Source organism: Hydractinia symbiolongicarpus, chromosome 6 (assembly GCF_029227915.1).
Source record: "Hydractinia symbiolongicarpus strain clone_291-10 chromosome 6, HSymV2.1, whole genome shotgun sequence".
Lineage (NCBI taxonomy): Eukaryota > Metazoa > Cnidaria > Hydrozoa > Anthoathecata > Hydractiniidae > Hydractinia > Hydractinia symbiolongicarpus.
This window is the reverse complement of record NC_079880.1, coordinates 30384707-30456795: the sequence shown is the minus strand read 5'-3', so window position 1 is coordinate 30456795 and position 72089 is coordinate 30384707. Positions and strand designations below refer to the sequence as shown.

Here is a 72089-nt window from a genome sequence, read left to right as displayed (position 1 = left end):
GTATAGGATCAGAGGTAGTGTCGTATACTCCCCCTTCGCACACACGTATCAAAATAATATCAGGGGGACTGGTGTCGACGCAATGCACGACGTATATAGGTAGCTACACTGTGCTACGCGAGTCGGACGTGGTGCCTTCTCTGCAAAATAATGTTACAGACTATCGTTGCAACTCAAATGAGTTTTATAAACAGCTTTCAGTGCATGATATATTTTGCACAGAATAAAAACACAAGCTGCCAGTCCATAACGAAAAAATTCTCTTTTTTCTCCAAATCGATCAAGCAAGAAGCTGATAATTAGCACTAGCAAGTTATTTTTTTATTTCGTGCAAATATTTTTTAATTTTTAATACGTATGTTTGCAAAATAAATTTCGGTCATAAAAAAGAAACGAAAAAATTGTTCCGTGTTAATTATGAATATTCCTCTTTAAAATATTCATATTACCAAATATTTGTCTAATTTTATCGTGAAGTTGTAAACATTCACTTAAACGAATGGACGTGGTAACACTCTTTGGAGTGAATAAAGTTAACGAAATATCAACACAAAATAACACCCTAATCACACCAAAGAAGGAAAGCAGATACGATTTGGCATTATATGGACTGGATAACGGTCAATTTTACGCCATCCATATACCAGCGTTAACATGTATTTTTTTAAGTTTGATAACAGCTATACTGGTACTATATTTTTCATTTAAACATCAAAGAATATCAACATTTTTCACATGGACAAAAAGTGAACGGTTTGTTGTGTATCTTGCCATTTGCGATGCCTTGTTTAATATCTGTCACTCAATGGATCATTTGCATATTGTCATCAAAAAAGATCATGTCTACCCCAAAGCACTTTGCGAGTTTTATGGCATCATGCTAGCCGAGTTCATTACTGCCCAGAACTTGATGGTAAATGTGGTTTCTATCAACGCTTTTGTTTTGATTTACTTTCGTAAAAAGCTTGAATTTGGAAAATATGATTGGAAGTTGTTGTTATGGATGTTTGGAACACCAGCCATTGGTAGTATGATAGATCTTGGGACTGGATCTATGGGACCAAATGGAACCTTGTGAGTATTAGACATTTTGGGCTTTCAAGTTCTACGGAAGTAACCAGTCGTGTAGGGTATGCGTGTTATGCTAAAAGAGAATGCAAACCTAAAATATTGTTATTTTTTACAACAATCTTCAAAACAGAACATATAGTTTAAATCCGCTTTAAAGTACATAATGGAGGGTAAATAAGCGTAACTTTGCTTCGACTGTAAAATCAAAGCCTTAACACATTTTACAAAATTAAAGCTATAAATTGGAATATTTTTTTATTTTACTTTTAGCTGCTACTTTGATGGTGTGAAAGGAGAGTACGCGAATTTATTCTTCACCACAGTGCCTTTGCTTTTAATTCTCACCGTAAACATCATTATGTATATTTTAACATGGTACCGCATTCAAAAAGAGGAGCCAAAGTTCAAAGATGTTTCTGGCAAGGGTGCTCACATGGTCCGGGCATCACATCGAGCAGCTAAGACTATGTCCTTATTTGTTGCAGCTTTCTTTATACAATGGTGGGCGATGGCTTTGTATGGTGTGTGGCAATTAGTAGCAGATGTTCCGCAAGCGTTGTTTCAGTTTGTTACGACCTTCTCTAACATTGGAGGAATCTTAAATGGTGTTGTTTACGCAATTATAAGAAGTCGAAAACGTGATACGGAAAGTGTTGCTCATCACTGACTCTCATGCTTCATTTCAGCAACACAAGTTTAAACCTACTAAAAAAGACGGAAATAGTAAGAAATTAAAAAAAAAACTGTAATTATGAGACATATCTGCAATCCTGTTTAAAAATATTCAAGATGAAACCCACAAGCAATAGTTTACGGTTTTTTCAGTCCCAAGCACTTAAGAACTAATGAAACTTAAGATCATTACTCGGTAAGATTCGAAACCCGAAACTGTGACTGAAATTTGAAACAGTTTACAAAATTCAAAATTTACGTTTCATTGTTCAGCGTATTCACACACTAATGTGTGGTATGTAAGTATCACGCATACTAATGTGCGCTATGCGAGTATCACACGCTTACTAATGTGCGGTAGGCGAGTTTCACGCACACTATTGTGTGGTATGCGAGTATTACGGCAAAGATTATACAGCAAACAAAAGAGTAAGTCCTGTGATCAAAGTTAAAGTTATTAATACATGATGGCCTGTCGAGTTAATTTTTTAGTGTACGAATGACGCTAACAAATCAAATATCGATACTCGAGCTACCTCTTTTACAAAAAACATTCATTCATGATTGTTACATAACAGAGTAAACACAAATAGATAGTATAGATAAATAGTAATTATAATGAAATTTCTATTAAATTTTTAATAAGTAGCTTTTAGATTAAAAATTATTCCAGTCCGTAAAGCTACGAATGAAAAACTAAGAGCAATAAACTAAACCATATGACATGTAATTGGAAGCTAATAGAATGATTTAAAAGACATACAAAATCGAAATTATGTTTAAGCTATTCCCAACGCAATCCAAGTGTGTTTTATTCAAACAAACAACACATCAATTTTTAACTGTTACACTTTGATTTCATTTACAAGTTAAAAAGGCGCAAAATGGCCCTTCTAAAAAGACACAGTTTCTATAACAACTAGCAACCATTTTATTTAAAATATATGGTTCGTTCCAAAGTTCTGCTAGCTAAAGCCGCAAAGCAACTTACTACCATGCTGACGATATTTCTGCAACATACGTAGCTAATTTGTTTCCAATGTACCATTTTACCTTTTAAAAAATCTTCTAAACCAACTCCGAAGAAGGTTTTTGAAAGAAGTCGACAACAAAACATAAATACAGGCATCGGAAGAATAACCGATAGAAAAAACTATGTTGATTATCACATCTAACAGAAAAGTGTTTGCTATAAAACCTCTATACATCAACAAGAATATAAAATCTGGTATGACAATGAACAGTACGAAAGTTGTCACTAATAGGAATGGTAACAACAAATGTAGATTCGCTCGTTTGATGTGCTGACGCAATTTTTGACCATTTGAACTAAATCCATCCGTATTACGATCTGTATTTCTTTCTATTGAAACCGACATTCGAGCCATTACCTTTCTATTGCGTCGAATCTTTTTCACAATGTATATGTATGTCGCAAAAGCAATTATAACGAAAACCATATCGCCAAATGGAAAGCCATAAAAGTGGGAAAAATCTTCAAGCTTTTCAAAACCATTTACTTGTTCGACACGAATATAAACAAATAATGACAACTGCAAGCACAAAGTTATCAACCATACTATGATCATGCAATATTTCGTTTTTCTTGCTGACCAATATAAGGGATAACGGATGTTCAAGTACACTTCTGCCAGTCGGTCTAATGTCAGAATGTACATAACGGCATAATAAGGTAAACATGAAACCATTGAGTAAATTAATAAAAATTGATACACAATGTTTTTCTCGCCATAATAATAGTACACCACGATATAAGCTACACTCGCTGCGGATAAGCAAATTTCCGACAGACTCAGATTGATCATTAATATAGTTTGACTTCTGCTAACGTTGGAACTTTTTGTTAAAAGTAGTATCATACCAAAACTGTGTAATACAAATGGTACGACATAGGATATCAACGAGACTGCCCACAATTCCATACCTTAATCGCTTCACTACTGCGAGTGGGTTTGTGACCAAAATTAGGAGTAACAGTATAACTATTCTTGCACTATGGCAACACACTTTGTTTCAATCTTTGTTGAAAATCGAAATATGCTAGATCTTACCATTCCATGTCTTGGATGCGGAAAAAACTGAGGAAAGATTTTTAACCGGTCAAAATATTAAATTAAAAAAAAGAACAGTTAAAAAAATATAAAAAGGTTATATACATTTTCAACAATAACATTAAATTTATTTATAATTCATGTTTTGTTTTTTGCTTGGACTGCGATCTATGTAATTTCAATCGATTGTAGCTTTAAATGGTGCAATCTTTTGACTTTCTTGTAATTAAATATAATCACATTTATTATTTTATCCAATCTTTTATTCCATGTGCATAGCTGCAAAAAAATAGCTTGAATAATATTTGAACCTCCCACTTATTTCTTTACGTATGCTACGTTACTTGTTATTGTAGTTTATGGTTTTTGTAAAGTTTGTTACAAAAACCATTTTGAAAAACAATACTCTCTTCGCATAGAGATGAGCGACATATTTTGCTTTTTAAATAAAAAATAAACAGAATAATGGAATTTTTTGACGCAATATCCAGGGGCGGATTCAGCAAATTTTCGTAGTAGTCATGATGGCTATGAAAATTTGAATATACAGCTAAGTGTCTCGGGGGGGGGGGGGGGGGGGGGGCGCTGTAAGTCCCTCAGGCGGGGTCTGGGGCGCCACTGGGGCGCCCCAGAAGCTTTCGCTAAAACGGACTTTGTGAACCCTAAAATAGGCTTGAACGGGAACAAAAAAGAACCTCGTATGCAGACGTTTTAAGTGCTTTAGACCTTGATAACAGAAAAAACATTCTCATAAACGCTGCAGCGCTGCATAACCACTTCAAACAGAAAAGAAGAAGCCCTGTGGCTTGAAGATTTCCGTCATCAGCTTGGACGATTCTAAAATTCGAAGTAGACATCACTGTTTGGTTTAGCCTTTCTTCGTCTCGGAATAAAAAATGAACACATTGGTGAATAATTTACGCAGAGCCAATTCATGTGGGAGATTACATAAGAAACTAGCCGAGGGGGTAAAAATTTTATTTATAAAGCGGATTGACATTGATTTTTAAGGGGAATGTCGTAGATATAGTGATCATAATGTTGTATTTATTATAGGTAGTTAATCTAGCTTAAGATAACCGTATTTCATATTCCTGTGCAAGTTACCGACTCACACCTTAGGTGGCTAATGTTTGAAAACGAAACTTCAGGAACGAAAAGTTGTTTAATGGCGCGCCGTTTTTTCATTTTTGTGCAAAAGGCGCATATTTCACTTTCCGTACAAAAGTTTGACTGATTTTTTCTGCCATTATGAGTGTTATCCTACATGTATTTAGCCAGGAGACCCAGCCTAATTTTTCTTACCACTATCGAAGAAGAAAGCTTAGTTAACTACGCTAACATATGTTGGGTGTTGTATGGTTACTGGTAACTTGTCGTGGATTTGAATGTATGTATTTAGTCCTTATCTTAGTCTTTCAACTATGGTTTTACATTGATTTCATATTAATTTTGGAGCTTAAAACATTTTGATTGCATCATTTAAGGAACTTATAGCTAGCTACTAGCTAAATTAGGTGTATTTCGAAATTCATTCTGCAGACTTTGATTCTATTTTTTATTCCATTTTATTCTATTTCTAAAGTTTTTACCAGTGTTGCTTATGAATTTGCATCTCCATTATGATGATACGATAATCTTAAAATTTGTCATTTCAGATGATTCTTCACCCCAAAAGTCTTGACATCAATCAAATATAATTGTAAACACAGGATTTCACTTCATTATAGACAACAACATCATTTATCGCCAATGAAGTCCAGAATTTTGCATTTGTTATGTCGTTGAGATTTTTTAAATCGAAGAGAAATAAGCTGCGTAGGAGCTTTTATATTATTTAGTATGTTTATGTAGAGCCTAGCGTATCTCACATTGGAAAAAAAAATGACATCACAGAATTAAGACGTAAATTACGAATTAGGATATTTTAGCTAATTCATCTTTTGTTCAACCGTGAAAAATTTCCATTTTGTTTACCTGCATTTTGCAAAGTTATTTTATGTAATAAAAACCACGAGGGTGCCGATAAGCCGCATACACCATAAAGTGCGTGCATTTTCTAGCGAGTTTGGCGTCTTTTTTTTGCTATTACTCAAATTCTTTTTTCCTATTTCTTCCATTTTACTGGAAATAATGTTTTTATAACTTATTTTTGGAACTAGTTGCTGTTACAGAAATTTCAAATCTAGATGCGCTAGAAATACGTGTAATGCACACACAGCAAAATCAGCAAGAGGTTTAAGTAATTTCCGATGTAGTTTAAAATCACGCGAGGAAGAAAAAAGAAAAGAAAAAACTGGATTCGAGAATACTATAAAACTAAGCCATTGCATGCTTTGAACTCGCGAGATGCTATGATGACGATCAGAGCTAACAAAAAAAAGCTTCAATATAAAAATTGCTAAAAATAAGTAATTCAATTTTATTTTTGTCTCTGTAAAATTAAAATATTTGTCATTTAGTTGAATGGTTTCTCTCCTGACGAAAATTAAGATAACCAGGAATATAGTACTGTGGAAAGTTTATCATTTCTTAAACATGATAGTTTAGTAGGCGACGTTTCGGGAGATTCTTCTCCCATCATCGGGTAAAGTAAAATGATGTTGAGCATGTATTTATATAATTTCAGAGGATCGAAATTCATAAAAATTAACCAATCAGAAACGAGCTGATAATTACAGTTAATTACGGTAATTAACATTTACAACATCATTACAACTTCAAAGTGCTGTCAAGTAAGCATTGTTGCTATTTTAGGTCGCATCAGTACTTAATAAACGCCTGAGCGTGCGGTCGGTAGACCATTTTTACTGTTGTTTTCGGCTCGCGTATTTATATAGTATTTTTTTTCAGCCTTTTTTTTCTCGTTTCAACTTTTCCTTAATTCTACATGTAAAAACCGTTATCATATCGGGATTTCGTTCATTATAATCATTAGACGTTAAGTATTTACACTGTTATTATTTTTGTAAAAAATGTTGGGAATAATTTTACCACAAGGAAGTTTTGCTTATCTCAGATAAAAATAGGGAAATATTGAATTGTAAAAAAAATCTATAATCCAATTAGGAAGTTGTGATAATATTCCGTGTGTTATGAATTTTTGATGGCAAAGAACCCAATAAATAGTTCAAAAATACATAACAAAATTCATGCAAAATGTTAAAAGAAAATACATCTATAGATGCATACAGTCATGGAAATCGCAAGATCCCCCAGTATATACACTGCAATGGACGTAAGAAATCAGAAATTAGTCTTGATCAGCGATATATGTCGTTGAACAATGATTTGGTTTTGTATAAAACCTCTTGCAGAACAACTTTATCTACACAAAGTAGGACATTTGCCATAAAACATCTGCCCCCAAAAAATTATTTCCTGGTTTATTTGATACAAAAGAAAACAAAGTATTTGAGAAAATTGTTTCAGTTAATTCTTGAAAAAATCAAAGGAAATTGAAAAGTGACAGAAATTCAAAATCTTTTACTTCAAACCTAATAACTTTTGCTATTATTTTACTATAACAAATTAAATGGATAAACAGATATGAAGGTGCATAACAGACAGAAATACAGAAAAAAAGTTAACAAAAAAAATAATAAAAATGAGATCTTTTCGTAAAAAATATAATTTAAAATGTCTTCATCAAAAATTCTACTTCAGTTCAATTGAGAAGACCTTTAGTAAAAATTGGAGTAACAATTGGAGTTATCCCACTTTATGTTGATTATTTGTCTACAAGATCTCTAAACTTTAAAAAGTACAGGTTTGTTTAAATATACTTTATTGTTTCTTCACAAGCCTTTAATGTTTTAGGATCATGGATTTTCAAATCATGCCTCGCTTCTTTGATTTTTATGTTAAAAACAAGAAATCAAGCATTTTGATTGGCTTGAGGAATTTCCAGTGTCAGAAAAGTCGATCCCGTTTAAACTCTCTATTCCGTTTGGAGGTGACCGTTTCTAGTAGAAAAGTTTTTTTAAAAAAATATTAGAATATACACAACGTGTCAAGTATTCCGCTGGGTGAAAAAAGCAGGAAGTCTCTCTTTGTTTGAGAGTTATCTTAAAAAATTTGAAAGTTTGTTTGGTTTGGAACCAAAATTGAAGAGCGTAAACGCACCTGCAGATCAATAATATATATTTTTAATTTGAAAAAACGCATTCAAAAATCTGCTTAGTAAAAACGAACTTTTTAATTACTTGCCGCGATCTTACAACTCCTATAGTTTCTATAGCAACAAGTTAAATTAGTGATAATAAATAAATTAATGATATTTTTGAAGCTGCATTGTGCAAGTTGTTTTATACCAGGGAAGGTAATTCAATTTTCTAAACACATTTGTAGTAAGGAGACAATATGGGAGTGTGGATAGTTTCATTAATATCGTACGTTATACCCTTTGTGTTACATAGTATTGGTATGATACTACTTTTAACGAAAGGTTCCAACGTTAGCAGAAGTCAAACTATATTAATGATCAATCTGAGTCTGTCGGAAATTTGCTTATCCGCAACAAGTGCAACTTATACCGTGCTATACTATTATTATGGAGAGGAAAACATCATGTATCAACATGCTATAATCTGTTCCTTAGCTTCCAGTTTACCTTATTATGCCGTTATGTATATTCTCACATTAGACCGACTGGCATCCGTTACCCTTTGTATTGGTCAGCAAGAAAAAACAAGTACTGCATGATCATACTATGGTTGATAACTTTGTGTTTATTATTTTCACTTTTTGCTTATATTCATATCGAAAGATTAAATGGCTTGGCAAAGGTTGAAGATTTCTCTTTCGCTTATGGTTTTCCATTTGGCGATCTCTTTTTTCTTGTTATTGGCCTTGTTACGTACATTTACATTATCAGAAAAATTCGACAAAAAAGAAGGATAACAGCTAGAATTTCAATTTCTACGGAGAATACAGCAGTGCAAAGAGAAAATGGTTCCAATTGTCAGACGGGTCGTCACCAAAGAAAGGAAACAAATCTACATTTGCTATTACCATTTATGTTAGTGACGACTTTCGTGATATTTATACAAATACCTGATTTCATTTACTTTTTGGCTCAAACAAATGTTATAGCAAATTCTGACGTTCTGACTACAACACTCGACATTATTTATTCAATTGGTTATTCATCTGATGCTTTCATATATGTTTTGTTGTCGACTTCATTCAGAAGTATTATTTACAGAAAGTGCAGAAGATTATTCACAAGATAGTGTTTTCGTGATTTCATTATTACAACCGCAGGAAAATCATGTGATGAGAATTATCTATAATATAATGCCGTATACCTCTCCGTCCGTCCATCTGTCTGTCACGCAAAATGGTAGCTTAGTTGCGACGGGTGAACCCGTGGATTTTTCCACGGGCTAACGACTAGCAAGCTCAGGTTTCGTCTCGTGATCTTTTGCTTTTTTCTCCATACGGTCTTGTTGTACAGTAATTATTCACCGTGTTTTGTGTTCATTAGCTGCTTTTTTAATATCTTATCGGTATTAAAACCGGCAAAAAGTGACAAATGTTTTTTGCTGACTAACAATTTTTGACGATTTTGTTTTATCTGACTAAAGATTTTTTTAACCATTATTATTTACCGATTTAAAAAAAAATACGAAGCAAAAGTTGAAGACAAAAGCAGAGCAAATGTTAAAGAAAAAGTACAATAATCATTGAAATCGACGTACAGTAGAATTCAATTGAGGAATAACCCACTGCGTCCTTACTCAATCTTTAATGTGATTAAGGACAAAATTATGTAAAATAATTATGTATTCGTTATATTAATACGATAGCTGTGTCGGAAAGTAACTTTTCACAATTTTCTTTGAAAGTGCCGATAAAATATCACATGTTCTGTTTCTTATAAAAGTTTTGTTTACTTTTTATTTGGCTATAACAAATTACGTGATAAAATGATAATTTTGTCACGATAATTTCATGAGCTAATAATTTTGCTATTGTATTCTATGTAATTATTTTGTTATAAATTATTGTACAGATAAAGTCAGGGGTAAGAAAACATTGTGTTTGTTATTGGTTTTGTTTAAAATGCTTTATTTAAATTCTTTTAAATGACATTAACAACAAACCATTTTATATTAAGACGCTAAAATAATAAAACTATAAAATCCGTGGATCCTTCCACGGCTTAAAATCACTAGTAACTTAAAAAGGGGATTGTATTAAGGAGAAACCCTTACAACTAGCAACTCTGTTTTTTAAATAAGCAAAAAAAAATCGTGCCCTAATATATTCCATACCAAACTCTCGCACTATCAACAAAAAACATCAAAAAGCAAACAGAATAGGTTAAAATATCATTGTGCGGCAAATCCAATACAATATTAAATAGACGCATAAATTTAAAAAAATCTTTTACAATACACCAGGCATGAAAATTAAAAATGTGGTAAAGCAGCTTAACAGCTGAGTCCAGTTGGTAGACGTTACTCTAACAAAACAAAGTTTCCCGTTTGGGAGATGTGTTTTTGCTGCGCTATTTGTCATTCTACGCATCCACAAAGCATGTTTTAAAATTGCACCGCTTTTTGGTTTAACAGTTACGGACTAGGGAAAAATTTCTATCTAAGGAATGCAATAGCAACAAAGGACACAATAGTTGGTGCAGGTTTGTGTATGCAAGATGGCGCATTCAGATATATAAGTTTATCACCCATTAGCCAGATACCTTTGAAATTTTATACTCCTAGAAGCTTTAAAAGGGCGTGAAACATTTTTATTTGTATACTTTTTTTAAAAAAAACATGGTAACATTTTAATGGACGTCAGACGTCAGTTTTAAAATCTGAATTTTATATAAAAACCAAGTGACAAACTTTTATCGTTATGAAGAAATTGACTGAGATGATGCTACGAAAAATTCTGGAAATTTAGATATTTAACAACATAATAAAAGCAAAGGTTTTAGATTTCAAGAATGACAGACTCCTAAAATCCTTATACAATTAGACACGACTTTGTGCAGTTGTAATGGACGTAGCAATAAGATTCCAGTTAAAAATTGTTTGTGTTTTTTTTTTTTTTTTCGCCAAAAGAAATTTACATACAACTATTTCAAAATTACAGATACAAGTTCTACATACACATAAGTACAGGCATAAATTTCTACATTGGGATATATATATATGTATATATATATATATATATATATATATATACATATATATATATACATAACTGTATCACGTACGTAGAATAAAATGGCAGGAGTAAGTAGAAGACTATGCAGTCATATCATCTCACACCTTACATAGCCGTCATTAAAAAGAGCGTCAAATAAAAATTGATAATTAAAAACTTAATAAAATATTAAATGTTATGTTAAATAAAAGAAAGCGTTTAATTATCACACGTAGTGTTGTTTCAGAAGAAGACTTGTTCGTTATTACTTCGTAACAGCTGATTTCTTAGTGCAATTTTAAATTGTTTTGTAGATGGAATGCTTTTTATCTCATCGTTTAGAAGCATGCTCCAGAGTTTTGGGCCTCGGTTTGATATTGAAAATTTTGTTACATTAGATATGATTTTTGGCCGAAGGAAATTATTACCTGAAAATCTAGTTGGATATTTATGTTAAACTTTCTTAAATAATGTAATGAATATATTTGGTGCTATTAAATTTTTAATCTTATACATGAAAATAAGGACTTGAAAAATGTTTAGCTGACATACATTAAGAATACCCAGTTCTTTTAGCAATGGTCAGAATGGGAACATTTGTTCTGTCGTAATATAATCCTACTGGCATGTTTTTGCTGAATGTGTAGTTTTTTTAATTTTGTTATATTAGCGCTACCCCATGCAATGTTTGCATAGTTTAAATAGCAGTGTATAAAGGAAAAATATATGCTTCTTAAGCAGTTCTTATTCAAAGCGAAACTGGCTTTATATAAGATTCCTAAGCTTTTGGAAACTTTGTTTTCCACTAATGTTCTCTCCAAGTTAAATTTTCGTCTAGGAGAACTCCAAGAAATTTCATTGAATATTCTCTTCTTATGTTTACATGATCAATAACTAATCCAAGCTAAGAGGTATTTTATCTTTTTTACTAAGTTTGTGAAAAAAGGTATATCTAGTTTTTGAAGTGTTAAGGGATAATTTATTCGCTTTAAACCAATCAGCCAATTTAGCCAATTCTAGGTTAGTAGTTTCAAAAAGTACGTTTATATCTTTATGAGTAAAGAATAAATTTGTATCATCAGCAAAGAAAATTGAATTTAGGACACTAGATGCTCTAAATATATCATTGATATAAGTAAGAAACAACAGTGGCCCTAAAATTGACCCTTGAGGTACTCCACATGTTATAATCCTGTAGTTAGTATTTCCTTCGTCATAAGAAATATATTGTTTTCTTTCGAAGAGGTAGTTATTGAACCATGCGAGATATGTATTTCTTATGCCATAATATTTTAGTTTTTCTAATAGAATCTCATGGTTGACTGTATCGAATGCCTTACTGAGATCAATAAAGACCCCAATTGTAAATTTATTCTCATCAAAGGCTTGAAATATTTCCTGACTCAACTGAATGATCGCGTGATCAGTTGAATGACCTGCTTGAAATCCAAATTGCTTATTATACAAAATATCGTTATTGTTCAAGAAAGAATAAACTCTGTTGTACATGATTCTCTCTAAAATCTTCGAGAAGCAAGGGAGTATTGAAATTGGTCTGTAGTTAGATACTTTACAAACTTCTCCTGCTTTAAAGACTGGGACAACTCTAGCTATTTTTAACTTTTTAGGAACAATGCCTGTAATTAGAGATGAATTAAATATATGCAGTAGTGGAGATTTTAGTTCATTGAAACAGTTCTTTAAGACATTGCTGATGATTTGATCAAAGCCAGGACTTTTGTTGATTTGCAAAGAATGAAATGCTGCTTCTAGTTCCTCCTCACTTAGCTCTTTTTTTCTATTTCATTATCATAATATAACAAATACGATCTAAAGGATTCTGCACTGTGACCTATTTTCGACGCCAGGCTCGGCCCCACTTTAGTGAAAAAATTGTTAAATTCTTCAGCTAAATGATTCTTCAATTTCATTTTCGTCGTTTACAAGTTTTGAAGGAAAATTATTACTTCTAATTTTTATTTTACCAATCACTTCCTTGATGATATTCCATGTTTTTCTTGCATTATGTTTGTATTTATTAATTTGTTCATTGAAGTAAAAATTATTAGCACGCTTTTTTATCAATTCAAAAAGGTTTTTATAATTTTTATACAGTGTTTCATTCCTGTAGGTTTTCTTTCTTAAATACTTTTCATATAGTTTTTGTTTTCTTCGGGAAGATTTTTGGAGGCTCCTAGTCATCCAGGGATTAAAGAATGTTTTGGTCTTAATAAACTTAATTTCTTCTGGAAATGCCGCATCATAACTTTCCAAAAAAATTTTCAGAAAGCTATCATATGCGAAATTTGCATCCGTTGCTTTTACCACATCGTCCCATTTTACCTTAGCCAATAAATACTTAAATAATGTTATTGTATTTTCATTTATTTGTCGCGTTTTTTATTTTTACATGGTTTGACTGTTTATCAAAGTTTGTATTGGACGTGATAAAGATGGGAAAATGATCAGAGATGTCTGATTTGATAATACCCAAATTAGTTCTTTGTCGCAAAATGAATTTGTTATGATGTGATCAATTACTGTAGCGTTTTGTTTAGTTACCCGGGTTGGTTTATTTATGAGAGAAATATACCCACTTTGAAATATAAAGTTAAAGAAACACTGGATGTTTTTGTTTGTTTCGTAATCAAGTGTATTGAGGTTAAGATCCCCACGAGGTATACTGCTTTGCTGGTGTTTTTATTGATCAATATAATAGGTTCAATTAACGTTTTAAAATTATCAATTGATCCTGCAGGTTGCCTGTATATTACGCTCACAATGATGTTCGTTGTTGTTTTGTTCAGTATTTCTACACTTAATGACTCACAATCGTTATTATTCACACATAGCTCTGTTCTTTTTTTATACAATAGAGAATTATGAATAAATGTGTCTCAGTGGCTTTCCACCTAGAATACAGTCGTATACAGTATTCTCTCCAAATAAACGGACAGCCAAAAAATTTTTAAAAGTATATATTTTAAACATTTTACGAAACACTTTGATGTTCTACAAGCCATCTACAGATTGTTATAGGTTCGAAGAAAAATTGCTGGTAAAACTATATGAAGAAATGTAATACATGCAAAAGATTAACATCGTCACTACCAAAATATGGTATCACAAGAGAAAAAACATTTCAAGTAGTTGAGGTCGACTTTGCTAAGCGTATTCTATATTGCATGGAAGAAAAACAACCGCAATTTCGGCTATTTTTGCATTCCACGATTTGAACTTGTGAAAGTTTACTTGATACTGTTCACAACTGATTTGTCTTAGGTTATTTAGTTAAATTCAAGCACGTGAAAGTCAATAATTGCTGCTGTCATCAGCGTGACTCCTCTTCGCAACATTTCGTCACTTTACTGGATGCCCTCTGTCATTATCGAAAAACGTTTTTACAGCGGCCGTTGTGTCAAATGTTTTGTTATTAATTGGTAATGACTGTTGGCAACCTTGAACTAGAAATTAGAAGTATAGACGAAATCAGTTTGGTGCAGCAAAATTTTTAAACAATATTCTACTAAATACAGTTTTATAGCTACGCTTTTTTTCTTATATAAAATTTGACAACAGTCAAAATTTGATTTACTACGGCGAAAGTCTCGATTAACTCTTGATACTTTGGGCTTACTTTTAACCGACAAATAATTTTATAACAACAGCATGTGAAAAATTATCGTGCCAAATAAAAGTACTGAGTGATTATTTTAGCTGAACGGGTAGAGACAGGCTGTTTTCTGTGTTAAACCGAAGTTGCGGTAAAATCTTCTTAAAAAAATTATTTCGCCTAATATGGAACCTTTATGTAAGCACTCCACACAAAAAGAGAGACTTGGAGATAATAAATCTATACAAACAGATGGAAGACAAGTTTTAGCCCTATGGTTTTAAGCTACTGGTGAAAATTTGGAATCTTTGAACTTTCGGTTTAGAATATCACCGAACATTGTATCATACATTGTTAAAGGTTGTTGTGACGTAATTGTTGAAAAAATGGACCTCCAATTTTCTTAAAGTCACGTCGTGAAATGCGGAGTGTCTTGAAATTTAAAAGAATTCGAAAAAGGATGGCTTTATCAACACGCTTTGTAAACCATCAATGAAAAGCATGTAAGAATTCAAAAGCCTGAAATTGGTAGAGTTTTACTATGAGCATACTTTCATGATATGAATCTCTGCATGCAGATGTGGGATCAAACAGTTAAAGACTCTGGAAACTGTAATAATTTGTAATAATTTGTAAATGATGGAGCAGTTGAATAGCAATAGAAATATATTGTTGAACATTATTAAGAAGTAGTTTTTTATCTGCTTTAAAGGTTTAGTAAAGAATATTAACAGATATTAACATAGTCTAAGTAAGTTTTCCCAGGCTGTACCTCCATTTTATCTGGGGGCTGTTATTGCTGTTGTGTCCAAAGTGTAGCCACATGGTTAAACGTCAAAAGAAGCTTCGGCATATCTTTGATGCGATATTCAACGTGCTTGGGACATCTAAAGTACAGCCTGTTGCATTTTAGGCACAACTTTATGTATTTTAAGTACAGCTTGGTAATTATAGCCAACAAATTGGTTAACTTTAGAGTAATTTATTCCTTCTTTCGTTAAAGTATTGCCATCTCCTCACGCTATTCATCTATGACATTTGTCCAGCTCTAATAGCTTCTTGTTTACATAAACAGCAAGGGCAGATAATTTTGGGCGCTGACGGTTCAACTTGAGGAGGCATTGGCAGCTATTATGGTCTTCCTTTTTATTTTTATGACCTCTTCTTCAATTTCACTGTCCTCTTTGTTATTTATTCTTATTCTCTTTAATGAGTCCTTGCTTTTCGAGACTTAAAACTGGAGTTAAAAATGCTAACTTGGAAAAATGTGACTAATTAGTGGTGCAAAATTCGTCAGTACTGTGACCCTTCTCAGTGCTTCTTTTCTTAACCAATTCTTCCTAAAGTTCTTAAACTGTTTAATTTCTTTATTCGAGACGATATTAGTATCAAATGTTGCAACCATTTCGGAGTAAGCTTTTTCTTTTATGTCACTTTTATTATACTCAGCGATTCTCATGAAGTCTCATGAGCAATGCTAATGGATTCAAGTAGATCATTTAGTAACGAAGTGTTCTCATCTGTCTAATTTTTTCCAAGCTTTGTTTTGCGATCCTTCTTCCTTTTCTTTGTTTTTTCTGCTTTACTTTTTCAATTTTTATTCAATTTCCATATGAATTGCCTCTCTTTCATGACATGGATTTGTTACTTGTGTTTTTATTTTTTCAAATAAAAAAATTGAAAACATTCAAAAGACGCTACATCTCTGATGTTCTTGCACTTAATGCAGAGGCAAAATAAAAATTGTCAAAAGCATTGCAGTGCTTTATCTCCAAATTTAAGAGCAAACCAACCATTTATTTGTAAATCATCTTCAGCTAAAGTATAAAGTTAAATTATTAAACAATCTGAGTTAAAAAATATACATACATACAACATCATTTCCGTATGCCATCAACATAATTTGAAGAAATTAGTTCTTTAAAATTAATTTGAAGAATTAATCTTTCGTCGTTAAAAACGACTTCTGGCAACTTGCTCCTTCAACGTTGAACGAGTTTGGCACTGGCGGGTAGAAAATTTATTTTTATTTCATGTGGACGTTCATTTTCATGTCGGCGAGGAAGCGAGTATTTGATGTATATTGCAAACATTTTTGACTTCATAAATTACAATAGTCCGTGATAACATACAAATAAGTTAGTAGGAGTTCAAAACACTTTCCAATATAATTAATAACAAGAAAATGAAAAAAGACATGAAAATAGAATAAAAATAAAATGTTAAAAGGGAGCACATCAAGATATTACATGTTTTAAAATTGGAATTTTTAGTTTAAATCAGTTTCTCTCATTTTTAATAATGGAAAGCAATTAGAATTAGATTAGAAAGCAAAAAAAAACATGTTTTAAAATAAATTTAATGATAATAAATAATTTAATGTTGTTGTTAACTGCAATCAAAATATTTATTGTACATTGAGTTACTTTTCTATCCTAATGTAAACTTGGACAACCTCTTGTATAAAAACACGAATTCTTTAAACATTATTCAAACATAAAAGCAGAACTTTTTACTTTAATAGAATTACTTTTTTATTTAAGTTATTGTCGAAATATCGCTTTACATAGAGTGCAAATTGCTGAAAGAATTTATTTTTTTCCCGCCCTTACCATTTGCTAATTAAATTGACACATACTTCTAACAAAAAAATGGTTGTTTAAAAATATTGTTTTGTTATGTGGGTTATTGTTGGGTAGTTGTTTTCTTCGCTTTTACTGCTACCACTAATAATATGCTTGAATTTTTATGTGCAGAATACCATGCAACAATTATTGCATGGTCAACAAGATATTTTTCAATTTTAGTCGTAGAAGCACATTTTGAGTTAACCCTATTCGGTCCGGGGTTTTTCGAACATACTATGACCGGGGGGGGGGGCGGATTCCGCCCCCCTCAATAACTTTTCATAGGGTTGTTCAAATTGAATCAAACTTGGCACACTTATAGTACGTCATAATAGTACAAAATGGCGCCAAAAAAAATTTGCTTGCGTCAGCACATTTTCTGTGACGTCATCAAAAGCTTAAAAATTGTTAAAAATGCCACTATCTGCTTAAAATATAATTACTTTTGTTCTAGAGCGAATTTTTACATTCTGTTTGAAGTTTCTGAAAGCTAAATAAAAGTTATTTAACATATCTTCCGGTTTTTACATGGATCGGATAAAAAATTGCCAAAAATTGCCCGAAAATCCGTCTTTTTCTGATTTTTGGGTAAAATCCGACAAAATCGGGAAATCGGATTAGTCACGTGTTCAAATTATTCAAAATGATTCTTCTTAATGAAACAAAGTTGTGTTGCAAGTTTCAAGTTCTAAGGATAATCCTAACAGGAGTTATTATATTTTCTCCATTATAAGGATTTCATAGAGATTTTTAGGGGTAGTTTCGAGTAATGGCCAATATCAAAGCCTCTAAAAGGTATGGGACCTAAAAAATTTGCATGCAGGTGTCTAATAGATAAATGTTGAAACTCAGTAAGTAATATAGCCATATAACAAAGCAATCAGGAGTTATTAAAAAAAAACCGTCAGGGGGGGCGGAATCCGCCCCCCCCCGGACCGAATAGGGTTAAATAGTTTTTGGGAATGAGAAGTATTTAAGTTGGTTCAACCATATACTAACTAGAATATCTGTGATTCAACCAATTCAATTGTTTGTTTAGATCTATTATTTCTTCTAAAACCAATCCTTAGGAAGCCAACACACTTTTGATGATCCTGTCATGCTGAAAGTTTTAACACAGAAAAGTAAAGATAACTAAGCTGCAGCGCATTAAACGGTATGCTGTCAATTATGTTCTTAACATACTTAGAAAACGTTTACTGTTGTTTAATTCTACACAAATTTCCCTCTTTACTTTCAAAAATCAAAAAAAAAAATTGTCATAAGACGCTTTTTTTTTCTAGAATAGACAGTATATTGCCTCGCCATAAAAGTGAGCTACATACCTAATAAGATTTTGTTTTAATTAATTCCAGCACGAAATGTAAATATCATTAGAGACTGAAGCAATTAACAAGGATAAAAAAAAGAAGAATTTCTTTTATTGATTGAATAAAACGTGTACATGAAATTACTGTTTGATGAACGGCAAAATGCAACATTCATGTGTTTTCTTTAACGTATATTAGCTACCACTTTCCACACATTATGATCTGGTTTATAGACTAACAACATGTTATGTGAATTAACTTTAGTTTTTTTTTGCTAAGTGGACTCCCAGTTTAGTTCTCGTAATTTTGTTCTAACTTTGTGCACACTCACAAATATAGTGGAATAAAATGCATAGCTAGCGACAGGCGTACTGTAAATAATATTAAAAAACATGATAATTATGACTATTCACGTTGTCTTTACAAGAAAGTCATCTCGATAAGTACGTAAAAAAATACGTACAAATTTATGTTTACTACGGACATTAAAAGAATGTAAAGAAAAAACGACTTCTTCTTTGGGTCCATATTTTTCAACTTAGGAAACAGTTACAAATACCACATGCACCAACGACACTTATCAGAGCTTAAAAAAACGATTGATATTTGGCCACGAACACCACCACATTAGCTCGCCATTTTGAAAATGGATAGTTTGAAAATAACATAATTTTTTCGCTGTCATTTGCATAAATTATCTGAATACATTAGTTTGTAAACAAACATGACCGAGTAAGTTTTTGCGAATAAATTACTACGATTGCCGCATTTTATTAGAATAAAATGGCTGAACATTGGTAATCGGAGCATAAAGGTTTACACTGGAAGTCCAGGTTATTTTAGCTATAAGTACCACCACTACTACGTTTGCGTTGCTTCCCGAGAAAGGCAAAGCAAACTTTCCAATGTAAAAGTCACTAGCAGCTACACATTCTTATCAGCGGCTTCCTCCAAGCTTTCGACGAGAAAATGATGTAAATAAATGCATCACAACAGAAGCCGATATACAAGAAAAAACTATACGCGCCGTGAATTCGTTAGACTGTGGAAGAACTTTATAAGTGACATAAAACACGACAGCATCTGGAATCACTACAAAAATTATAAATGTAGCAAATAAAAGCGTTGGAATCATTAACTTCTTAGCCATGTAGACCGTTCTATACTTTCTACTTTCAGTTGTATTTATGTTTGATTTGTTGGAACACGAAACAATTCGATTTCTTTTCTTTGACATTTTTATGACAATGTAACCATACACAAAGAAAGATATCAATACAAACGTTACGTCTGTTACTGGAAAGAAATAAACAATGTAGAAATTACGAATATTGAGAAACGTTTTTCCATTTACCAGAACGATTGCCAATGAAAAAACTGCACCAAGAAAAGCTAGCATCCATTCACATGCCATCAATAACTTCATCTTTCTTGCAGACCAATAAATTGGATATTTTATGTTTATGTATACTTCTACAAATCTGTCAAGTGTCAATGTCGCCATAATGACAAAATAAAGAGCGTTGATGACAAAAAATACGACCAATACACAACGTCTTTCAGTGGACTGTAAACCATGTACATCTTTTATTATAAAACCAAGAATTGAAACAGAAGAAACGAGAATTTCTGAAACACTCAAGTTTTGCAACAAAATTTTTTGGGTCGCCCTGATGTAACTATCTTTAGCCAAAAGATATAATCCCAAACAATGCAGAATAATCGAAAAAAAACGAATGAAGTAACTGGATATCGTTAAAACGTCCATGCTTTTGGAAATCTTTACACGAACATATGCTGTTGCCTCACTTTAACACTAACAATAATTTCCAATTAAAAAATATTTTTCATATAGATGTTTTCTTTTTTCTTTTTAATTACAGTGAAATATTATCATTTTAACAAGAATAACATTTTAACAACTAGTACATGGGTTGCATTGTTGAGATACAAATCGAATTTATTTGATTTATTTGTAATCACCAAAGAGGATGGAGGAAAGGCACATCTGTTAAAATTCTTTTAAAATTAGCTCGACTTCCAAATAATTTTTTGTTTCTTTGGTTTTCATTAATGATAAAAACAAAATTTTGTTTGGTGTTTTGTCAATAGATATTTAAATTTACATTCTCCTTACGAAAGAAAAATATGGCGTAAATTTTCTAAGCAAAACGAAGAGGCGATAAACAAATTTCGAAAACAAATAATTAAAAATGTTTTAGTTTGTTATGAAAAAACATGATTGTAATGTTGGTGCTTAGAGAATCGTGAAAGATTTATCCTACCACTTCCAAAAAAAAATAATAATCTAGAGCCTAATAGCCAGATACGTGACATAGTGGAAAATTTATAAACGTGAGAGAAAAATAAGTCAGCAATTTTCTGATGAATATTATATTTCCCTAAATAAGTGTTTCATTTTAGCTACAAATACAATATACAATTCTTGGTTCAAATGCAATAAGAAACTGCACATACAAATGTACGGCTAAGCAGATGGTCTCAAGATGGTGTAGTAGTAGCGCATTTCGAAGATGGTGTAGTAGTAGCGCATTGCAAAGATGGTATACTAGTAGCGCATTGCCAAGATGGTGTACTAGTAGCGCATTGCGAAGATGGTGTAGTAGTAGCGCATTGCAAAGATGGTATACTAGTAGCGCATTGCGAAGATGGTGTACTAGTAGCGCATTGCAAAGATGGTGTAGTAGTTGCGCATTGCGTAGATGGTGTAGTAGTAGTGCATTGCGTAGATGGTGTAGTAGTTGCGCATTCGGTTTGTAATCATAAGATTTCAGGTTCGATTCCCAACTCCGGCGCACTTTAAATGGAGTGTTGTCAACCCATTTGGTGCCATCTGCTGACTGTTAATCGTCTTGTGTGGTAGGTAAGTAAGTTAAAGCAATGCTATACCACGTATCTCTAGCACTAATGTAACATAGTTACAGTCGAGGGGAGAAAGAGCCAGCCGTTAGGATAGAATCCTAAAGGACGTTAAAATTTTGCTTTACTTACTTACTTATAATATGCTTTTTCGATCAAATTTTACTTGCACAAATTCTGTTTTCTAGTCTAAAACTTATAACACGCAGCCTTATATTCAGGTTGTTTCATATGATTTTCGTTGGCTAGAAATCGGGGTTACAATGTCAGTAAGATTTGTGAAAAACAAAAGCAAGATAGAAAATGCATGAAAATGATAAAAGCTTAAGCATTAGTCATATCTCAGTTACAGATCAATTTAATGATTGTGTCCATAACCGTATAATTTCACGAAGAACAATTTGCATTTTAAATTATACATTGTTAAACTAACAACATAGAAAGAACAACATATAATGACATCAAAAAGCAGCAACAATAAAATAAACAAATCAAAATTACCTTGGCCGCCCACCCAACAAATATGCTGTCATTCTCATGCTTCCAACCTGTAAAATAACATACGTAACAAGATTAGACGTGCTAAGGAAAATTGTGAGGGCTGCTGGTAGTTATAATAATCCATTTACTGATAGAAGAGTTTTGTCGTCAGGTAGAATACCTAGATAGGTAGAACTACCAGCTGCATTTTTTATGTATTAAACAATATCACGTATTTGTTGGCTGAAGTCATTACTGTTTATTGCACTTAGTAAGTCATAGTGATTACTCATAAAATACAGTCAATGTTATAAACTTCCATTTTGCATTAACTTAGGATAATTGCTAACTACACTTATTTACCAGGTTTACAATTAATTCTTAGCTGCAGATTTTCCCCAATAACCACGTACACTATTATCCATCTTTCCATGCAACTCAATGTGATCTTTAAGTTTTTAATGATAATTACCGTACGGCCAGGGACCGTTATTTGAATATACTACTAGCGCTAAAGGGGCGCTTATTACTACATTTTGGCAATTAAAAAAGAAACGATTTTTTGATTAAAAACAGCTTTCTTGTTAAAATCATCTACAGCATGGAATTTCAGATAGAAATGTGTACATCTATCTTTTTGTTTAAGCAATTCGTTAGTAAGATTTATTTTGTTTTTTAATTAAACTTTTATACTCAGAGGCATGTATGTTTTTTTTATATCTGTTACATGTGAATCTTCTTATATATAATGGTTTTATATTTTCCTGAAAAGAAAGCTTTTACATAACAGAGAAGTGCGATTTTTCAAAAGCTTCCCTCTCGATTTACCGCCCCTCTTAAACAAGCGCTCAAAAGTAAAAATAAGCACCTGGAAGGGCCTCCTTATTCAACATTAACAATATGCAAACTGGTGGCCTGTGGTAGAGCGTTCGCCTCCAGTGCGGCAGGCCGTGGGTTCAAACCCCGACCGAGTCATGCCAGAGACTATAAAAGTGTGAACAATAACAATAACAATAACAATAACAATAACAATAACAATAACTAATAATAATAATAATAACATGGCTGTCTTCCTTCGAAAATATTGTTGATGTTTCTATAAAATTTATAATATCTTTCAAAATCCTGAAGCACTAACAGAGAAATTTTATAACAAGCTACAGAACTATTTCTTTCTACCTGATCTGCATTGTACGAGCTAATAAGTCGTTCTGCAAGTTTAGTAGAATCAAAAGAAGTGTTTTTCACCGCTATTTTGATGTCAATCGTGGTAAAGTCAAAAGCATTTTTTCTACTAGGCGAAACGCACTGCATGTTAGGAGGACGTTACATTTGATCGTTTTTTTCATCAAAAAAGTTTCGGCAAGTGGATGAGCTTCTTATTCTTTTGAGATAAAAGAGCCCAATCCACAGCCATATTCGTTAGATCTCGAGAAGAACATTTGCGCTGTGTGGATTTAAAACTTTCGAAAAAAATGCAATTTTTAAAACTTTAGGCTGGTGCTGTTTTCAAATTCACTAAAGAACTAATCTTTCCAGTAAGCTTGTGGGTACAGCGAAGAGCTTTTAATTTTTATCTGACTATTCCAATTCATCATCAAGTTTGATATTTGTAAGCCAACAACAACAATTTACCACTTTACTCCTTTCCCCTAAATTATCATACACAGGAAAAAAGCAGTTTCAAAGTTTAGAAAGTAATACCAATTTTGTATTCTTGCCAGTAGACAGACAAAATATTTTGTTAGTATATACAAAGCTAATTTTGTCTGACTACTTTACAAGCCATTATACAAATATTTTACGAATCTCAAATTTAAGCTAGTTTCTCTCCTCACTGCAAACTCAATGATGTGCTTCGTTGCCAAAAATCCTGACATCAAAAACTTTAGAAAATACAGCAGTGACTCAGCAGGAATTGAATTAAACTAGTCGGTGGCCTGTGGAAAAATCCACGGGTGCGCCCGTGTTTGCTAATAACGCATTTATAACGTATTTTTGCGTGACAGACAGGCATGCATTTTACTGCGAAGACACACTTGAAATTATAAGGAATGCCACTGTTTTAAATATATGCGCCATGTCAAAAAGTAACTTTACGGATGAATAATGACTGGCAGGGATGAATTGTCTTGTCTCCCCAAAATTGTCTTGTCTTCCCATAAACTGTTCGTTCCTCACTCGTTATTTATAGTTAAAGTTCGCTGTTGTGAACTCTCAGTAAACCTTCAAAAATTTTTGAGATAGCATAAGAGTTAAGGTAACAAATTATAGCTACATATTAATTATACAGAGTATTACTGGAACCGGGATATTTTTTTAAAAAAGAGGAAAGTTCAAATAACGCATACTCACGTTTTTCTAAAGCTTGTTATAGCTTTAGAAAAACGTGAAAACGAGTATATTTAGTATATAGCAGAATAGCGTATTTAATATACTTTAACGAATAATAACCACTCATATATCGACATCGCTGTAAAACATCTTTTTATTTATGTCCAAAAATTGTAAATCACTGGTGGAAAATAAAGACAACAATAAAAAAAAGTTGCCTATATATTTTTTAATTCTATTTGCAAATAAAAATTTGCTTGAAAAGCGCGTTTTGTAAATTTAATATATTTCATATTTTTTTTATGCACTTATTTACAATCCATATTTTATGAATACATGGCAGGATGGATATATCTCCGCCCATCTATCTTGGTGAGTAAGTAGGTGTATTTTAGTGGAAAATCTCTAAATTCAATAGCTGACCTTACAGATGAATGGGAAAATCTAAAATATCTGCAGAGCAAAAGAATTACCACTAAAACATTCTTTTCAACATCTTTCTCCCAACGTTTGACGAAAAAATGATGTAAATAAATGCATCGCAACAAAATCCGATATACAACAGCAAACTGCAAGCAACACTCAGTCTGTCAGAATACGGAAGAACTCCGTAACTGGCACAAAACAAAACAGTGTCTGGAAGTACTACAAAAAATAAAAATGTAGCAATTAAAAGGGTAGGAACTAGCAATTTTTTATGCGTCCTCTTGAATTTTCTTGCCATATTGACTGTACTGAACTTTCTCGTCTGCGTTGTGTTTTTATTTGATATACTGTTGCTTGGAGCAATACGATTTCTTTTCTTTGACATTTTTATGACAATGTAACCATAAACAAAGGAAGATATCAATACAAACATTAAGTCTGTTACTGGAAAGAAATAAACAATGTAGAAATTAAAAATATCGAGAAACGTTTTTCCATTTACCAGAACGATTGCCAATGAAAAAACTGCACCAAGAAAAGCTAGCATCCATTCACATGCCATCAATAACTTCATCTTTCTTGCAGACCAATAAATTGGATATTTTATGTTCATGTATACTTCTACAAATCTGTCAAGTGTCAATGTCGCCATAATGACAAAATAAAGAGCGTTGATGACAAAAAATACGACCAATACACAACGTCTTTCAATGGACTGTAAACCATGTACATCTTTTATTATAAAACCAAGAATTGAAACAGAAGAAAGAAGAATTTCTGAAACACTCAAGTTTTGCAACAAAATTTTTTGGGTCGCGCTGATGTACCTTTTATCTTTAATTAAAATATAAATTCCCGAGCAATGCAGAATTATTGGTAGGAAACGAACGATGTAACTAAATACCAGTAATACTTCCATGCTTCTATCTTTAAGGAAATATATCTCTATCGCTTCCCTTTTGCACTTTTATGTAAATTCCATCACTTTAAATTATTAATAAATGCAATTTTCTTTATTGTGACGTTCTTTCTCATATTTTTAACAACAGGAAGATATTTTTATTTTACAAAATAAAATCATTATTTCCTATAATAAAATGGAAAAAATATTATTACTAGGGAAAAATAAATGTGTCATGAAATGTTTTATTAAACTGATCTTTTTGTATGCAGAATATTTAGAAGATTCCTTGCGTTAATTGAACTGTTTGTCTTTCGAAAATGGAGTTTCGCAGTGTGGAAACCGAGACAGCTGAAAAAATTTAAAAAAAAAATACTAATAATAACTAATCATAGAAAGACAGAGATTGCATAAAAATTCTTATAATAATGTCTTTTTTATGTCGGCCGAATATTCTGGTCTGCATGATATACGCCTTATGGTATGTATCTTTTGTAACACAAAAGCAATTTAGAAACAAAACAACGCAACAAAATTGTTTTATATCGACTTGCTAAAAAATGAATTGTGAAAAAAAAACTAGTGTTAAGAAAGCCATGAAAGTCCAGGAAATTGAAATTTTTTACCCAAAATATTTTTTCGCCAAAATCTGTAATAAAAGTAAGGAAAGGTCACCAATCTTTAATATTCATTGTCATCCATAAAAAAGAGATACGCCCAATTAATACTGCTGCGGAACTAATGAAAGGGGATGAAAAACTCTAAAACAGGAGACTTTTGATAAAAATGCTTTTGTTTTGAATTGTATTTTAGCGGTGTGCTGTGATGTTTGCAATATGTTTACGATGTAGATTTTTTACTAATGCTGTGAATATTTTTTGTGAAAAAATTTTGTCGCTCAAATTATATGTTATGATGATAGAAAAACTGGGAGTTATTGAATAATCTTTCAGGGGGGGAGCAAAATTAGTGTAACCATTGTTGGTTACCACCGTAAAAAATCTTGACTTTTAACGTCTTAGACTGGCTAAAAAAGTACAATCAATTACAATATTTTTGCCACTAAAAAACACCTCAGACTTGGCAGTGATCAACATCATTTAAAGATTCTCTTCTCAATGTGAAAGTGTTCTTCAAAGTTACAGAACCATACTTTAGTTTTATTCTAATTTTATATTTTAATACCGGTGAAAACAATGCACCAACTCCGTGATTCTCTTCGTTCTAATTGTATATGGGAGAAAACGGACCCGAAAATTTTTTTATTTGGATATAATTTTGAATTGTTTGCGTTTTGCTTACCGCATTTTATTTTTATTTCAACTTTTGTTTCTCTATCTTCGTTTGCAATTTCTTGTTGGCATTTCCTCCGTCACCATACACATGCACACGAGATCTTTCCTTTGAAATCAAATAGAGTTTAAACGTACGTGAACATTTCCCACTGTAGGGATTTTATGTAATGGGTAACAGGTCACAAATTATACGCAATATTGTGATTGGGATTATTTTTAAAGGTAATTTTAGACAATGAAGGAGCTGTTCTTTCGCTAATTTGAGCTTTGCGGGCACAAAAAATTGCCTGAAATTGTCTTCCGATGTGTCTAATTATCACAAAAATTGACGAAAAGAAACATAAAACATTTTTTATAAGAATCAACTCTCCGTCTTACACGTCTTATTTTAGATAGATAAAAGCACTAAAATTGTGAATATATTTCAATATTTATAAACTCTTACTGTTTCTCCCAATATCAGGCTTCATCAGCATGACTAGATGAATCAAAAAAACACTCAAGTTTTGCAACAAAATTTTTTGGGTCGCGCTGATGTACCTTTTATCTTTAATTAAAATATAAATTCCCGAGCAATGCAGAATTATTGGTAGGAAACGAACGATGTAACTAAATACCAATAATACTTCCATGCTTCTATCTTTAAGGAAATATATCTCTATCGCTTCCCTTTTGCACTTTTATGCAAATTCCATCACTTTAAATTATTAATAAATGCAATTTTCTTTATTGTGACGTTCTTTCTCATATTTTTAACAACAGGAAGATATTTTTATTTTACAAAATAAAATCATTATTTCCTATAATAAAATGGAAAAAATATTATTACTAGGGAAAAATAAATGTGTCATGAAATGTTTTATTAAACTGATCTTTTTGTATGCAGAATATTTAGAAGATTCCTTGCGTTAATTGAACTGTTTGTCTTTCGAAAATGGAGTTTCGCAGTGTGGAAACCGAGACAGCTGAAAAAATTTAAAAAAAAAATACTAATAATAACTAATCATAGAAAGACAGAGATTGCATAAAAATTCTTATAATAATGTCTTTTTTATGTCGGCCGAATATTCTGGTCTGCATGATATACGCCTTATGGTATGTATCTTTTGTAACACAAAAGCAATTTAGAAACAAAACAACGCAACAAAATTGTTTTATATCGACTTGCTAAAAAATGAATTGTGAAAAAAAAACTAGTGTTAAGAAAGCCATGAAAGTCCAGGAAATTGAAATTTTTTACCCAAAATATTTTTTCGCCAAAATCTGTAATAAAAGTAAGGAAAGGTCACCAATCTTTAATATTCATTGTCATCCATAAAAAAGAGATACGCCCAATTAATACTGCTGCGGAACTAATGAAAGGGGATGAAAAACTCTAAAACAGGAGACTTTTGATAAAAATGCTTTTGTTTTGAATTGTATTTTAGCGGTGTGCTGTGATGTTTGCAATATGTTTACGATGTAGATTTTTTACTAATGCTGTGAATATTTTTTGTGAAAAAATTTTGTCGCTCAAATTATATGTTATGATGATAGAAAAACTGGGAGTTATTGAATAATCTTTCAGGGGGGGAGCAAAATTAGTGTAACCATTGTTGGTTACCACCGTAAAAAATCTTGACTTTTAACGTCTTAGACTGGCTAAAAAAGTACAATCAATTACAATATTTTTGCCACTAAAAAACACCTCAGACTTGGCAGTGATCAACATCATTTAAAGATTCTCTTCTCAATGTGAAAGTGTTCTTCAAAGTTACAGAACCATACTTTAGTTTTATTCTAATTTTATATTTTAATACCGGTGAAAACAATGCACCAACTCCGTGATTCTCTTCGTTCTAATTGTATATGGGAGAAAACGGACCCGAAAATTTTTTTATTTGGATATAATTTTGAATTGTTTGCGTTTTGCTTACCGCATTTTATTTTTATTTCAACTTTTGTTTCTCTATCTTCGTTTGCAATTTCTTGTTGGCATTTCCTCCGTCACCATACACATGCACACGAGATCTTTCCTTTGAAATCAAATAGAGTTTAAACGTACGTGAACATTTCCCACTGTAGGGATTTTATGTAATGGGTAACAGGTCACAAATTATACGCAATATTGTGATTGGGATTATTTTTAAAGGTAATTTTAGACAATGAAGGAGCTGTTCTTTCGCTAATTTGAGCTTTGCGGGCACAAAAAATTGCCTGAAATTGTCTTCCGATGTGTCTAATTATCACAAAAATTGACGAAAAGAAACATAAAACATTTTTTATAAGAATCAACTCTCCGTCTTACACGTCTTATTTTAGATAGATAAAAGCACTAAAATTGTGAATATATTTCAATATTTATAAACTCTTACTGTTTCTCCCAATATCAGGCTTCATCAGCATGACTAGATGAATCAAAAAAACACTCAAGTTTTGCAACAAAATTTTTTGGGTCGCGCTGATGTACCTTTTATCTTTAATTAAAATATAAATTCCCGAGCAATGCAGAATTATTGGTAGGAAACGAACGATGTAACTAAATACCAATAATACTTCCATGCTTCTATCTTTAAGGAAATATATCTCTATCGCTTCCCTTTTGCACTTTTATGCAAATTCCATCACTTTAAATTATTAATAAATGCAATTTTCTTTATTGTGACGTTCTTTCTCATATTTTTAACAACAGGAAGATATTTTTATTTTACAAAATAAAATCATTATTTCCTATAATAAAATGGAAAAAATATTATTACTAGGGAAAAATAAATGTGTCATGAAATGTTTTATTAAACTGATCTTTTTGTATGCAGAATATTTAGAAGATTCCTTGCGTTAATTGAACTGTTTGTCTTTCGAAAATGGAGTTTCGCAGTGTGGAAACCGAGACAGCTGAAAAAATTTAAAAAAAAAATACTAATAATAACTAATCATAGAAAGACAGAGATTGCATAAAAATTCTTATAATAATGTCTTTTTTATGTCGGCCGAATATTCTGGTCTGCATGATATACGCCTTATGGTATGTATCTTTTGTAACACAAAAGCAATTTAGAAACAAAACAACGCAACAAAATTGTTTTATATCGACTTGCTAAAAAATGAATTGTGAAAAAAAAACTAGTGTTAAGAAAGCCATGAAAGTCCAGGAAATTGAAATTTTTTACCCAAAATATTTTTTCGCCAAAATCTGTAATAAAAGTAAGGAAAGGTCACCAATCTTTAATATTCATTGTCATCCATAAAAAAGAGATACGCCCAATTAATACTGCTGCGGAACTAATGAAAGGGGATGAAAAACTCTAAAACAGGAGACTTTTGATAAAAATGCTTTTGTTTTGAATTGTATTTTAGCGGTGTGCTGTGATGTTTGCAATATGTTTACGATGTAGATTTTTTACTAATGCTGTGAATATTTTTTGTGAAAAAATTTTGTCGCTCAAATTATATGTTATGATGATAGAAAAACTGGGAGTTATTGAATAATCTTTCAGGGGGGGAGGGGGGAGCAAAATTAGTGTAACCATTGTTGGTTACCACCGTAAAAAATCTTGACTTTTAACGTCTTAGACTGGCTAAAAAAATACAATCAATTACAATATTTTTGCCACTAAAAAACACCTCAGACTTGGCAGTGATCAACATCATTTAAAGATTCTCTTCTCAATGTGAAAGTGTTCTTCAAAGTTACAGAACCATACTTTAGTTTTATTCTGATTTTATATTTTAATACCGGTGAAAACAATGCACCAACTCCGTGATTCTCCTCGTTCTAATTGTATATGGGAGAAAACGGACCCGAAAATTTTTTTATTTGGATATAATTTTGAATTGTTTGCGTTTTGCTTACCGCATTTTATTTTTATTTCAACTTTTGTTTCTCTATCTTCGTTTGCAATTTCTTGTTGGCATTCCCTCCGTCACCATACACATGCACACGAGATCTTTCCTTTGAAATCAAATAGAGTTTCTTAAACGTACGTGAAAATTTCCCACTGTAGGGATTTTATGTAATGGGTAACAGGTCACAAATTATACGCAATATTGTGATTGGGATTATTTTTAAAGGTAATTTTAGACAATGAAGGAGCTGTTCTTTCGCTAATTTGAGCTTTGCGGGCACAAAAAAATTGCCGGAAATTGTCTTCCGATGCGTCTAATTATCACAAATATTGACGAAAAGAAACATAAAACATTTTTTATAAAAATCAACTCTCAGTCTTACACATCTTATTTTAGATAGATAAAAGCACTAAAATTAACAGGGATTAACTACAATAAAGTGAGACAATTGTGAATATATTTCAATATTTAGAAACTCTTGCTGTTTCTGCCAATATCAGGCTTCATCAGCATGACTAGATGAATCAAATGATCACACCAGCCATGGACAGCAAAATAAAACACAAACATAACAAAAACTATAAGGATATGAAAAGATCAGGATAATGAAGATGAAATGTCCATACATGTGATGTGATACATACACACCTCAACCCATGTATTTGCACAGACGCAGAAAACGGATAAAGTGTGATAAAAAGAGGTATGTTAGTTATTTATATACTATATTAGGGATTCACTTAATTATACTTAATTATTTGTTTTATTTAGAAGGAATAAGAAAAAGGGAAGGCTGGAATAATTACATGGAAAAATAGGATTATGAAAAGTTAGCCTTCGTTGCTCATTGCATACCGATCAATAACAGCATCTATGTTAAGATATCGCTATCACAATGTTGTGAAAGTGATTAATTTATTTATATATTGAAATTTTAAACAAAAACAGGACACTGATTTCAAATATGCGGGGATACCCCCTCCACTCCTAGCCAGGTAGCGTGGGCCCTGGTCTGCAAAGTCGGTGCAACGAAAGTGTCAGGAAACATGTTCAGATTATCTGAGTTATTTTAGTTTGATGTACCATAAGTTGCTATTGTTTTGACATCAACTTGCCATCGCGGAAAAAGGATGGCCGAACACAAAACTATGTTGTGCTGCTCACAAAAACAAAACTTAAAAAAGCGAAAAAAGGGAAAATATTAGATTCCTAAATCCTAATATTCGCTAAAATAACTACTATAACAACATATAAATGAGTTTTTTTTTATAAATATATCTTTCTAGCAATATTTTCAAAAGGTATTCATGGCTGCATTGAGAGAAAAAAAGCTTCAGATGTACTTGCTAGAATAAAAATCTCATATAAAAGTTTTGTCTTTGTTTATAAAATTGTTTTGTGAAGTTCAGAAAAGAAAAGGAAAAGAAAAACATTTTCGTCATGTTGTTCCACCAATTCCACTAATAATAGCAGTTTTGCTATTATGAACTTTTTTCATGATGATTATTTTTTATAAGGGTATAATCAGTATTTTTTCATGAAAAACCAAGAAAACGGCGAACTAGTAAAAGTTTACCGTGGGGTAAGATGATACAATATAGGGCAGGTTAATACAAAGAAGGGCAATTATTACAAAACGGGTTATTCATAGCAAATTTAACCACAAAAAAGTCATCAAATTAAGTTATCTGCACCATCTATTTTTTTTTCAACATTCACACGTCACAGTATTACATATTACAAAATACTTTCAGTCTTTCTACCATATTATTACCATGTTCTAGTACAAATCCACAAATATTCATTTGTCAAGAAAATGTGCCAGTCGCTACTCGCAGTCACTATCTTCAACTGATAAACAAAAAGTGAGTATTATAATACAGATTAGCTGGGCGACTCTTTGTTGAACACCAGGGTGAGCGCTTAATTAAATCGTGCAACACATCCAGGTAGAGTGCTTTAGTACAAATATATATCATGTCATAAATCCATTTGGAGCAGTGGAAATTAAAACACAGACAACAAATTACCCCGTCATAACAAAAAGAGACTAACCACATTCATTTTATTTACATCTGCATCGAGTGCATGCAACGATGCGTCGTTCCAAACGTATTGTGCTTCTCATAAAGTAGTCACAATGAATTTACACATAGGTTACTGTAGGTGACTGTATAGCTGCTTAGCTATCTCACTAGTCCTGATCCATAATTTCCTCTCTATTTTTATGAATCAAAGAGGATTTACCAAAAAACACAAAACATCTGGGCATTTTTGGTAGCTTGTCCACAGCTGCAATTTGTAAACATAACCAACAATCCCTAAAAAAATGTATTAACCCTATTCGGTCCGGGGTTTTTTCAAACATACTATGACTGGGGGCGGATTCCCCCCCCCCCCCCCCCCCCCTTCTCAATAACTTTTCATAGGGTTGTTCAAATTGAATCAAACTTGGCACACTCATAAAAGGAACAAAATGGCAGCAATAATTTTTTTGCTTCCATCAGCACCTTTTCTGTGACGTCATCAAAAGTTTGAAATTTCTTTAAAATGCCACTGTCTGTTTAAAATTCAATTACTTTAGTTCTAGAGCAACTTTTTACATTCTGTTTGAAGTTTTTGACAGCTAAATAAAAGTTATTTAACATATCTTCCGGGGAAATCGGGTTAGTCTCTAAATTATGCAAAATATTTCTTCTCGTTGAAACAAAGTTGTGTTGCAAGTGTCAAGTTCTAAGGATAATCCTAACAGGAGTTATTATATTTTCCCTATTATAAGGATTTCGTAAAGTTTTCAGGGGTAGTTTCGAGTAATGGTCAAAGCCTCTGAAAGATATGGGACCTAAAAATTTAGCATGCGTGTGTCTAATAGATAAATATTGAAACTCAGTAAGCTTCATAGCCATATAACAAAGCAATAAGGAGTTATTATAAGAAACCCCCACCCCGGACGGAATAGGGTTAAGACAAGTTGCCAAGTTTTGAAGTTCATACTCGTAAATAACTACATAGGTCATTTCTATACTATATTCGCTCAATTTAAGATTGGTAAAGTTCACTTGTCAATATTTTCGCCCGTCCTCTATATATTAAATTTGCTTTTTGTTTTTTCCGTAGCACTGCTACTAATTAGCCCAGAGACAGTCAGTCAACAGGTATTTCCCAATCGGAGCAGGAAATCTCTAAGCTTTATTTTTGATTATTCTTCTACAACAAATATTGAGGCCTCGTACGCCAAGAGTAATATTTAGCATTTTATAACATAAATAATTCAACCAAAATTAGTCCAATGGAAACAAAAAAATTTCTTCTTGGAAAGGCCTTTAAGGCAATTCTTACTTTTGGGTATTATGTATTCTTGAGAAGAGGCGTTGAATTTCACCACTTGCAATTAGTTTGAGTGGGTTACGGCCTAGTGACAAAACTTCACAAGAATATGATATAGCATGAATAATTGATAGGAAATTATTACCGACGCTTTTTCATAAAACACAAGCTTACTACTGAGCAAAGTGATTTTTTGTACAAAAATTTAGTTTCATGGAGGACTCCTAATCAATTATACATCACAGCATAGAAGATGCGTAATAATAATCTTTTTGGTATTCACCCACTGCGTTTTTATGGAACATTCAAAATGAAATTTGTAAAAAAGAAAAAACAAGGAAGAACTGCTAAATAGAAAATTCTGGTATGGAGTCCAGCGTCGAAACGTTGGGTTATGACTAAAATTTTTATAAAAAAACATGATCTATAAAGAAAATTGAGTTTATGTTAAAAAAAAGTTTTAAGTTTTGGTTATGGGGGGAAAATGAACACATATTAAAAATTAACCGATATATACACACCATTCGGATAAACTATTTGAGTGCATATAGCAGCACATACTGCAGGGGGTATGTCAATAAGATGCAAATTCGCATAAGGATGGCATTATTCGCATTGGTGTGATCAAGCATTAAGCAATGAGCTTAGTTATATATGTTCTTTACCTTTATAATGTGTCAGCTGATTCCCAATATTTCATTTTGCAATTAGCAAAATACTTAAGTACTTACAAACGAAAAAAGAAATGCTAAATAACGCGATAAAGTGCGATTTTTCTTTGAGCCAAAGATGCTTTCATTAAGCTACAAGCATCCACAAAATATATTGATATACAGGTAATTATGTAGGTTATTTCTATACTAGGTACACGCAATTTAAAATTGTGAGAATTCACTTCACACCGAAGTTAGAAAGTAGGATCTCAGGTTAATTTGTTAAATCCCAACTCTAAAAGTGTGCTATCGTTGCTTACGTCAGCTTTACAGTTTGCATCAAATGCAGGGTCTTTGTGGACCCAGACATGGATTACTCCATAAAAGGCATGATAGAAAGGGTGCCTAGCGAAATTTATCTGCTGCTTGCCTAGCCTATGCATCTGAAAAAGTAGTACTTCCACAGCCAACCAGAGACTTTTCACCAACTTTGTAAAATGACCGAAAAATTGGCATTGCTTTTGTGAGGGATTGTAGGTTCACATCATTTCGAATAACTTTATTCTTATGGTCGCGACTTACAGTTTTAAGTCGAGAATATGTGTATTCTTGTTTTTGGTGGTACCAAGCATTAAACAGATATAAAAATTAATTATGTACCTTCCTCATAACCCAAATTTTCTTCTACTTTCTCTAAGCATTCAGCTTCCTGATTTTATCTTTGTAGCCAGTGTTAGTTTTATCTTAAATACAGCGATACTTTCTGACTTCTTCTAAAAATTGTATTTTTGGCTTGATCTTTTTTGCTTTATGCTTCGTTTTCTTTACCAGAAAAAATCGAAGCAACTTTTTGTTTCGATTAAACTCTTCGTAAAACAATACATTTAGGTAATAGATCAAGAAGAATCAAGCGGCGTTGCTTTGATGTTTTCAATTCGCATAAAAAAATATCAAAAAGTTTCGATGTTTATTCCCATGCTAATTCTTATCCAATTTGTACAAATGCTTAACGTATCTCAAATGGCAGCTTTAAATGCACCAGGACCCCTTCGCAGGACCCTCATTGATAACAGTTCCTATAGAAACTAAAGAGGCTATCCTGGGTAAATAGTAATAATAAATAACAAACGGAGAACATGACATGCGAATAACAGGGCTGTTCACACCAAAAAATATAATTTTTATTTTAACAACATGCGAATTATCGTAAGAATTACGTTGTTGGTACTGGTGTGAACCTGGTTTTAAAGTAGTTCACATAAAAGTATTGTGCGGTAACATTTTAATTAAAGGGTGATAGTTAATTATTATCTATGCGGAGTAACATCATTCAGCGTACAATAAGTAAGGAAAAATCATTAGCTATATTTTCCGCTAGTTTCTAAAGCCTTAATCAAGAGAAAGATTTATGACTGTCGAAAGTCTCCTAGATATATTGTCTGAGTCATGACTGGTTTGATCAACAGAGAAGAAGATGTCATATCATGCAATATCTCCTGACAATGCAAAACATTGTATTAAGTGGTTCATGCACCAAATAACAATTGCATTTCAGAAAGTTCTTTACCGTAGGAGTTTCAATCTTTTATTGTTTTCTCGTTTAGTGCTGAAAATATGATTAAATTTTAGTACTTTATTTCGTCTTCCAGTCTCATGTAAAAATAAAATAGATATTCCTTCGAGGCATGGTTAAACACACCCTGGAATTTGCACAAGCGTAAATTTCAAATACAGTTACATATTGCCATAGAATTAGCTCTTGATATATGCTGTAAAATTCTGGAGCCATGTCTTGTCTTTAAGTTCTAATGTAAAAAGAAGATCAAAAGTCTTTAAAAGAATGACAACAAAGTTTACTAAGCACATCCTGAAATATGTACAAGCGTGAATTTCTAAATACAGTTAGATACATTAGTATTAAGATTAACAGCAAAGATTACTTAGTATCACGGTGAACAATACTTACTTTTCAAAACGTACGTGGTCATTATAAAACCTTACCCTGATTTCCTAATGTCAATACTAAAATAAAGGTATCTATGCACATAATTTCAACGTTACAATGAATATGTATGCCAAAAACTCAAACACAAAAATCACCGATGCACCAACTAAGAAAGCTACCAAGCCACTAATTTTCGACAGCACGTCGAAGAATGTTTTCGACACGACTTCTCTTTCTATGCGATAAGTGTACTTGTCCTTATACTTCAAGGATACCCTCGCTTGGGCTCTAACCGCGCTGGAACGTTTAGATAACGCCGTGGCATCGTAGATAGTCTCTTCGCATGGACGAGCACAATTAGAAATATCAACACTTTTATTACTAGCCTTAAGGCATTCTGTGACGTTTTCTACAGTAATATTTGGACGCAAATATTGTTGGACAATTTTGTGAGGTATGTACTTTCGGCAGTGATCGTAAATGTCTCCACATTGCTTGTAAATTTTAATGCATTTGTGAGATTCTACACAGTTGTTGATTGAGTATTTGCCTGGAAAGATGTTTCTTGAATTGCTTTTAACACATTTCGTAGAATATGTTGTCTCCAATCGTTTAATAATTTTTTTCGTAATGTAAATATCAATATTCATTCCGGGAGTCAATCGAATTGACTTTTCCACAAACACTCCATCGTGTCCTTTATCGTGGATGATAATTTCGATATGTTGAAACTGAGAATCGAACTTGCTGTTCAATACAGCAACTACAAGATCAATTTCAGCTTCATCATTGTAATACGTTCCATTGGGATTCCACGTTACACAAGAACCACGAACGTTGTTTGATGTTTTGAAAAACTTCCTATTAATATCTTCATATGTGCATCGTGAGGTCCGAGGACAGCTAAATTCAAATATGTTGTTAGACCAATATCTGGACCCGGACCTACTAATGTATTCTCGAATTGGGGTCTCATCATTGGTTCTTGGACATGGCTCATTTGGATCCAAGTAAAATGGCATGCGAGCGTTGATATCAAATCCACAATAATATGTCTTCTCGTTTCGTTCAATACAAAAGGTGACAGCTGGAAAGGTATTTTTATTTGTGACAGCAGTTTCAGTCACTAAATAAACGTCTTGGTCAAGATACTGATTGTATATGGAGTATGATGCATACCCAGCCAAACCAACACAAGCCAGAAATATTATTATCCACACAAATTTCTCACACCAATTACCGTTGCAAATTTTAGACACTGCGTGCAATGTAAAGTTATTTGAATACTGGTTAGCTTTAGCAATAAGACGTTCTTTTCGACTTCGTGTGTTCCTGTTGTTCTTTGCAACAGATGACGTAACATTGTATGCTTGAAGAAAAATTATATTTAACAAATTTTGATACAACACAACAGCTAAAGCTGTAGTTTTATTAGTAGATAAAATCAAAATAAACTCAAGAGTCAACATTCTGGTAAAAAATAAAAAAAACGATAAAGACAATAATAAACATAAAGGGTAATTGTTTTTAACACAAAAATAATTTGTGCGCGGATAATGAAATTGACATTATAATTAATTGACTGAGGTTGAAATTGATTCGACTTTCCAATTTTATAATTAACACAGAAAAACGTTCTTTAGTTTTCAAAAGATTAACATAAAAAATAGAGATTCCTTCATTAAGAAATATTTTGCCAATCAAATGTAATAATAAACCAAAGCCACAGTAACCGTATATTAAGTATATTCTTAATGTAGAAATAAAGAGCAAAATATTATTGAAAAAATGACCGCCATTACGACTTCTACTTCGAAGCTTTTTCGAAGATTGCTAAATTTGTTTAATTTTGTTATGCCATAATAAAACGGCTACATAAACGGCAAAGGTAGACTTAATGTTAATTTTAAATTGCAGAAGTTCATCTTACTTCTCCCCAACAAAAAATTATAAATGTTTTGAATGTGAGAAATTGTCATTGTTAGCCATTCTTAATGAATCAAGACAATGATTACATCTGAAAAAAATTATTCATCTTGATTTGGCTGCGCTCACCTTTTTGTGTGTGAGTGATGAGTTTTAAGTTAGCTACCTAATATTGGCAGTAAAACAAAATGTTTTATCGCTCGCTGATAGACATTATCATCATACTCTTGTGTTTTTGTGTGCTGTGGAATAGCAAGTAGATTTGATGTTTTAGGAGCGCACATTCTCCAGGTGATCAATTTCTACTTTGGTAGTCTTATCCATCACTGCTGCTAAATTTAGTGATTTAAAAAATGGAAGAATATGCTTCTGTAAAAAATGTTTAAATTTTATACGAAGATTCTCCAACAGCAGTTTTTTTAACAAAGAAAGATTAATTCTTTAATACTTAAACTAACAAAAAATACCTACAATTTCTGTTGTTCGTCTTTTGTCGTTCGACATCCTTTGAATTATTTAAGTTATCACAATCCGTCAGAGGATGCAGTTCGTTCACAATTTTATCGCTGTTGTTCTTAACCATGCTGAAAAGTTCTGTGTTCTCCTGGAAAATAAAAAAAACAGAATGAAAGTTCTCACGAAAGAAAATAAAAGTTATCAAGGAACGTTCAAGGAGAAATGAAAAGTATGATGTAATAATGATGATGATGATATTTAAATTTTCATTATTTCTTTTATTTTTTACTTTCTTTGCAATAAAAAGTATAGTACAGCTCTTCTAAATAATTCACACTAGAGACTTACAATTATTAAGATCAAACGAAAATTTCATTGCAAAGTAATAAAATATGTGACAAAAGAATTGAACCAAAAGGAGGAAAAACATTCTTAATTATTTAACGTATGTTGTCTGAGAAAAAAGAACATAGTTGACTCCTTCTCAGTTTGAGATTCCTAATACGTGTAAATCAAAATCAATAGTAAAATTCAAAAAAGCACTTATTTTTAACTCATCAAATCGTTAACAAAATAATTTTATAAGAGGAAGTGCACCTGTAGAAAAAAAAATCTGTTAGACCAAGGTGAAACACAAATCTCTACAACTGACGAAGGCACTGATTAAGTAATCAAGGAAATGACTTTGAATAAACGCATTTATAAGAAGTGTGCCAAACCCTTGCTTCAGTAGCTGATAAGCGCAAAACAGATTCGGAGAAAATTGTATTACTTCCCATTATATGATACATGATGGCTGACTATGCCTTTTTTTTACTCCGACGTTAATGTAGGTACAACGCGCACCAAGAAGAAGTTAGTATTTTCCATATAACTTAAAACGCAAATCGGATGATGTATTTAACAATTATAATACTAACTTAACAGGGGATAATTATTATTTACATAGTCACTCGGAATAAAACCGAGTGACTATGGTATTTACTAGTCGAATGAAGCAAAAATAAGATTTAAAAAAATGAACTGGAAGTGTTTCTCCACGACGTTAATGGAAAATAGGAGCTTGCTGGCAAACTTGATGAATTCTTTTCTCATTGCCTAAAACATTTTACAAAACATGGCTGCTTAGATGGAAAAGGCTTATTAAACGCTGTTTTTTTAATTTTTTTGATTAAGCTTTAAGTTGGATTTGAATTATCCCACGTGTCAAAGCAATGCGTGGAAATCATTTCATTTGGTCAAAAAAAATTTCTTTGAATTGATTTTATGTGAAACATATTTGTGGGACTTTAGAGTGTGTTGCGCTGATTTCTACAACTGCGTGTCGCTTACCTATGTCCTACTTTATCCGCACTAAATCTCGTCATTGCGCAAAATTTATTAATTTTTTCCGCGCAAAACTTACGCTCCCAATAACCCTATATACAATTCCACAATATACATAAAAGAACTTTTCTGTAATATGTGTAAAATCTAGAATTCTTTTTTTCTTGATAATTTTAAAGGAATTTAAATTTGCATGAAGGAATTTATAAGTGCAACACTTACCTCCGCACTGCGTAATTTAATTCTTTCTGAATGTTGTGCCTTTAGCGTCTTCGGGAGTTTAAAAAAAAGCAATACATCTGTTTTATTTGATCGCACAATAGTTTGCAAACAAAGAAATCGTAGATGAAAGCACAACAGATGGAAAAAATAGAAAAATTAGAATGCGTGTATAAACTTTTATTTCGTTGTGAATTTTTAAAAACAAAGAAAGACATAACTAGAATTTTTTAAAAAGCCTTTTTTTCAGAATTAATTAATTTAACCTTCAACTTGTCACTATTCTTAATGAGTTGTATTTATTGAAAAGGCAAAGTCCGCCATTTTTGTAAATTATGTGAAAAGATATTAAAGGTACTGTCGAAAAAAAATTAAAACTTGATAAACTTACCATCTTGATACAAAAATAAAGAAAAAAAGCATTTATATACAACCAAAATTTTCTTTCATAAGTTTAAACTGAATTTGTTTATTTGACCATGGCATTCTCAATCACCATCTTTACTAAACTTCGAATGCGGAAAAAGGACTGGGTAAAAACATTATAATTTTGCGTCATATACTTTATAAACTGGAAACAAAAATGTTGTACGTACCTATTGTTAGAAATGACCCTGATTGAGACATGTTTTACTTCTTGGATTTCGTTGATACAATCTATAAAGTCCTTTTTTTCATCGCCTGGGAACTGGAAGCTTGCTATATATTTATACAAGTATTGCGGATGTGCTAAATATTTATGTAAACACAGTGGATACATCATTGCCAAAATGTTACTACAAATAAGAAGAAAATTACCTTTACATGGACAATTTTAAAGTTCAATATTTTCTTGGTGAGTGTGTCCATCGCAGAAAATGTACTGTATGTAGTGTTATTTCCTGGTGAATCACATTGCCTTTCTACAGGCAGTTTCAACGACTTCCCACTCTGCAATACCTCCACGACCTGCTCCTTTTGATTTTTAACCCATGCACGATTTTTTCTGGAAAAATATAGTTCCCACGGTGTTCACAATATGTCGATTTTCCGATAAACTTCAAGTCGAGTAAATTCGCAAATTTACAAACTTTATTAGAAGATGAACCCGACAATTCAATTGCAGCTGTTAAAAGAAGGTTGCCAACACCTTTGGTTCCTTTCCATTTTAGTTGTGATGACCAAACGTATTCGCATCATGCATGAACAATGTACAAGCATTACAGTTCACGTGCCTTTATTTAAATAGAATGCGAGTTTTTTCTAAAATTAAACCTGGCCACGGCAATGGTAAGTAGTTACACGTTTGACACACCGAAAACGATATGGCAATTGAGTTCCCATATTTTGGTGCTATTCTGTCAAGGTTTGACTAAGTGCAGCACCACACTTGTTACAAAACTTTAACAACTACATAAGGCTCCATTTGAAGACTATAAATGTAGAGTGACGATAAATAGGCTTTGTCTCCTTACTACAACCTTCTTCTGAAACTCTATCAGTATCTGCATCCTCGTCTATTTCGTAATCGTTCACGATATCTGGATCGTCTCTATCGCACCTTAAAATGTAAAAAAAAAACATTGTATATTTTCATTCGGCTAAATGGTAGACCGAACAATCCCCTATTAGGTTTTCTTTCAAAAATTACCTTCTTAAGATTTCAATAAACAAGAATCGTTTTTGTCACTTTCATCATCTGTATCCTCATCTCTATCTAAAGCATCATCGCCTTCACCAACCACTTCTTGGCATTCATCGTCTCTGTCGTACTCAGTATCGACTTCGGACTCCTCGTTTTGACATTTAAATATGGTGGACAAGCCAAGCATAAATAACATATCTGAATGTCTAGCAATTGTATAATTTAATAATGCGTCGCAACTAATTACACGGCATTACATGGTATGTTTTATTATTTGGTTGGAATGTGCTGTTTAATAGCAAATTTGGTTCCTCTTCCTCTTCTGACGATGGGTCCAGCTCTAAAACATAAATTAATGTGAAATTATGGACGACATGACTACCGATAGTTTGGTATATTACAAAAAATGATAACCAGATTCGTCAAGGAATTCAACTTGACATGTGGCGTCAAATTTTATTTTTTTTCACCATCGGACGATGCTGTCGGTGTTTAAGCATCGGCTACTCCCACGGATGTCTGCGCAGATACTTCTATGTAAATGATCTTTATATTGGGTTGATGATTTGCGCGTCGTTACTTCAGCCTGACAACCGATTGATTGTGATAATGGTTTAGGGTAATCGAAGGAAGACGACGAACATACCACCGTGTCGAAAATAACGGGTGAATCTAAGGAGGCTATAGCTTGCCCTACCATCTAATGACAAAAAAATGAAAATAGTATGTTTCGAATGAAAATAGTATGTTTCGAATGAAATAAGTATGTTTCGAATGAAAATAGTATGTTCCGAATGAGACCACCACAAAGCAACTCTTACTTACATTACCATTACATACAATAAGGCTACAAATTCATTGCTCACTGCTAAAATATGAAACGTTCCTCAAACTATTACCAGATCTAATGAAAATTGTTCATACCTCTTCATGTTTTTTTCTTTTCCTTCTACGATATGATGTTTCTCGCTATTTTGGCTTATCCTTATATGAAAAAAATAGATGGAATGGCAGTAGATAAAAGATTTTTTTTGGGGTCCGGTTCTTATACGAAGAATAAAAATTTTGAAAATCCCACAAAGGGTTGAAAAATTTTTGTTCAAAATGGTCAGAAGAGACCTTCACGAGTTGGAAGTAAGAAAAAGGATTTTTTCTCAGTTTCTGTCACATTTTCACTTTCCTTGTTTTTCTTTTATTCTTTTTCTTGTTACTTTTACTTAAACAGTTCACGACAACACACCAAGACATTTTAACATTGCATGGTTATCAAAGACAGAGACAAACGCATGGAATAGATTTATACAATTCTGTCAGGCTGATATTACCCGTGTCTGGTCTCAGTTCCCGCACAAAAAATAATGCAGCTTTAAAATTTATCTACTTAATTTGTGTAGACGGACTCTGTTTGTGTGGAAAGGGACATAAAGTTCTATCTCTGAAAGTGAGTTGCATGCTTTGAAATTAAATATTCATAAATTGCTACACTTTTTTGATAAGGGAGTAAAATATTTAAAAAAATTAAATTTAATCTGGTAATATTTTTCAGAGAAAACAATCATTTCTAATTTACAATGTTTTGACTCGCCGAGAACCCAGCGCTTACGTCACAAAAATATCATTTTAGCCTCCCTTTCATGTAGAATTGCTTCAGTATGAATTTGCTTTTAAAAACGTGAAATATGGAAAATTTGTAAGCATAAAGGAAATGTTATTCGAGTTGTAAAACTTTAGATAAATATAATCACTTATATTTTTGCAACAAATAGATAAGTTAAATTCAGTTCAGGTTACTTTTTATTATTATATTTTTATTATTAATTTAAATGACACGGTAAAACTAGATAGGTTAAAATTAAACCAGTCAAGTAACTGTGATCAACCACAATCTGTTGTTCATTTTTAGCGCTATGGAATTCTATATACTTTGTTTTCCTGAATTTTTTGCAGTCATTCTGTTTTCATGCTATAAATCTTGCGCGCTAATCCAAATTTGGCGTTTGCGCAATCATTGATCTTCGTGAAGGCTGTGTTTGGGATTTTCTAATTGTTAATTGAAGACAAGGTAGATCTCATAAGGTGGACATATGTCAATACCTTTATTACATTGGCTTGCAATTTCAACTAATGATAAAAGAATTTGCAATTAGTGACGTATAAATCAATCAAAGATTGATATTTTTGTCATCCGTGGCAACGTAATCCGAACCATTTCTATTTAAACACTGCGCAAAAAAATGTTAAATTTGACCTTAAATGACTTACACGAAAGTCGATTTAACTACACGAAAGTCGATTTAACGTTGATGGAAAATTTACGAGTATTGAGAAAAATCATCTTAACTATCACATTGAAACACCAGATTCAACTGCGAATGGCCTCTTTTATTTAACATGCCCGATTTATTCTACATAAGGCCAATACGAAGATAATGAAGCTGTAACAAATAAAGAAATTACAAATGTCTTTATAGTAATCTGTAATTGATGGTTACTGTTTTAAGATAAAAAATTACTGAAATCTTTGGCCATGTCTACTGTATATTCAAATGTCTATTTTGCAAACGCACGTTTCGTCATTTCGATTTTATGGTTTCCTACTTGTTTGTTTTTTGGTATCTGATATTACAATCTATTATTTAGAGAGATTTCAAAGTAGTAATTTTAGATCATCAATATTTCCTGTTATTCGGTTTTTTCCGTACAAACCACATCTTTGTACTCAAAATGATCGTGTGTATACTTAAAGGAATCATGATAAAATCGTAGAGATGGGGAACGGATATTGTCTTTTGGGAGCATGCATGCTAAAAATTTTGATTTCCTTTGTCTGATTTTTTGTTCCTAATTAGCTGCTCTTTCTTTTTGTTTATACACATCATCACTTGGATACAAATGATGCCAGATTTTCAGTTCAAAGCTTTCATGTTACGCTGTCAGATCGAGTCTTTTGGGTGGAATACGAATTTAGATTTATTTCGTTGTGAATTTTTAAAAACAAAGAAAGACATAACTAGAATTTTTTAAAAAGCCTTTTTTTCAGAATTAATTAATTTAACCTTCAACTTGTCACTATTCTTAATGAGTTGTATTTATTGAAAAGGCAAAGTCCGCCATTTTTGTAAATTATGTGAAAAGATATTAAAGGTACTGTCGAAAAAAAATTAAAACTTGATAAACTTACCATCTTGATACAAAAATAAAGAAAAAAAGCATTTATATACAACCAAAATTTTCTTTCATAAGTTTAAACTGAATTTGTTTATTTGACCATGGCATTCTCAATCACCATCTTTACTAAACTTCGAATGCGGAAAAAGGACTGGGTAAAAACATTATAATTTTGCGTCATATACTTTATAAACTGGAAACAAAAATGTTGTACGTACCTATTGTTAGAAATGACCCTGATTGAGACATGTTTTACTTCTTGGATTTCGTTGATACAATCTATAAAGTCCTTTTTTTCATCGCCTGGGAACTGGAAGCTTGCTATATATTTATACAAGTATTGCGGATGTGCTAAATATTTATGTAAACACAGTGGATACATCATTGCCAAAATGTTACTACAAATAAGAAGAAAATTACCTTTACATGGACAATTTTAAAGTTCAATATTTTCTTGGTGAGTGTGTCCATCGCAGAAAATGTACTGTATGTAGTGTTATTTCCTGGTGAATCACATTGCCTTTCTACAGGCAGTTTCAACGACTTCCCACTCTGCAATACCTCCACGACCTGCTCCTTTTGATTTTTAACCCATGCACGATTTTTTCTGGAAAAATATAGTTCCCACGGTGTTCACAATATGTCGATTTTCCGATAAACTTCAAGTCGAGTAAATTCGCAAATTTACAAACTTTATTAGAAGATGAACCCGACAATTCAATTGCAGCTGTTAAAAGAAGGTTGCCAACACCTTTGGTTCCTTTCCATTTTAGTTGTGATGACCAAACGTATTCGCATCATGCATGAACAATGTACAAGCATTACAGTTCACGTGCCTTTATTTAAATAGAATGCGAGTTTTTTCTAAAATTAAACCTGGCCACGGCAATGGTAAGTAGTTACACGTTTGACACACCGAAAACGATATGGCAATTGAGTTCCCATATTTTGGTGCTATTCTGTCAAGGTTTGACTAAGTGCAGCACCACACTTGTTACAAAACTTTAACAACTACATAAGGCTCCATTTGAAGACTATAAATGTAGAGTGACGATAAATAGGCTTTGTCTCCTTACTACAACCTTCTTCTGAAACTCTATCAGTATCTGCATCCTCGTCTATTTCGTAATCGTTCACGATATCTGGATCGTCTCTATCGCACCTTAAAATGTAAAAAAAAAACATTGTATATTTTCATTCGGCTAAATGGTAGACCGAACAATCCCCTATTAGGTTTTCTTTCAAAAATTACCTTCTTAAGATTTCAATAAACAAGAATCGTTTTTGTCACTTTCATCATCTGTATCCTCATCTCTATCTAAAGCATCATCGCCTTCACCAACCACTTCTTGGCATTCATCGTCTCTGTCGTACTCAGTATCGACTTCGGACTCCTCGTTTTGACATTTAAATATGGTGGACAAGCCAAGCATAAATAACATATCTGAATGTCTAGCAATTGTATAATTTAATAATGCGTCGCAACTAATTACACGGCATTACATGGTATGTTTTATTATTTGGTTGGAATGTGCTGTTTAATAGCAAATTTGGTTCCTCTTCCTCTTCTGACGATGGGTCCAGCTCTAAAACATAAATTAATGTGAAATTATGGACGACATGACTACCGATAGTTTGGTATATTACAAAAAATGATAACCAGATTCGTCAAGGAATTCAACTTGACATGTGGCGTCAAATTTTATTTTTTTTCACCATCGGACGATGCTGTCGGTGTTTAAGCATCGGCTACTCCCACGGATGTCTGCGCAGATACTTCTATGTAAATGATCTTTATATTGGGTTGATGATTTGCGCGTCGTTACTTCAGCCTGACAACCGATTGATTGTGATAATGGCTTAGGGTAATCGAAGGAAGACGACGAACATACCACCGTGTCGAAAATAACGGGTGAATCTAAGGAGGCTATAGCTTGCCCTACCATCTAATGACAAAAAAATGAAAATAGTATGTTTCGAATGAAAATAGTATGTTTCGAATGAAATAAGTATGTTTCGAATGAAAATAGTATGTTCCGAATGAGACCACCACAAAGCAACTCTTACTTACATTACCATTACATACAATAAGGCTACAAATTCATTGCTCACTGCTAAAATATGAAACGTTCCTCAAACTATTACCAGATCTAATGAAAATTGTTCATACCTCTTCATGTTTTTTTCTTTTCCTTCTACGATATGATGTTTCTCGCTATTTTGGCTTATCCTTATATGAAAAAAATAGATGGAATGGCAGTAGATAAAAGATTTTTTTTGGGGTCCGGTTCTTATACGAAGAATAAAAATTTTGAAAATCCCACAAAGGGTTGAAAAATTTTTGTTCAAAATGGTCAGAAGAGACCTTCACGAGTTGGAAGTAAGAAAAAGGATTTTTTCTCAGTTTCTGTCACATTTTCACTTTCCTTGTTTTTCTTTTATTCTTTTTCTTGTTACTTTTACTTAAACAGTTCACGACAACACACCAAGACATTTTAACATTGCATGGTTATCAAAGACAGAGACAAACGCATGGAATAGATTTATACAATTCTGTCAGGCTGATATTACCCGTGTCTGGTCTCAGTTCCCGCACAAAAAATAATGCAGCTTTAAAATTTATCTACTTAATTTGTGTAGACGGACTCTGTTTGTGTGGAAAGGGACATAAAGTTCTATCTCTGAAAGTGAGTTGCATGCTTTGAAATTAAATATTCATAAATTGCTACACTTTTTTGATAAGGGAGTAAAATATTTAAAAAAATTAAATTTAATCTGGTAATATTTTTCAGAGAAAACAATCATTTCTAATTTACAATGTTTTGACTCGCCGAGAACCCAGCGCTTACGTCACAAAAATATCATTTTAGCCTCCCTTTCATGTAGAATTGCTTCAGTATAAATTTGCTTTTAAAAACGTGAAATATGGAAAATTTGTAAGCATAAAGGAAATGTTATTCGAGTTGTAAAACTTTAGATAAATATAATCACTTATATTTTTGCAACAAATAGATAAGTTAAATTCAGTTCAGGTTACTTTTTATTATTATATTTTTATTATTAATTTAAATGACACGGTAAAACTAGATAGGTTAAAATTAAACCAGTCAAGTAACTGTGATCAACCACAATCTGTTGTTCATTTTTAGCGCTATGGAATTCTATATACTTTGTTTTCCTGAATTTTTTGCAGTCATTCTGTTTTCATGCTATAAATCTTGCGCGCTAATCCAAATTTGGCGTTTGCGCAATCATTGATCTTCGTGAAGGCTGTGTTTGGGATTTTCTAATTGTTAATTGAAGACAAGGTAGATCTCATAAGGTGGACATATGTCAATACCTTTATTACATTGGCTTGCAATTTCAACTAATGATAAAAGAATTTGCAATTAGTGACGTATAAATCAATCAAAGATTGATATTTTTGTCATCCGTGGCAACGTAATCCGAACCATTTCTATTTAAACACTGCGCAAAAAAATGTTAAATTTGACCTTAAATGACTTACACGAAAGTCGATTTAACTACACGAAAGTCGATTTAACGTTGATGGAAAATTTACGAGTATTGAGAAAAATCATCTTAACTATCACATTGAAACACCAGATTCAACTGCGAATGGCCTCTTTTATTTAACATGCCCGATTTATTCTACATAAGGCCAATACGAAGATAATGAAGCTGTAACAAATAAAGAAATTACAAATGTCTTTATAGTAATCTGTAATTGATGGTTACTGTTTTAAGATAAAAAATTACTGAAATCTTTGGCCATGTCTACTGTATATTCAAATGTCTATTTTGCAAACGCACGTTTCGTCATTTCGATTTTATGGTTTCCTACTTGTTTGTTTTTTGGTATCTGATATTACAATCTATTATTTAGAGAGATTTCAAAGTAGTAATTTTAGATCATCAATATTTCCTGTTATTCGGTTTTTTCCGTACAAACCACATCTTTGTACTCAAAATGATCGTGTGTATACTTAAAGGAATCATGATAAAATCGTAGAGATGGGGAACGGATATTGTCTTTTGGGAGCATGCATGCTAAAAATTTTGATTTCCTTTGTCTGATTTTTTGTTCCTAATTAGCTGCTCTTTCTTTTTGTTTATACACATCATCACTTGGATACAAATGATGCCAGATTTTCAGTTCAAAGCTTTCATGTTACGCTGTCAGATCGAGTCTTTTGGGTGGAATACGAATTTAGAAAGCGGTTTGTGAAAACAGAAGTTGCTTCCTGTGATATATTTATGTAGTAGTATTTTTTTACCCTCGCGTTAAACTAATTTGAAATATTTCAAATGAAATTATGAATTTGTACGATTTAAAATGTATACAAAGTCATAGAGCATTGGAAGATAAGTCTCCAACACTTAGCTGTATCAATATTGTTCTATTTTTTTAACTATTCAAAACATAAAATAAAGAATAAAGCATGGTTAGGCTTTTAAAGAAACTCAACAAATAGAAAACACTCTTAAACGAAATTAATATATATTTTAAGTTAACGAAATAATTGACAATAATTGACATTTGAATAAAACTTTGAAAACTTTGAAAAAATTTGTGGAAGTAACACACTACAAGAGCGTTTATTGCCACTAATATAAATACATACAGTGGAGCATAACCCGCTCAGATATTATAACCGCCAGCTAAGCTATACAGGATTCTAAAGCGTTAAATTCAGACAGGTGTTGCTAAAAGAGATTCGGAAGTGGCATTACTCGTTCATATTCGTTCATATTCGTGCATATTGACATCCCGGTAATGTTCAGATCTTTATAAGTTTTAACTCAAAAATAGAAACATATTTGTCGTGATGAAAAACAGATGGGGTGTTTTTCTTGAGCACAAAACTTACAACTGGTTGAGATATACGATGGACAAATCAGCTACTTATTGTGCTCTGTGATTGATAAAATTGTTTAACGAAGCGTAGAAATAATAAAAGTATATTTATAGCTAAGAAACAATGTATGCAAGATACAGGTGCCAGCACATATATCTTTTTTAGTTTTATATATATGTTGCAGAGATATGTGTTTCTTTCCAGAAGGTAACAAATGATTTTCTTTAAAAGCTGATCAACAGTACATTAGATAAAATTGAATCAACTTCTGAATCCATAAATACGAAGGTTTTCTGTTGAATTACCAATTGAGTAACTGTTGCTTTCTGTATAAACAGATATTTAAATCAAGAAATTGTGCAGATGTGAGGCATTTCAAAACGAGGTGTGCTGGGTTTCTATATTACTAACCGAATGATTATTATTCATTCGTGAAAATTTCTTTGAAGACTCCGATGGAATTTCGCTATGATTTTCGCCTTTCTTTCGTCTTATGATCACATAAACAATACCATTCAAAATTCCTCCAATGTTTGAGAAGGTTGTAACAAACTGAAACAACGCTTGCGGAACATCTGCTACTAATTGCCACACCCCATACAAAGCCATCGCCCACCATTGTATAAAGAAAGCTGCAACAAATAAGGACATAGTCTTAGCTGCTCGATGTGATGCGCGGACCACGTGAGCATCCTTGCCAGAAACATCTTTGAACTTGGGCTCCTCTTTTTGAATGCGGTACCATGTTAAAATATACATAATGATGTTTACGGTGAGAATTAAAAGCAAAGGCACTGTGGTGAAGAACAGATTCGCGTACTCTCCCTTCACACCATCAAAGTAGCAGCTAAAGATAAAATAGGATTATTTTACTACTGTAAAAATAGGTGATTACTATATAGGCTAATATTACTTTTGAGGTCCTTTTAAAGCACATTGTTTATTCTCTGTTGTTTTTATCTTTTTTCATTTGACAGGCCTCCAATCAGAACCCTCAAACAAATCAGAAGTTTAGTATTAAAATTTTATTAGCTTTCAGGGGAATTTCAACACCTGGCACCTTCCAGCTTGTGGAATAATTAGACATTATATAAAATTAGTCTAAAATCTTTTTGGATAAGTTGAATGGACATTGGTAATTGATATCTAATGGTAGTAAGAACCTAGATTTTCTAAGTTAAATAATTAAGTATGTCTCTGAAGGAGATACGAGACTCAATTTGTGCCAATCATTATCTTCTCTACCTATGGTTTCCAATGTTAGGTTTACGCAAGTTCAATGTTTGTATTTTCTATAAATCACTTATTAAAAGCAACTTCACTCTTGTACTACCGAATATATATATGGAATGAAAAAAGGTGTTGTTCGTACTCACAAGGTTCCATTTGGTCCCATAGATCCAGTCCCAAGAGCAATCATACCCGCCAAAAAGGGTGTTCCAAACATCCATAACAATAACTTCCAATCATATTTTCCAAATTCAAGCTTTTTACGAAAGTAAATCAAAACAAAAGCGTTGATAGAAACCACATTTACCATCAAGTTCTGGGCAGTAATGAACTCGGCTAGCATGATGCCATAAAACTCGCAAAGTGCTTTGGGGTAGACATGATCTTTTGTGATGACAATATGCAAGTGATCCATTGAGTGGCATATATTAAACAAGGCATCGCATATGGCAAGATAAACAACAAACCGTTCACTTTTTGTCCATGTAAAAAATGTTGATATTCTTTGATGTTTAAATGAAAAACATATTACCAGTATAGCTGTTATCAAACTTAAAAAAATACATGTTAACGCTGGTAAATGGATGGCATAAAATTGACCGTTATCCAGTCCATATAATGCCAAATCGTATCCGCTTTCCTTCTTTGGTGCCATCGTGGTGTTACTTTGTAGTGATGTTTCAGTGGCTCTAGCTATTGCATGAGCCATAATAACTTTCATATTTTGTGTCAACAAAATTAATCACTTTCAGTTTTTTATGTCTATGATTTATTGTGGATTGTCCGATCTAGAAAAGAAGAAACAAATATGGTTGTTTCAGATGATTGAAAAACTAGTTTGCTAAGTAATTATTCCACAAATTGAAATTTATATTACGGTTTCAGACGTCTGTCCGTTTGCTGTCTAAGAGAAAGTAATCAAATCTGTCTGGCTTGACATTCATATCGTTTCGTTCGCGTGTTGCTTTCTGATCTTAATTGTTCTACTCTGGATTAAAAACTCTCTTTTTCTTTATGCACACAAATATTTCTCATTGAAACGAGTTTATACTATCACCGAATAATGTAAATAAAAGCACCAGACTGAGAATAAAAGAGTATATATTCTTTATTGGTTTTATAACTGATCTAAAAGTATTATTAACAAGTAAATAATCTATTTCAGGACAAAGAAAAGAAGTACATTTTACGTAGGTTAAACTTTTTCCAAATAAAGACAACGTTTTTCACTTACAATTCGCCTCGTGGAAATCCTCCTTCAGATTGAAAGACACGGGTTTTTCTTAATTAAAGGAAAACGTGTAACAGCTCTAAATGTAGAGAAGTTATAAATCTTCAAATGTTTCTTATTTTCTAAATGCGATACCTTTTTAAAATATACAATATTATACTCCGGTAAGAGTTCGTGTAAAAACACTGTGCTAAAGAAGGAATTTGCGTACTTCCTCTTCACATCATTGAAGCAGCAGCTGTATACAAAATGAAATAAGTCAACACGCAAAAAATCTATTTCACGTCAACATTTAAAGATAAAAGTACACTTTGTTATTAAATAACTTGTTTCAGATGGCAAGACATAGGCTTTTATTAGGAAAAGCAATAGATTAAAGGAAACAAAGGTTAAAACATTCTGTTGTGAAAAAAATATATGAAACATTTTTAGCTTCAGATGTTTTTATGTCTAAAATATGTTTTTCAACAAAACTTCATTTGCAGTCTCATTTCATTGAATATTTTTTTTCCGTAATACATCACCAACTTAGTCTCTCATTTTTTATAAAAAAAAACTGAGAAAAAATTTTGCCTAAAATATGGCTGATCAAGAAAAATCATTAGTCTGTACTTATTACAAAGCACGCCATTTTATCAATTTCTCCGAACTGTCCTATCAAAACCACGCTTCATATTAAAGATTAAAAAATTTAAGCTATAACACGGTATATAGCATGAAAGTGTTGCCGTCATCAGAGTTTTAGACCACTTTTTTGTAAATTACTATCAAATTCATGGATTGGCTAACGTAGTTAGTGTGAATCATGCCTCCATGCATGGTAAGGAATTCTCAATTAGCACTGGTACTCTTTGTTTTGCGCATTTTTTTACAAATCTTGAAATAATAAAGATAATATGCGATGATATAACGTTGAATGCTGACGTCAGCTGTGAATTAGGCATTAATTTGGAAATTTAAAAATGGCGGAATACAGTAAACAAATATAAGATAGAATAGTAAGAATATTAGGAGCATTATTAATAAGTAGCCGGGGAATAAATAAAAACACAGTTTACAACCCTTTATTATCCTGTCAAACAGTCAACATTTTTTTTCGCGAAATAAAATTCCGTAAAGTTAAGAAATTAATTGTGGTACCGGTCTGAGAACTTAATAGCTAATATAGGTCAATCATGTCGCATATGCGTATAGGCGTAATACCAATTTCAAGAAAACTTTATCGCAACTTCGGTTTACATAAAAACACCAGAGTAAACAGTACAACAAACTTTATCGCATCTTTAGTTGATATAAATAAAACCAGAAGAAACTACCTGTCGTTACCCTGTCCAGCGAAAACAATCAATGAGTTATTTAATTTCACAAAATAGAATTGCAAAATTCATTGTCAGTTTGAATAAAAACAAATCCTACCCTAAAGCATGTTGTTACAAAATATTGAGATGTTGTCTCATCAATAAACTTTTGACTTTTTGCTAAAGTTTGTATTACAGTAAAAGTGTAGCTAGCTACCTAACACTGCGGTCACTGTATTTGGTTACTTCCACTTTTTAGCAAGAGGTAGCTAGCTAGCTAACAGCCCCGACAACCCCAGGTACAGCTGAGTAAAAATCAGATTGTAAAAGATAATAAAAATAAAAACAAAATGGCTAAGTAAGGTAAAAAGCCCTTATATAAAACTACATCCTTAAAAGATTAGGAATAAACAAGCCTATCTAGCTACCGGCTCAAAATCTACGTTCGTACCCAAATCTTTAAATTGGTGGTTTAAGATTTGAAGGAGGTTTAAAACGTGACAATATACCTTAACATGTGAAAACAAACAGAAAACAAATACCGAAATAAAACGCTTTTAGAAGATAACAAGGTCAAACGGAACCTACAAATCAAAACAGACCACAACCACTTTTAGAATTAAAATGGCCTCTGTTGCTCTGCTTTACACGTTCCTTCGTCGGTTTGTCGAGTCCGCGAAAAATTCGGATTGGTTTTTCAAAAAAATCAAGCCTCGTAAAAATATATCGCTTTTGATATTTCGTTGTGTAAAAATTTAATATGGTCGTGACACGCTGTTTTTCTTGTGAATAAGATACGGCTATTACTGTAGAGATTAATTAAATTATTTAATCAGTAACCATACAAAAACTTATCAATGTAATCTAAATAAATTTACGGAATATATTTATGAAAAATAAACTTAAAGAAATAAGTTGCTAGGTCAAAAGCTTCCAAATATTTTGCCAAACCTAACCCTAACCCTAACCACCTGTATAGCTGCACATGTTTTTCCTCAAAGTAACCATCATCGAACCAACAATAGTGACTTTACAAAACAAGAACGGGGACTATTTACAACGACTAGTTATCAATAACTTTTTATGAAAGCCTGTCATATAAAAAACGCGCCAAAAATTGAACAAAAGCGACAACGTGACTTAAAATTAAAACAAATATGGCTACTGTCAATTTAAAAAAAAGTGAAAATGAAGAAGAAGCTGACAACAAGTCGCTGCAAACACAAAATTTAAAGAAAAAGGTAAATTTGGTTTTCTGCGTACTTATATGAAATATTTTTATATGACATTTTTACTGCGGTAAAATATTCCAGGTGCTATCCACAACCTTTAAATGTTTTTTTCGAAGGGAGAAGGAATACGGCAAATTTGTTCTGGGGGACTTCCCCTGATCGCCACATGCGCATTGAAAAACATTAATATTTTCTTTGTCGTTGATAGCCCCGTTCTTATTTCGTAAAGTATCTAATATAGAATAGCAATGTAAAGTGACCACGAGAGGACAAACAATATCTTTAAGTGACCACAAGAGAACCAACACTATCTTTAAGTGACCACTCAAAAATAACTTAATAGTGGCATTAAATAGTCTATATTATAATGCCCGTATACGTCTGTCCGTTCGTCCGTCTGTTTGTCACGCAAAATGGTGGCTTAGCTGCGACGGCCGAACCCGTGGATTTTTCCATGGGCTAACGGAATAGTATGTATAAAACATTTAACTCATTTATACTAATCGTGATGTGATTTGGAAAAAATATTAAAACGTTAAAAAGCCTTTTATTTGCAACGTTCTCTGGAGCATACCAGCCTACATAGTCAGGTTGAGGCATACAAAAATCACTGAAATGTAAACAATAAAATATTAGCACCACTGTATATAACTGGTATTATATTTTTTAAAAAGCCTTACCCCAGGTGACCTTTGCAATAAAGACAGTTTAAAATTACAAATCAATACAACTCTATATATAAACAGGAAGCAATAAATTACCTTTTCTTGAAATTAACGAAGGAAAAAACATCCTTACTTCATACCAAAGCTCAAATAACAAAATAAAAACACACTAAAAAAGGTATAAAAACATCTACAAACATAAAAAACAAATCTCAAACATGAATTAGCTTATAACGAAATGTATTTCAACAATGTCAATAGTTTGTTTTAGAGAGAATGTGCGTGTATTTATTTAGAACACTGCAACATGTATATATATACAAGGATTTTACAAAAAAGAAGTCGTGTGACTTGTACATATGGTCGTTTTATTCAGTGTATAAAAGTAGAGGAATCTATGTCAAGCGAAAAAAATATCTTGTTTTACAGTCAAAAAGCTTTCAGAAAATGTTTTTCTTTTGTTATCATTAATTTTTTTCGACTAGTAGATACATATAATCTCATGAGAATTTCCATACTTCTTATGTCTGTTCAACATCCACAAAACTGATAACTTTTTAATCTAATGAAGCAAATTAAGATCAACAGAGCTGCTTGCAGTAAAATCCAATAACGTCTATCTTTTATTAGGTAATTAGTTCATATTTTTTTATAGTAATCGCATTTATAAGCGGCACAACAACAGAAATCAGAGCCAAAGTTAAATAGACATAAGTTTCTAGTCATACAAAATGGAGTAACATAATAACGTATTTATATTAATACTAGTATTTCTTCTGCTTATTCAAAATGGTCGCGCATCGGCTTTATTTTGGATACCCCGCTGAGTGATTCATTACATTTTGGTACCATGTGAAAAAGAATGCACAAGATGTGAAAGAAATTCACGGCGGACGAAATCCCGTAGATTTTTTCAAGGGCTACTTATTTAGTTGTATTTAATTAACTAGTCGTTAGCCCGTGGAAAAATACACGGGTTCGCCCGTCCTTTTTATACCTAATTGAGGGCGTCTCGTTACTTGCGCGGCTAAGCTACCATTTTGCGTGACGGACAGACGTATACGGGTATTATAATATAGATAATCGTTATCTCTATAATAATAGCCGTCGTCTGTCTGTCTCTGCACGGACCTCCCGCCAAGTTCAAAAAAAGATGTTACGGAAATACGAATATCAAGCGCGATATATTTTTATCCACTTTGTTGCCACGGGTAACTATAAAGGACGGGCGAACCCGTGGATTTTTCTACGGCCTAACGACTAGTCTATATTATAATATTCGTATACGTCTGTCTGTCTGTCCCGCAAAATGGTATCGCAAGTAGCGAGACGTGCGTAGTGCGTTGTTATAAAGACAGGCAAACCCGTGGATATTTCCACGTCCATCGACTATTTATAAATTAGAATAAAGTTAAAATCAACAAGTCTCAGCAAAAATATACACACGCTTAGAAAAAGAAAAGGAATTGGATTGATGAATAAATGCTATAAAAACGCGTGATTAAAACGTGTGCGATACAGCAAGCTGCACTAAAGGTACTTGACTGCGGGTTAGGCTCCAGAAAAAGGTGCTGAATATTTCTTTCTTCATACAAGTATAAGCACTGTCCAATATGACCTATAGCTACTCCTAAGAACTTAGGGTCCTTGGAAACTAGTGACTACTTATACATACATACGGCTATGATTGTACTTAACATATGATCTAAACAGCAGTAAGTTTTTATTGAGAACATAGGAGAAAATCAATGTTGGAAAGCTTTACCATTGGGATGTTGATCTTATCCAAGGAAAAATTAATGAAACGTTAGAGTGCAACGAGTTTTCTCCCATCTTTAAATGACTAGACATCCATCGCAGAAGAAAAGTATGTTGATTTCAATTACAAGAAACTTGATACTAACCCAGCATTCACGAAGCCTCTAATCACATCAGCAATTTAAAAGTGGATATTACACTTGTAAGTTTCATTTCCTCTCTTCCCCTTAAACCCATTTTATGGCACAAAATATCTAATTTCGAAAATCAATTTGATAGGTTTTAGCGCAATATAATAATGCATCAATACATTTAAACATATCTTGACAATATTTAATACAACTTTATGCTTGTTATATAAAAAATGCATTAGCACATCTATTTTTAGCGTGATATATCACTAACGATTGAAGATTAATTGATGATGTACATACTATGTCAATACGCCCTGATGTGGGCCGGTTGCATTTTTGATTCTAAAATTATGCAAGTTAGCGTATCCGAAACAATGGCTAGGAAGAAAAAGAAATTCAGCTCTCGTATTCTTATTTCTAACCTTTAAGTTAGATTTTTTACCTATAATACACCTTCCCGAATTTCATAAATTATAATACTTATGACGTCATCCAAAATTTGATAATGATTCTTTGCTCTTCAAATTAGGATATTCAGATAGAATATTAAATTATCATGACAAAAATGTAGTTTATAGAGCAATATAATATTCTGGTTGGATTTTATTAAGATTTAAAGAAAATAATTATTTTGAAAACGAGGCTATTCTTGGAAAGCTCGGCTATATAAAGGGTTTGACCGTAACTTTCAGCTCGGAATTGAGGCACTTAACGAACTAAAGTATTTACGAAATTAGGTAATTTGTTCTACCTTTCGCTAAGGAACTTAGGGATAAAAATCATTTTTAGTATCGACCGCTTTAATTGGGTTTGACATAATTAAGAATTCGGGAAAGGTCTATTAAACTATTACTTCCAAAATAATTTCAATACTAACCAGTTTCACGTATATGTCGCAACTGATATATTAATCTCGGCATATAAACAAGTATGGTTAGAAAGAAAGAAAATTACAAAGTGAAAAACACAATGATAAATCAGTTAAGTCTTAGATTTAAAATCTAGAGGTTCTGTAAAGCAGATGCTCGTATAATAGATTCTTCCTTCCTTCAAAGAGTTATTATTATTATCGAAATTATTTCCCAGGAGGGCCTCTTCAGTTCCTATTGGTACTGCTATCAATAAGGGCCCTGCCAAGGGGGTCCTGGTGTATTTAAAGCTCCCATTTGAGCTACGAAAGTCGTGCAAGCACAGCAATCGCTCAACTAGACAACTGCCTAAGATATCAATCCTATTCTCATGCTGAGCGCTAAGCAGAAAGGATAGATTCACACTTTTATAGTCTCTGGCATGACTCCGTCGGGGTTTAAACCCAAGACCTGCCACACTGGAAGCGAACGCTTTACCATAAGGCCATCAGTCGGTAGCCTATTGGTGGACATATATGAACAAAATTTGAACAAACACTATGGCAGCAATATCACATTCCTGTTTCACATCAAGTTTTTATTACTCTTTCAAAACAAAGGCACAATTGCCAGAAAGTTTAGTACAGTTATTACGTAAGTTTTAAAGCCTGATTACTAACAATGACAATTATGAATTAAGCTGAATTAAAAAAAAAACACTTCGAGTAAAAGAAGAGTAAACCTGAATATATAAAAAATGCAGAACCTGGCTAAAAAGTTTGCTGAACTTGTGTAAAAAAATACTAATCCTGAATATTAAAAAAAACAACTTAACCTAATCCATGTGCATGCACGTTGGCATGTCTGATTTTTGTCACGGCGTCATGTAATTTACATAACTGTTATGTGAAATAATATTTTGCACAGGCTTTTGTAAACAAGAATCACAAGTAGATCACAAGTGTTTAATTTGTTGATTTTGATGACGTATATATAACAATATATAATATTTTAATGTAGCTAAGGATAAAGCATGTTTTCTATTTTACTTGTGTAGATTATTTTTTTCGAAGAGAGAAAACATCAGTGACGTTCTTTAGCTTTTGCTACGTGAAATTTTTTACTTATATGTCACCTTTAATATATCTGTCCCTAGAACTGTTCAGTGCCGTAGCCGCCGAGGGGGCCAGGGGGCACAGCCCCCTCCCCCAATGATTTTCCTGTTAAAAAAAAGGAAAAAGAGAGACAGATTTAGTGTCATTTCTCCAAAAGTTAGATAACCCAAGAAATCTACTTTTGTTTAAAGTTATAAAAGTGGGAAAACTGATGTTAGTTATGCCCGCTACAAATGCTTCTAGGGAACGATGTTTTTTAGCTTTGAACCGCATAAAATCTTATCTTCGAGCTACAACCACTGACACACGGATAGATAATCTGATGGTATTACATACACTGTCATACACTGATAATATAAAGTAGCAAACAAATTTATTAAAAAGAGAGAAAGTCGTTCAGGAACATTCGGATCCTTCCCATAGGTCATTATTATAAAAGTCACTGAATGTTTAAGGGGCTGGCAGTACATTTTAAAGAGTCCAAATGCGATGTAAATTTTCTAAAAATTGATGCATCTTTAAAATTTTTAGTGTTTTTTATCATTTTTTATATTATTGTAGTCGTGTACTGTAAATATTTATTTCTTTCTTCCTTTTGGTTTCTGATGGAAATTTTTATCTTAATTTTGATGACAATTAAACAACGCAGCTTTCCTAAATTACTAAAATATCGAAACATTCATCGTGATTTTTAACATTGAACCATGAGATCGTTGGCGTCTGGAAGGGCATTTTCCGCCAATCTATAGATGTAAAATTTGAAAAATTTACCACTTGGCGCCTCGGGTAGCCACTATATAAAGCGAAATTCATATATGTAAGTTCTCTTTAAAGCCCCCCTTAATATTAAAATTGTGGTTACGGCAATACTGTTAGCTGACTATCTGCCGTGCTTTTGAGTTTGCCTATCCGAAATATCAAAATTTGCGCCCGCGGAATCGCCTGTCGATCTTAATTAGTGCATAAATATAAAACACTAAGTAAATAATTCAGCTAATTGGACAGCTAAAAAAGGGTTACTGCCACCTTAAATGTAATAGATTTCGTTGTGGATTTTTCTTCCTATACCGACTTTGATTTAACAATAGTTTTATCTGTAAGTGATTCAAATCTGTTTTTATGTGACCCCAAAGAATACCGCAAAAATCTGCCGTAAATGTGTTTTTTGCCCTCTACGATAAGATCGTCAAATTACGTCGGGACAAAAAGAGGATCCGCTAGACACGCTTTCACCTCTGTGTGCTTTGCTGACCACTGGTCCCATCAATCCCAAGCCCTTTTTTTATTTTGAAAAATTAAAAAGGGCAAAATTAAATGATGCAATTCATGAAAAAAAGGAGCAAAGAGAAAAATGCTTTGACACAAGATAAATAAAATTATTGACTTTACTTTACGTAAACAGATACCTCTTAAAACCGAAGCAGTGCTAAAAATCAGATCTATAAACTGCTTCGACTCGTCAAGTGAAACAAGTCAACGTCTGCACAATAACGGCTATCAACGAGAGTGCACGTTCTAATACTTGATTAGAAAGTTCAACATTTATAAAAGTATTTTGAAATGGCGAGAATAAAGTGGAGTATACTACTGTTGATGTTAGTATTGATCATTTCCGCAGGTAGTAATTGTGAGCTCATATATTGTTATAAGCTTTATGTTCCAGACTCTGTGGTGATAAAAACGCTATATGGAAATTTCTTAAAATTCTATAACTTTTATTCCAAATGCTATTGTACGGCTTCTGTATTTCAAATGAATGCGTGAAACAGCTTTATGTAGCTGTATAGAATTTAGTAAAATCTTTAACTTTATTTAGCTTACGGGCTGGAATGCTATGTTGGTTCGAAGAACAAAATTACTGGTTTAAATATTAAATCTGAAAAATGCTATGGCGACACTTGCATGATTTTGACAATAACTCAAGGTCGCTATACTGTGAAATGATTGCTATCAGCATGGATCTCTGACAATTCAACAATTACAACAATTCACAATCATTTTCTAACATGTCTTCTCGTTGTTGTATTCCCTGCACTTCAAACATTATAACTGCTAAAATTTCAAACCGTATAATTGTCTCAAAAATGATTAAGGAAGTTCATGATGTACACATGTATTTTTCTCTGCCAAAAGACTATTTGCACCCGCTACTTTTCGGACAAAGTCCAGTTAAACTGGAAGACTTGTATTTTGTAAAGAATTTATTTTCTTATTTTATTCTTAGGTCACCTGTTGTCATACAGACCTGTGCAACTTTTAATAGAGTCGGTGATGAAAATGAAGAATTTGACAAAAAACGCACAGTTTCTTCAAAATCAAATTTTTAATAATAAAACCAATTTATTCATTTTAAACATTTTATTAACATTTTTCGGTTCTCATAAACCATCTGGAGATAAATAGAATGCGAAAATACAATGTTGAAAACCATATATTTATTGGATTGCAGGAGTGCGTACAAGTTCTAATTTTCCCGATGTATTTCAGTTTGTATAAATATGGTGCGGATGTATTTGGTACTTTTACGATTGAAACTGGAAAGTGTCATTAAAAATTAACCTATCGGAAGTTTTTATTTAAACTACGCTATAATCAATTTGGGTTAAGAGTCACCCACAATTTAGTACTTACGGTTTTGTATTACGTTAAAAGGAATTTATTGTATTAATTTATTGTAAAAGATAGAAACAACTTTCTTTTATTTATTTGCTAGATAGATACAATAATTAAGCTTATTCCTAACTCAGTGGCAGATGGATTGACTAGCAAAACATTAGAAGAGGTCTAACCCACAGGTTAGGCTACATTTTCCAAACGAGCACTGTGTACAATGTGGCTTATAAATATGGTCGTGTTTAATTATTAATGTCGCTTTTTCTCTTTCTGATAACAACATAAACAATTCCATTTAAGATCCCCCCAATGTTTGAAAATGTCGTGACGAACTGAAACAATACCAGTGGGACATCTCCCAGTAATTGCCACACTCCATACAAAGCCGTGGCCCACCATTGTATAAAATAAGCGGCTACAAACAATGACATATTTTTGGCTGCCCTGTGTGATGAACGAACAACATTGGAACTCTGTCCAGATAAGTCCTTAAACCTTGGTTCCTCCTTTCGAATACGATACCATGTTAGAAGATACAGTACGACATTCATACTGAGAATTAATAGCAACGGCACTGTGGTGAAAAATAAGTTTGCATATTTTCCTTTCACAGGATCGATGTAGCAGCTGAAAAAAACAATAAAGAGGTTTTTTAAAATATTTCATGACTCAGATTACATTACTTGAATTAAAAAAGACTTTTTTATCGTTGATGATGGAAAAAAGGTTTGGGTTGCTTTTTTAAAGTGCATGTCTTTGTAGCTTGATAAGTAGAACCAAAAAAATACTGCTTCATAAACAATTGTGTTACATCTAACCAACCTTGTGTGGCTCTTTTACTAACATTTATTAAAAAGCTACTTTTTTTAAACAAACATAATATTATTTGACTTACTTAGATATTATGTTCAGTTCAAAATTACATTTTAAAGAACTTTTTATCACAAGCTATTTATACTAGGCGTTGGTCCGTAAAAAATCCACGGTCACGCCCGTCCTTTTTATACCGCATTGCGTGCGTTTCGCTACTTGCGCAGCTAAGCTACCATTTTGCGTGACAGACAGACGGACAGATGTGTACGGGTATTATAATACAGACCACAGATATTTCCAACATTTAAAAAAAGATCCCAATTACAGGGAACATGAGATTTATTTTTTGAACCTGACTTAATGTAACTGAGATAGAAATTCTTACGCTGCGTTTTTAATCTGGAAGAACTGGAATACTATTTGTAATTTGTCAAGCTACAAATTAGGGCAATACTTACAACGTTCCATTCGGTCCTAATGATCTGGTTGCAAGTGCCACTACACCGAAGACAAATGGTAGGCAGAACAACCATAGCAATAACTTCCAATCATAACGTCCAAAATCGAGTTTTTTACGAATGTAAATCAAAACAAAAGCGTTAATAGCGACTATATTTACCATCAATCCCTGGGCTGGAACAAACTCGACTGACATGATAGCATTAAACTGACAAAGAGCTTTAGGGTAAATATGATCCTTAGTGATGACTATATGCAAATGATCCATAGAATGGAAGATATTAAACAAGGCATCACATATGGCAAGATACACAACAAACCGTTCACTTTTTGTCCAAGTGAAAAATGTTGATATTCTTTGATGTTTGAATGAAAAACATATGGTCAATACGGCTGCGACTAAGCTTAAAAATACACATACCAGTGCTGGTATATGGATTGCATAAAACTGACCGTTATCCAGTCCATAAACAGGCAAATCATACCCACTCTTCTTCTCCAAGGCATTAACATGTGTTGATCTTTTAATCGCCATATTGTTTCTATGCATAATAACGAAAACTTGTTCCTAGAATAGCGACATTATTATTATATTGTAAATAGTATCAAAAAAATAGTACCCAAACAGTTCTAGTACAGCATACAACCTACCAATTTTAGTTCAAGTTATCCTAGCCTTTCGAATTTGTAAATATTCTGCTGCTTTTCATTTTAATTGGCGCCAGGCGAAGTGACTACTTCTATATTTTCTCTTCGCCATCAAATGTGAAAATTGAAAAAGATATAAATGCTGAATATTAAGAAAGGCATTATAAAAATCGGACACTACAGTGCAGATAAAAAAATGGCTTTCTAATGTTCTGTTCATCAAGTTTAAGAGATTAAGCTTTAGTTTAAGAGGCTGCCTTTCATTCAAGTGTTCAAGGCGGTAGCTTAAAGCGCTTCAACACTGTTGCTCATCTTATTAATGCTCGTATTCTTTACGCGTACGTCTTTGCGCAAGAAGAAGTCGTGTTACAAAAACACGAAAAACGACATATAAAGGACAGGTGAACCCGTTGATTATTCATGTCTACGACCTAGTTTATCTCTTTATTAACATTAAAAATGGCGTTCTCGGCATAATAAGGGTAATTGTAAAAAATAGGGTCCAAGATGTAATGTATTGGCTTCTCTTTCTCCTTGCATGCGCACTATTTGGAGGCCAAGTTTTTTTTTTCAATTCCGTGTTCTTACTAAGTTCGTAAGTAAAGACTCCGAATTCAAGATTTATAATTTCTTACCCTACATTTTATGGTAAGGTGAGCAGATTTTGTTTAGAATTATATTCATTATATAAATTATCTGTTTCGCTATAAAATGAGCGACTTTAACAGATTCGAAACGCTTTTAGCTAAGTGTATGGGGTAAGCGCGTCACATCTGGTAATTAATTATTCCATCAGGTGAAATTCAAGTCCAGATTTTAATTTCGTACACGGTATTGTATGAGCAAAGAAAGAACGGATGCATTTTGTGCAAATGTGATTAAAAGGTAAATGAATGAACACCGAATCATCATGATAGTCAAAGATGCATTCATAGAAACAACATTTCCACAAGAGAGAACTTTTTGGGATATAATCAGTGAAACAATTTTTCATTTTATTTATAGTGTTGTCTTCCACCTTTCCTGAAGGTTTTTTAAAATGGCTATCAGTTACGGTTACCTGGAGCTTTTTCCTTAAATGAATACAGCAATTTATTCTGGAATCATTTTCAAACCTCTTTTCGGATTACATTTTTGTTATGTTAGAATTAAATTTTACGTCACAGTAAGCCTTCGACCGTGGAGAAATCAACGGGTCTCACATTGTTTTCAACCAATTTGAGAACTCATTTTCAAAACGCAGACTAAATTCGCGTGTTACTATAGGATATAATGTAAACAGAAACTTCAGTGAGTGTTAAATATCTAAAAATTGTTTCCTTACCTGTTTAGAAGCACAAAAATATTCTATCCTTTGTAGCTCTTATTCCAAAACAACGTAAATAAAAATGATAGATGTGTAAACATTGTTTTTAATTAAATATAACAAAAAATTGTTGTTAGTTTTAAATATAACAAAAAAATGTTGTTAGTTTTAAAGACACAAATCAAGTTAAAGTTATAGATATAGTTAGAAATCGGAACAGGTGCATTTTCTTTTTATCTATAGACATTCTGTTATTGTTAACCACTTACTACCAAGTTACACGTATTAATATTTATGCTTCGTAGATTGCACACCCCCTCCCTCCTCCCTTGTAACTTCTCAAATGGTATGAAATTTAATATAGATACAGTGGAACATAAAGGAAACTAAACTTTTAAGGTGAACATTTTTGATTGATTTGACCAAATCTATGAAGTTGTTGCTTAAGCAATGAAAAAAAGTTGAATCACAGTTGCTAAGAAATGTGTGATCAACATAGAAACGACGATAATTGATTATTGCAGGACGTTGTTTCAACGTTAAAAAGAAGGTGAATAACGGTTGCGTGAACGGTTCTAAACAACATAGAAACGACGTTGATTAGACGTTGCATGACGTTGTTTGAACGTTGCTGTCTGATGTTAAATAGACGTCGAAAAACGACGGCAAAAACTTATTTTTAACGGAAAATCAACGTCTAATCAACGTCACATGCAACGTCTTCTCCACGTTGATTCAACCGGCTGTCCTTAATCTAATTATTATTTATTGCAAAAACTTAAAAGAATATATAATAAAAAGTTTTTATTTAATCGTGAAAATCGAGGAAACAATTGAACTTTACCCCGGAAACAATTTGTGCTATCATACTCATATAAATATAGAGTACGTCACAATGTCATATCTTCTAAAAAGTTTCTAGTCATAGAAGTATTAATAGTCACGAAGTTTCGTAACAATTTAATAAGTATTTCGGAATATATTATAACTCAAAGTTGACACTAACACGCTCCCCATCCACAATAGGGTTAAATATGCCTAAACCAAATCACCAACCTTTAAAAATCTTTATCTCCAATTAATTCGTCACAGCATTCGCGTTTCCAAAGTCTACTAAGATTTGGGCCGAACCCTAATTAACTACTAAATGCGCAGGAAAAATCTAACAAGCAGTCTGTGTAACACTTCTTCAAAAAGCAAACTGAGGCTGGAATAAAATGAATTGCTGCGAAAATCCGCTTTTGTCTACTCTAATAAATAAATAAATAAATAAATAAATAAATAAATAAATAAATAAATAAATAAATAAATAAATAAATAAATAAATAAATAAATAAATAAATAAATAAATAAATAAATAAATAAATAAATAAATAAATAAATAAATAAGAGTCAGAATTGTTGCAATTTAAATTGAATTTCTCTGCTTTCACACATAAAATGGCGTTTGAAGAAGTTCCCAAATTTCTCGCCCCTATATCTTTCAATACTTTTAAATAATCAGGCAGAAGAATTACGTTTATAACAGAAGAAATTAGTGCTTGAAAAATTTATATGACTGAAATCCACATGAAATTGATCACCAAAAGTTAAATATTATAAATTGTTCGCTAGATGATAGACGCAAATGTAACAGATTCACCCTCTTGCATGTTTTTGAAAAGAATAAATAATTTCTTTTCAGATATACCGCATATGTTAATTACTTTTTTTTAGTAAAAAGTTTCCAAAAAAATTCACTTTGAAATTTGAGAGTTTCCTCCTTGTGTAGCTACATAGGTTCGCCATATTGTAAACGCGATCGCGCATAAATGCGAGGCTTATCTAATATGTCTCTCTACGTTAGTGTCCAGATTGAAAATCGGGACCGAAAACATGGAAAATGTATGAAGAAAAAATATAATTTGTCATGATGAAAAAGGTTTACAATACAGCAAGCTGCACTGAAGTATCTTGTCTACGGGGACGGTGGTTGTCAAAACTAGGATTCGTTTCCCAGAAGAAGGTGCTGAATACACTTTCTTGCTTCTTACAAGCATGAGTACTGCCCAACTTGGTGTTGAAATATGTGACGCTCACTTGCTATCTTTTATTTAGTTGTGAACCGGTGGTTCTATTATTTTATGTTAGAACTGTCAGGTGCATTATATTACGCACATTTTTTTATTCTCTACGTTTTTCTGTGATCAGCTTGTTCTTTATGAGAGAAAAAGTACTCTATGAGTGAGAAACTCTGTGTGTCTGTTTTTATCAGGTTATGGGCCCAGACACTTTTTAATGTTATATCGAGTACTGAAATAATTTTGTTTTGTTGAATTTGATTTTTTACGATGGCAACTGAAGACGCAACTTTCAAAATTGAGAAGCTGACTGCTGAAAACTATCATTCATGGAAATTCAACATGAAAATGTATTTAATCGGAAAAGATCTTTGAGAGATTGTAACCGGTGATGAAACCATAGAGGATGATATGCAGGAGGCTGAGAAACGTCAAATCAAGAAACGCGAGAACCAAGCGTTTGCCGCCATTTGTTTTGGAATTTCAACAAACTTACAAATTTACGTTCGCTCCACGAAATCGGCTAAGGAAGCATGGGAAAATCTTAAAAAACATTTTCAGCAAAAAACACTTTCAAAAAGGATTTTCTATCGGAGAAAATTATATTCAGCAAAGATGGCTAGAGGTCAAAATATGACTGAACACATAAACAACATTAAGACATTGTCAGAACACCTGGAAGCGATTGATGATGCTATTGCAGAAAAGGACCTAGTTATTCTTCTTATTAGTAGTTTACCCAAAGAGTATAACTATTTAATAACGGCGCTTGAAACAATTGCTGAGGACAATCTAACCTGGGATTATGTTAGGGACAGGCTTATTCACGAAAACCAAAAGAAAAAGCCTGCTGAAGCTGAAACTTCTGGTGATGCCCTTTTTTCGTCAAAGCCCAACAACATGAAATCCGGTAAATGTCATTACTACAAGAAACCAGGACATTATGCTCGTGACTGTTTTAAGAAGAAAAGTGACCAGAAGAAAGAAAACGCAAATCTCGCTAACGATGATCACGATAATGAACTAGCTCTGAAATCCTCTGAAGTAAACGAGGATGAGTGGTGGATTGACTCTGGTGCTTCTTCTCACATGACCCATAATTTGAAAAGCTTAAGAGACTATTTCAGTTTTGAAACGCCTATAAAGGTAAAACTCGCCGATGATCACGTGCTGAATGCTTTCGGGAAAGGAATGGTACATTTGACCATTTTGAGCAAAAATGAAAAGGTCAAAACTGTGCTACACGACGTACTTTACGTGCCGAAGATCCAAAACAAACTGTTCTCTCTATCTTACCTAACCGATAAGGGAGTCGATGTGCAGTTCAAAGGCAAGGATTGCGATATCACCAAGGAGGGGAAGCAGTATACTATTGGACATAAGTACGGTAAACTTTACAAACTTAACACGATAAAGCCACGAAACGAGGAAACGTGCTGTATCGGGAAAACAATCAAACAGGATTCAATCGAGCTGTGGCACCAACGATACGGTTATCTGGGATACGACAACCTCAAACTCTTAAACGATAAAGAGATGGTAAATGGCCTGAATATCGATACCAAGGAAGCCGTCGATCGAATCTGCGAAGGATGTGCAATGGGGAAACAGCATCGCAAATCATTCCCAAAGAAATCGCAAAGCACCACAACCAGATTGCTCGAGCTGATTCACAGTGACGTGTGTGGACCGATGGATGTACCTTCAGTGGGAGGTTCCAGGTACTTTGTGACTTTTATAGACGATTTCTCAAGATACACTACTGTCTACATGATGAAGCAAAAGTCTGAAGTCCTTGAAAAGTTTGGGCAGTTTGTAAACCTTGTTGAAAATCTCACTGGATTGAAAGTCGAACGATTACACGTGGAGAACGAAACTATAAAACGCCTTCGCTTAGATAATGGTGGTGAATACTTCTTAAAGGACTTTGACGAATTCTGCAACAATCGAGGAATTCAACGTGAACCGACCATTCCATACTCTCCACAACAAAACGGAGTTGCTGAACGCATGAACCGCACCCTACTGGAAACTGCAGGATCAATGCTGCATCACGCAAAGAAACCCCTTAACCTATGGGCTGAAGCTGTATCTACCGCATCCTACACACGGAACCGAAGTCCTACTGCTGCACTGAAGGGAGCAACGCCTTATGAACTTTGGCACGGTGAAAAGCCTGAAGTTAGTGGCCTGAAAGTGTGTGGCTGCAAAACGTACGTGCATATTCCTGAATCAAAACGTAATGGAAAACTCCAGAAGAAATCGTTTCCATGCGTTTTTGTTGGATACCCTGCGAACGAAAACGGGTACAAACTGTACAATCCAGATGCTTCGAAGTCGTGATGTCATCTTCGTAGAGAACGCTTTTGACATCGAAAAATCGGACAACGTAACTCACGAATTTTTCACTGGAACATTCAGAGAAGCTGAGGCAGAAGCTGAGGCAGAAGCTGAGGCAGAAGAAGATGCCAGTCGAAGAAGATGCCAGACCACAACGAGCAAGGAGACCACCTGACAGACTGAACGTTCTGACAGGTAATTGGTGGAACCTGATGGAGGCGGCATCGGTCGCAGCTATGGACACTGAGGAGCCAACGACCATTGAAGAAGCTTTAAGCGGTGTGAACTCAAAGCTATGGTCTGAAGCACTTCGTAATGAATTTGATTCGCTGAAACAGAACCAAACCTGGGACTTGGTTGACTTACCCCCCGGTAAGAACATTGTTGGCAGTAAATGGGTCTTTAAGCACAAACGTGATGCTAAAGGCGAGATCACATGGTGTAAAGCTCGTCTTGTTGCACGGGGATACTCTCAAAAACCCGGTGTCGACTCTGACGAAGTTTTCTCACCTGTCGCAAAGTATAGTTCTATTCGTACTGTACAAGCCATTGCCAATCAACTTGATTTAAACCTCCACCAAATGGATGTTAAAACAGCATTCCTAAATGGAGATCTCGAGGAAGAGATTCTCGTTAAGCAACCGGAAGGCTTCATCGACAAGAAACATCCGAACAAGGTTTGTCGATTGCGAAAGAGTCTCTATGGCTTGAAACAGTCTGCACGAAGCTGGAACAAAACCATCGACGAATACCTCAAGGAATCAGGATACATACAAAACGATGCTGACCCGTGCATCTATCTCAAACGATTCATCAAGGACGGACAGGAAGTTATCCTCCTTATTGCTGTATACGTCGACGACCTGCTGATTGCATCAAACAACGACAAAAAACTCCTCTCCGAAAAGAAACAGATAGATGAACGTTTCGAAATGGGTGACGAAGGGGAAATTCACTACATTCTTGGGATGGCCGTCAAACGAAACCGTAAGGATGGGGTACTTACAATCGACCAACACGCGTTCTTATCATCTGTGCTGAAACGATTTGGAATGGAAAATTGCAAGCAAGTAGCTACTCCACTCAAACCCAACACAAAGTTCAAAAAGCTGAGAGATGACGAAGAACCAGTCAATCTGAAAACTCTGTGTGTCTGTTTTTATCACTTGGACCTAAAACCATTCTTTAAGAAAATCGTAAACAGAAAAAAAATCCTTCTATCACAAACAATACGACACAAGACAAAGCTAACAACATAAACGGACTGGTTACAGATCGAACACAAATAGAAAAAATGTATATGTCAAAAAATATATTATATAAAAAAGAATTAAATAAAACCCTCCTGTGCGCCAGATCTTGTGACTCTGGCTGTAGCTTTCCACATGTGTCACAGGGCCTCAACACTAAGCCTTACACAGGAGGTTGTCACGACAGGACCAGCCTGTCAATATTTTGACTAAGGACAGCAGGGTTGTCAAGCCTGAAGATCAAGTTTGTAAACTTGGGCACCTTACTGAAATGGAGTAAAAATTGGGGTCGTTACACCCAAATACAATGTAAAAGCAAACCCCCTTGCTAAGCTTCTTTTAAGTTACCAGAGAAGAGTGAACTAAACTCTTTATCCTCTGGGTATTTGCGGTAAAATGGCTTGTATGAACCAGCTGAGGTAATACAAAACCGCTTGGCTTTACATTTTCCTCCCCCATGACCCTGGAAGTACAAGCATAAAGCAACAGCGAAGCTATTTTAAAAAGAGTAAAAAAACAAAAAAAACTAGTAGCAGGTATAAAAGAAAAAATATGATGTAGTGTTGTTGAGCGTTCTTGGATCAACTTTAGTTATTTCCTTATCATTGCAGAGGTACCAAGAGTTTGTGGTCCAATCTTTATTATGGGCCCAACAGTGGCACGCATTCAATGTTCTAGAGTGATTTATCACAGCTACCAAAGGATACTTTTGAATAAAAGATGTGTCCGAGTCACTAGATATCGGGATATTGAGATAAGGATTAGAAGAGGAAAAACTTTCAAAAAATTTATTGTCCTTAACCAGATGTTCTCTATCTCTTGCAAACCTTTTCAGGTGCTAGGTTAAAATTTCGGCATTCCTCGTAATCCATGTTTCCCTAGTGCTCTCTTGGTGCAGGAAACATTGTGGGCAAAACCATTT

General features: G+C 33.0%; 6 protein-coding genes and 1 long non-coding RNA gene across 10 annotated transcripts; 2 read left to right on the top strand and 5 right to left on the bottom strand.

Moving 5' to 3' along the window:
* Positions 1–293: 293 nt before the first annotated feature.
* On the top strand, positions 294–1879 carry LOC130647366 (uncharacterized). Its single transcript, XM_057453199.1, has 2 exons — positions 294–1074; positions 1342–1879. The coding sequence occupies exons 1-2, from the start codon at positions 500–502 to the stop codon at positions 1736–1738; spliced, it is 972 nt and encodes a 323-aa protein (XP_057309182.1). The 5' UTR covers positions 294–499; the 3' UTR covers positions 1739–1879.
* A 913-nt stretch (positions 1880–2792) lies between these two features.
* Positions 2793–3686, bottom strand: LOC130648261 (histamine H2 receptor-like). The gene has a single exon (XM_057454301.1). It carries the CDS (start codon positions 3684–3686, stop codon positions 2793–2795), a length of 894 nt encoding a protein of 297 aa, XP_057310284.1.
* An 8066-nt stretch (positions 3687–11752) lies between these two features.
* Positions 11753–12655, top strand: LOC130648016 (uncharacterized). Its single transcript, XR_008982916.1, has 2 exons — positions 11753–11884; positions 12282–12655. It is a non-coding gene; the product is annotated as an uncharacterized LOC130648016 (long non-coding RNA).
* Positions 12656–20984: 8329 nt separating this feature from the next.
* Positions 20985–25562, bottom strand: LOC130648260 (olfactory receptor 1B1-like). The gene is made up of 2 exons (XM_057454300.1): positions 25146–25562; positions 20985–21951 (listed from the first exon to the last, which is right to left on the bottom strand). Exons 1-2 carry the CDS (start codon positions 25560–25562, stop codon positions 21901–21903), a joined length of 468 nt encoding a protein of 155 aa, XP_057310283.1. The 3' UTR covers positions 20985–21900.
* Positions 25563–36262: 10700 nt separating this feature from the next.
* On the bottom strand, positions 36263–40638 carry LOC130647984 (amiloride-sensitive sodium channel subunit alpha-like). Its single transcript, XM_057454002.1, has 3 exons — positions 40520–40638; positions 38987–39119; positions 36263–37958 (listed from the first exon to the last, which is right to left on the bottom strand). Exons 2-3 carry the CDS (start codon positions 39096–39098, stop codon positions 36682–36684), a joined length of 1389 nt encoding a protein of 462 aa, XP_057309985.1. The 5' UTR covers positions 39099–39119; positions 40520–40638; the 3' UTR covers positions 36263–36681.
* Positions 40639–49792: 9154 nt separating this feature from the next.
* Positions 49793–56108, bottom strand: LOC130647983 (uncharacterized). Of its 4 annotated transcripts, XM_057453998.1 has the most exons (4): positions 55920–56108; positions 52632–52707; positions 51544–52185; positions 49793–51014 (listed from the first exon to the last, which is right to left on the bottom strand). In XM_057453998.1, the coding sequence occupies exons 3-4, from the start codon at positions 52116–52118 to the stop codon at positions 50543–50545; spliced, it is 1047 nt and encodes a 348-aa protein (XP_057309981.1). In that variant the 5' UTR covers positions 52119–52185; positions 52632–52707; positions 55920–56108; the 3' UTR covers positions 49793–50542. The 4 variants fall into 4 exon arrangements, with proteins under 4 accessions (XP_057309981.1, XP_057309982.1, XP_057309983.1 ...); XM_057453999.1 differs by lacking the exon at positions 55920–56108 and having other exon boundaries at positions 52632–52911; XM_057454000.1 differs by lacking the exons at positions 52632–52707; positions 55920–56108 and adding an exon at positions 52275–52428.
* A 5990-nt stretch (positions 56109–62098) lies between these two features.
* On the bottom strand, positions 62099–65694 carry LOC130647981 (uncharacterized). Its single transcript, XM_057453996.1, has 3 exons — positions 65536–65694; positions 63563–64131; positions 62099–62918 (listed from the first exon to the last, which is right to left on the bottom strand). Exons 2-3 carry the CDS (start codon positions 64111–64113, stop codon positions 62534–62536), a joined length of 936 nt encoding a protein of 311 aa, XP_057309979.1. The 5' UTR covers positions 64114–64131; positions 65536–65694; the 3' UTR covers positions 62099–62533.
* Between the last annotated feature and the right edge of the window lie 6395 nt (positions 65695–72089).

Coding starts and splice junctions, on each gene's coding strand:
- LOC130647366 (XM_057453199.1), top strand. CDS start 500: ATGGACGTGGTAACACTCTTTGGAGTGAATAAAGTTAACGAAATATCA. Junction 1,075..1,341: donor ATGGGACCAAATGGAACCTT/GTGAGTATTAGA, acceptor TTTTACTTTTAG/CTGCTACTTTGATGGTGTGA.
- LOC130648261 (XM_057454301.1), bottom strand. CDS start 3,686: ATGGAATTGTGGGCAGTCTCGTTGATATCCTATGTCGTACCATTTGTA.
- LOC130648260 (XM_057454300.1), bottom strand. CDS start 25,562: ATGGAAGTATTACTGGTATTTAGTTACATCGTTCGTTTCCTACCAATA. Junction 21,952..25,145: donor TTTCATTGGCAATCGTTCTG/GTAAATGGAAAA, acceptor GTTATTTTACAG/GTTGGAAGCATGAGAATGAC.
- LOC130647984 (XM_057454002.1), bottom strand. CDS start 39,098: ATGGTTAAGAACAACAGCGATAAAATTGTGAACGAACTGCATCCTCTG. Junction 37,959..38,986: donor AAAGACGAACAACAGAAATT/GTAGGTATTTTT, acceptor TTTTTCTTCAAG/CATACAATGTTACGTCATCT.
- LOC130647983 (XM_057453998.1), bottom strand. CDS start 52,118: ATGAAAGTTATTATGGCTCATGCAATAGCTAGAGCCACTGAAACATCA. Junction 51,015..51,543: donor ATGGGACCAAATGGAACCTT/GTGAGTACGAAC, acceptor TTTTATCTTTAG/CTGCTACTTTGATGGTGTGA.
- LOC130647981 (XM_057453996.1), bottom strand. CDS start 64,113: ATGCATAGAAACAATATGGCGATTAAAAGATCAACACATGTTAATGCC. Junction 62,919..63,562: donor TTAGGACCGAATGGAACGTT/GTAAGTATTGCC, acceptor TGTTTTTTTCAG/CTGCTACATCGATCCTGTGA.